The sequence below is a fragment of the Leptosomus discolor genome, chromosome 4 (genome assembly GCF_034619465.1).
Source record: "Leptosomus discolor isolate bLepDis1 chromosome 4, bLepDis1.hap2, whole genome shotgun sequence".
Lineage (NCBI taxonomy): Eukaryota > Metazoa > Chordata > Aves > Leptosomiformes > Leptosomidae > Leptosomus > Leptosomus discolor.
In genome coordinates, this window is record NC_141394.1 from 131,830 (window position 1) to 202,879 (window position 71,050).

At 46.6% G+C, this 71,050-nt stretch overlaps 1 protein-coding gene across 2 annotated transcripts; it reads right to left on the reverse strand.

Moving 5' to 3' along the window:
- Positions 1-1,407: 1,407 nt before the first annotated feature.
- On the reverse strand, positions 1,408-10,642 carry NOCT (nocturnin). Of its 2 annotated transcripts, none has more exons than XM_086464268.1 (3): positions 10,483-10,642; positions 4,647-4,916; positions 1,408-3,571 (listed from the first exon to the last, which is right to left on the reverse strand). In XM_086464268.1, exons 1-3 carry the CDS (start codon positions 10,640-10,642, stop codon positions 2,736-2,738), a joined length of 1,266 nt encoding a protein of 421 aa, XP_086320394.1. In that variant the 3' UTR covers positions 1,408-2,735. The 2 variants fall into 2 exon arrangements, with proteins under 2 accessions (XP_086320394.1, XP_086320393.1); XM_086464267.1 differs by having other exon boundaries at positions 10,450-10,642.
- Positions 10,643-71,050: the final 60,408 nt, after the last annotated feature.

The following is a 71,050-nucleotide window of genomic DNA, read 5'->3' on the forward strand; positions in this document are numbered from 1 at the left end:
TGGTTTTTTTTGGTTGGTTGGTTTGGTTTGGTTTGGTTTTGGTTTGGGGTGGTTTTTTGGGTTTTGTTTGGTGGGGGTTTTTTTTGGTTTTGTTTTGGTTTTTTTAAATACAGATTTGAGTTCAGTATTATCCTTGCTTTCAAGTCACAGCGTTCTACCACAAGTGTAGTTTCTTCTAGAAATTACCAAAAGGGTCTGAATGGAATCTCCAGCTTCTGTGTGACTTTTTGTGGTAGATGAGCAAGAACTTGACTTATTAAAGTTATCATTTTATAGGTCTGCATTGTGGTGTTGCTTTTAGAAGTGTTTAGCTGCAGATGACTAGATACCTCCATTAATGGGCAACTGTATTCTCTGCATCTCACCCCCTTGGAGCGCAATTGAGGGCAGCCAGCACCATGAAAAGGAAGCTGTCTCAGTGTAGCTGGTATGAAAGGCTTATGTCAGGGGTGTTCAAAGATCTGCCTTTCTGTGGGGCATTAGGGGCCCAGAATCTCCCCCAACGGAGCCAGCTCTTCTGGCTTCGAGGGTCACCATTTGCTCTTTTTAAATTTCAGCTGAAGGAGGCCCTGGCTGGCAGTAGTTGATACGTCACATCTACCTGGTAAGAGTATTCACCAGGGATGCTGGGCTCCTGGCTTGCAAAATCCTTTCTGTCTGGGGAATGTCAAATCCACACTTGCTAGAGGAGTCCTCCATACCAGGCCGGGTAGAGGGGCCTCAGCTTCCATGCTTGGAAGCAGATCGTTGCCCTAATCCTGCAAGGGTCAGGAACATGTGCAGAGCGTGTCACGGCTGTGCAACACAGCACTTAAATTGTTTGCCTGAAAGGGAGGGTGTTTGTGTGGGAATTTGGGACTTGCATTTGCCAGACACTGTATTTCATTTACCAGCAATGCAAATACAGTAATTTATGGGCTGTGTAAAGCACATACCTGTGGTATTTCTTGCTCTTCAAATGACGTTTTAAAAGGAAGTGACAACACAGCTGCCTGTTGTGAGGAGCCAGCTTTGCTAGGCATGCTTAGCAGCCCTCAGGGAGGAATACTTGCACCCTGCTTTGCAGTACTGGCTGGGTTTGTAGCTCCACACAACTGTCAGAAAGAGCAATGTTTACAGTAATAGAGAGTCTAGGCTTCATCTTTAGGTAGGGGAGAGAACAGCTTAACAAAACTAAAAGTAACTCCCTTCCCTACAGCCTTGCTGTGGAATTTGGGCATTTCAAGTCTTGAGAAAGAGCACTTGCTGTGAAAGCAAAGCAGCCATGCCAACTTATAAGATTAGGACTGTGGCATCAGAGGAAAGAGGCCTGGAATGGCTAGCATCCCCACTAACTTGGAGCTCGAAAAGTCACTAGTTGACCTGCTTACGATAGGGAAAGGAAAAAGATGGCAGCAGAGACATTACTTCTTTTTCCAAAGACTTTTATTAATAAACACCCAGAACATTTAAGAGTTACTATGGGCCTTACTTTGCATGGAAGTACTGCTTTATTTGCTCTGCCTCATCTTTCCCAACCAGCTACAAGTCAGCCCAACTCCAAATGTTGTCCCTCTTCCCTCCTCTCACCCTACCTCATTTTCCAGCATAATGACATGTTTACAATCCATGTATGCAATACCTATGTCACACCAACGAGCACCACTCCATGCACAGGAGTTAATATACCAACACAGCTCTGTTGTAGCCTAGGTGCTTAGCCAGAGTTCCTCTGGGCCATGGAAAGAGGCTCCTAAATACTGTTGCTGTATGATTTCAAGTCAGATGTAGGATCACCAGCTTCTCTCAATAAATAAATTCTGTCTTCTAACAGGTTCCAGTGTAGCTTTAGATTCTGAAGATAAATAAAAGAAAGTCTTGCAACATGAAGATTGGCCCTTTACTGAAACAACAGCGAGATTGACAAGACTACAAATTGAAACCATTTAGAAAATACTTGAAGCAGAGAAGGAAATACTCCCTGGTTAGGTGTGTCCTCTGCAGGGAAGCACAGAAGAGACAAAGGTAACAGTCACTGTGTATACATACTTCCAGGCCATAGGCACGTAATGGGCACATGCACATTCATCTGGAAAAGTGAGGATATTACTATGTGACATAGAGCAGTTACCCTCTATTTCCTCACCTGCCCTTACTGGAGGGGGCCTTCCTGAGACTGCGCTATTACCCATTCACTTTTAATGAAATCATCATCTCAAGTCATGTAAAAATCAGAAGACAACGCTAGTATGAGCTTAGATTTGTTCATGTCTAAACTGCATTGAACTTTCTTTGTACTGCAACAGAAAAAGATTTAAGAGAAGCTCACTGAATAGAGCCTCATTCCCTTTGGTACTTGCACAAGCTTAACATGAAATAAATAAAATTAGCATGCTGTCAGGGCAAGTTGTTCTACAAACACAAGTGTTTTGATTGAAATACTAAGGCCTCCACATTCGTTAGAGGATTAAATCCTTAAACACAGGGGTTAGTGAGAGGATAAAGCTCACTTGCCTTCCGGTTTTCAAACCCTGACATGGCAAGAACACCACAAAGAGAACACTGACTCCTCCTTCCCTTGGAGGCTCCAGATTAACAAGCACTGAACGGCAAGTGTAACTCCAAACCAGTGCCCAAAATAATGTTTAGTCAACAGTATTTCCTCATCCTTCAATAGCTTCCAGCATCGAAAGTTTTCTCTAAAATAAAATAGTGGTGAGTTAAGACACTGCAATACCAAGTGGCATTCCAACACCTTACAGCAGTCTGTCGGGGTCTTGACTAAAACTAAAGTCACACACCAGAGACAGGTGGTCGGAAGGGTAATTGAATGATGGCAGTCTGTTGGGCCCAATTTGCTCTTCAGTCAGCAAGCCCAGGGCTGAGTTCACATTCAAGGCGTGCTGGGAATACCAGATATAATCCAGCGTGTGCCGGCACTCTCCTGAAGGCCGGATCTTCCAGGTGGTGTATGGGGGCTCTGACTGCCCATCGGGGCTCAGCAGCTTGTACGCGCTGTTCAAGTTGAGGCTGGAGTTGGAAAATTCTCTGTAGACCTCCTCAGTTGGCTCTGCGTTGAAGTCTCCGCAGATGATCAGAGGGATCTTTGCACCTTGGGTAATACTCTTCAGGTTCTGGAGCAGATCGCAGCCTTGCGCGGACCGAAACCTCTCCCAGCCAGTACGGGCTTTCAGGTGAGTGACAGCAATGCAGAACAGTCTTCCAGTTTCATTGCACTTCAGCGTCTGAGCTATGGCCACTTGGTTGGTCTTCAGCTTCATGGCGGTGAGCCGGATGTTAGCGCTGTTGATGAGCTCAAAGCGGTCTTTGACGAAAAACAAGGCGCAGCCGTCCGGCCCGTTGTTCTGCTCCACGTCCAGGCACGGTGACCACGGCTTTGGGAAGAAAGTACACTGGTAGCCGAGTCGGCTGAGGAGTGGCTCAAAGGTGTCGAAGTAGTGGTCGACTTCTTGCAGGCACAAGATGTCGGGCTTGTATGCAAGGATTTCCTCCAGGATGAGGCACTTCCTCTCTTCCCATTTCAGAGCTTCCATGGGGCACTGAACAAAGTTGTCTTTGCCTTCTCCAAGAGCTGAAATGAGCAGGGAGGGGGAGAAAAACATAGGAGAAGTTACTGATAGCTAGAATGAGCTGTCTTCCTGCAGGTTTTGCAGAGGCTAGAGACACGGCTCTACTCTCGGGGGCCAGCTGCCACCTTGCAGCAGCCAGCGGCTGCTTGTAGCCCTGGAGGAGAGCGGGCAGCCTATGGCAGTGCATGAGGTTATAACAGAAGCGACACGAGGCTTTTGCGACGCTTTGCTTTCCCTGTAGGACGTGGGTACATCAGTTTACGTGCAGGCGATGGGTTTTCCAGGAGTACCCGCTGACTCTAAGGGTACCAGGCTTGCCAGTGGGTGTGAGAACCCCTTCTCAAAACACTGAAGTCTCTCTAATAAAATTAAGTTCCCTTTACAGTTACAAGTTAGATTAAAGACTTCTTCCCAAAAATCACCACACTGTGGCAAATGCTTCCACATGCGGCTGCCACAGCTTAAGCCTAAGAAAAAAGGCACACTGGGATAGCAGTGACTTAGCTGCAGAATGTTAAGGCAGTCCCTATGTGGGGGATTTCCTACCCCAGAAGATTTTAAGATGAGGCTGTTGTGGAAGTCAATTTACAGCCTTGATTTTAGGGGTCTGAGGAAAAAAATCAGTTAAAATGATTTTGAAGGCTTAATTCCCATAAGAGATCTGAATCCCTGAATAGTTCACCAACAAACTAATTGGAAAACTGTAGAGAAGCTGTACAAAGAATAACACTTAGGGAAGGATGAGTCTTTTCTGGGAGTTAACTATCTAAAAAGGAAGGGTCACAGCTTTTTGACCATATTGTGCTCTGTTAAGATGGGCATTCAGCGCTCTTTGGCATCACAGTTGCAAGGAGAGACCTTTTTTCCTTTCCCGTAGAACAGAAGGCAAGCCACTATTTCAAGTGCTGAAAATCCCCCCCCTGGCCCTCAGTCAGTTGTGCCTCACAAAATTCACCTCCCTCCCTTGGCTCTGCCAGTCCCGGGCACGCCTCACTACATAGACACATCTGCAGTGAAAGGCTTTCATTGCTATGTTTGATCTCAAGGTCACTTCTGGAGCCTAGAGGCAGCTCCTACCTTGGGCAAGGATGTTCCACTGCATGACCCGAATGGGGCGGTGATTACTGGCAGCGTTTTTCTGCAGGTCCACAAAGTCCCTCTGAAACCGGGGTGGCCTTTTCTGCAGGACAATTTGACATTCCTGCAGCAAATCCTTGGGGTCTATAGGATCCAGCCGTGCTGAGTCCGGCTGCTCCAAGCAGTCCTGGTGCTGGGACACAGCGCTGCTGCTCAGCGTCTTGGTGAGCGCGCTGTAGAGCCGGCTGGTGCTGTTTCCCATGGAACTCACTGAAAAGGAAAACAACGGTGTTAAGAGATGTCCACTGTGACCCTTCTCACCACTTAAGATGCCTTACAGATAACCTTGTTACAGTGCCAGGAACTTGTGGTTTGTGCAGGAGCCTATTCCTCCATTTCAGATAAAGAACAGTGCAGAGATAGGGTTAGTTCTGTCCACAGTCTCATTGTGTTTTGCTCATTATCAAGGGGCTGCTAACCTCTGGAGCACTTGAGTGGGCTAGTTTAAGACATTGTGCAGGTGTCTTCTAAGGAAAGAAATGAGTCTTTCATCCAGAACAGCAGGGCTAAGATTAACTTCTGCACATGTTGTAGGAAACAGAAGAGCGTAGTTTCTCTGCCTCCTCACAGAGAGGAGAGCCCAGCAGGTAGACAAATGCTGCCTGTTCCTTATTTCATGTGCAGCACTTGTCTTTAATGGAGAGGGCACTCTGCGCAGCCTGTACCCTGTGCCTATTTGGGATGCCTCTGGGCTGTGGGCCTCCTGCCTGCAGAGGGGCAAGCAGGGTGGCTTGTTCCCTCAGGTTAATATTTAATAGGAATCTCTGATCACAGCTTTCTTTGCCCCAAAAGCAGCAACGTTTTCATGAGGGCAGAGTGGCCAGATGCTTCTGCTGGCTTAGACCTCGGGATGTGGAGTGGAAAAGGGGGTGCCCTACCCTCATTCCCCTCACCCTCCTTTCAGCTCCTCCCTGTGTCCCAGCTCAGCAGGTTCCAGCACACCCTATGGTCCTGCGGCCACCCCAGGTCCCACTGACCTCCTGCTCCTGTGGCCATCTTAAGCAGCTGCCCCCCAGCCCTCCCTGCTAATGCCTGCTACCAGTTAGTGCCCTCCATACTGCATCTCCTTCAGGGAGATGTGTGTCCCCCGCCCCCACCACATAGGGCCACACCTGCCCCAGGGGGTGCGTGCCATCCCCCCCCACTCTGTTTTGCCCTTTGGCTTACGCGCTGGAAGTGGCTGCAGCCCTCTTCCCTGAGGAGGAGGTGTCAAGCAGCAGAGCTGTCCCTTTCAGATGGAGGCCCTCACAACTATGGTGCTGTGAAACACCCCCTTCTCCCAGTTCACTAGAGCACCATCAGTGCCACCCTGCAGCTAACAGACACCCTGAGGCTTGCAGCCACACAGGAGACTCGTTACTGTCGAGGGCCTGGCTTCAAGGGAAGCTGTGGAGGAGTTTGCAGAGTTCACAATGTCCCTGCACATCTCCACAGCAAGTCCCCAAGATCTCTTCCAACCCTTCCTCAGGGGGAGGGTTTTGCTCTGAAGTGCCACCCTTTCCACAACGTGCGTGGGCGGTACACAAAGGGAGGCTGTGTTTGCACTGTGCCCGAGGGGCGTCCCTGGACGCTTGGTTTCCTTTCAGACCCCGGCAGGAAAAGCCGCACTTGCATCGCAGCAACCTGCGCGAGAGGCAATGCTGACAGAGTTTTGGTGTTGTCTCAACTGACTGACCCTGAATGCATTTTGCAAAGGTAATCTCAAGTAAAAGAAGAACTTCAGTGCTGCATTGCTATTGGCCAACAGCAGTTTTTAAAGGAAGTTTATTTGTACATTTGAGTTACTTGAAAAAACCAAAAGAGACTTGGTCATCTCACGCTCACATCTTTCAGCAGATCTTGCGGCAGGTTTGGTGCTACCCAATGTATTTGCATGTTCAGCCTTTGCTAGCCTGAGCTACAGCACTGCCAGTCGTAAGAGCTGGTGGCAGACATACAATAGTGACAGACCTGGCTAGAGGGGACGGCAGGAAGATGGAAGCCCTAACAGGTCAATAAGCATACTTAGCAGGAGTAAAAGAGAAACAAAAGACCCTGCAGCAGAAGCCTTGTGTCATTGCCTTTGGGAAAATGGGTAAAGACACTAAAAATACTTGCTTTAATGTATGTTTTGTATGTGTAAGCCAGCGGAATAGTGCCTCTGAGCATCTCTAAGGAAGCCATGAACTGGGAATTTAAATTGGATGTAGGACATCTCTCCTCATGTCCATCCTTTTAGTTAAAGTTTAAGGTACCAGGAGTTCCTCCAACTGAGATGTGACCTTGGGCTCAGAAGCACAAATATCTTTTGAGGGGAACTGTGTTTAAAGCATTTCAGTTTCTGCAGCCTTTCAGTTCACAATTCTTGCTAAGAAGCCAAGTACTGCTGAAGTAGAAGAAATGCCATTTAATAGTGAGGGAAGCAGATCCAAACATGAAATCCCCAAGCAGGATCCTGACATGGCTGCAAGGGGACAGGCAGCAGGAATGAAACCTTCCTCTGTACTGGTGACAGAAGGGTCTAGCTTACAGGCTACCAGAGCTTACAGGCAGCCATGCAGAAACCCAAAGAAATTGATAGAGCTTTTAATGAAAGCTCCACAGGGAGCTCCTCACTTATTTTTGGGGTAGGTACAACCCACAGTTACGTGCTGCAACTGGACAGAAGTACATGGTGCTTTCTGCTACCTCAGGGATGCCGTCAGCAGCTGAACACAGCCACAAGCCTCTGCCCCCAAATGCACACCCCTGCCCTTCCCTCCTGGCACAGCACTAGCCAGGCAGCGGGAAGCCCACACAGAGGCAGTGCCTTCTGCACAACCCATGGATGAACATGGCTCATGCAGGGCTCTCCAAAGAAGTAACGGTGAGCTATTCTGCTCCAAGAAGCCATGAGCAAGAGCCTAGGCTGCTCATTGCTTGGCCTGAATCCAAGGAAGGATGCTGAAAGGGACAAGCTAGCTGCAATGCACCTGGAGACAAAAGTCTACCCTAAAGCTCTGAGCAGCTTACATCCGTCACAGCAGGATGAAGTTTAAGTTCAGGCACGCACCCACCAAGCTGCAAACAAAGCCAGAGTATTGTCTAAATCTCATTGTCCCTGGGGTATCCAGCTCTTTACGGGGTGTCAGGCACAGCCTAACCTCTACAGGATGTGCTACAGCCCAGCTCCAGCACAGATCTGACAGCTTTTGAAGTCAGTACAGTCTCAGGAAGGAGAAAGAGCTTCTGTCTTCTTTTGGAGGCCCAGGGAAGGTTGGGTGAAAGAGGATATGGACTGTAAATTGAACGCTTTTGGGCCTGTTGTAGGTGGCTTCCCCCTCGCTGAAGGGGGACTCTTACGAGAGGACTCCAGCTTAAGATGACTGCACAAGTTCTTTGTCCCCAAAGTGCTGAAACCACAACAGCATGGACCAAATTGTTCTGCAGAACAGGACCAGCAACCTGAACATTGAAACTCCAAACACAAAATCCATTTGTTATTTTTGCAATGCTTAACGCGTCCGTGGCAGCAAGCCAAGTACAAGGTCAGCATTCTGAGATCCTTACAGTCCAAGTTAAATGACCTGTAACTTGCTAGGATAACGTCTGCTGCTGGCACTGACACTGTGGTGCTGGTGTATGCAGAGGAACAAGTGGACTCCTGAGCTAGCACTTCAGCAGAGAGCGGTGAACACAGAAGCGATTCTCTTGGTGTGATGTTGCAATAGGAAATGCCAGCTCTGCAACTACTGTTCAAGGGTGATTAAAATAATAAAAAAAAAGCCTTCCTCTCAGCAAGGGTGGTGCCTCAGCACAGTAAGGGCAGGGGAAGAATTTAAGCAGCTCATTAAACTTTGGAAGAACAGGGCGCGAAGTTCAAGGTTCCTGGTGTCATCCAGCAATAGCACAGAAGAGATAACTTCGAGGATCTCAAGCAACAAGCAGTCATGGACTTCGTTTTAAGGACTTTGCTTCAAAAGACGAGGGCTGCAGTGTGCAGGCAGACCAGGGGGGGCTCTCTTGGAGCCAGGGCCCTTACCTTTTGGGCAAGGTGAACAGCATTCTGGTTTCCCTTCCTTTCATCTCCTACCTCCCAGCACTGCTTTTGGCTGAGAGCCCCCACCTAGTTCACAGTGGGGATTTCATGGACATGAACAGCTCCACCACACCTGCAGCCTGGTGTGGAGCTGCATTAGCCTCCACAGCAGAGAAGGCTGGCAGCAGCTGGAGATGTCCTCCCTGCAATCCCAATTCTAGAAGAAACTTGGCAGACGCCATCCCCATGTGACACATCCTAAGCTACGTGGTATCATGCTACACAGAGCGCCTTGCTTGAGCCAGCAACGGAATTGCAGCCCTGGACACCAGCATTCACAGCAGTGGCTGCTGCTGCTTTGAGTTCGAGTCCTGTTTCCAGCACCTAGGCCAGCCTAGACACAGGGATTCAGAGAGCTCGTCACAGTGAGGGAGGGCAACAGCAGGAAGAGAAGGGAACCTCAAATCCTGCCCCAAGTAACACACAGAATCACGACTTGGCACAAGCTCTGGAAACCCTTTTTCTCAGGAGTGCTGTAACGATGACTGCCAGCTCGCAGGCATACATGCTCCTCTTCCCTGTAGCTCTGTGAAGCTTCAATCCTGCCATTTGGCATCCTGGCCTGGCTTCAACAAGAAGAATGGAAGCACCCTGCCCCAGCCTGGCTTGCAGACCCTTCCTGTAATAGCACCAACAGGGAACAAACACACTTCACCCCAACCCCAGCTGAGGACAGTAGGGAAGAGTGGATCTGCTGCATGCCGGGTCAGCAACACGGCCTGATAGCACACAAAGGGTGTTGGGACACATCACCTCTCTGGTGGCTGCTGCCCTGTTGAAACTCCACCTCCCCAACCCTCCAAAGGGAGCCTCTCCTCCAGGTGTGCATTTTTAACCACGGCAAGAGGCAAGCTGCTTGTCAGCGGACATGGCTTAAGGCTGAATCTGGGCTGCAGAGGACCAGTGGGTGCATCGCCGCTCCCCTCCGAGCCTCCCCGCAGGGAGGGAGTGTGGTGCACGCCAAGGTGTCACCCTCACACAGACTCCAGGGCAGAGCGATGCACCCGAGGACATGTGGGACCTTGAACGCTTTCCAAGTCTTATTTTGGAAGTGAAGAACGGGGTGTAATCACCCAACAGTACAGGCAAGTAGGGACCTGATGGCTGAGCATCGCTGCCTTTGCCTGCCTGACGGCAACCCAGGCCTTCCCCGTGCGCCATCTCTAGTGGGGAAAAAAACCACCGTGAGTCAAGTACATCCCACACTAGTGAACGCTGGAAGGGAAAAGAAGGGCTTAGCCAGCCGCCAGCAGGATGGCGATACGGACCCGCTTGGGACACCCAAAGTGTTACCCCCCACACATTTGGGGCTGTTCTGAGCAGCCCGCCCGCGTTTGGGCACAAAGGCAGCCCCGCTGCCCACCCCTCCCCAAAACCCTTCCACGGCACAGGCAGGCCGTCCGGCAACGCCCATCACTTTGTCGCTGGATGTCAGTCGCCCACCCTTGGCAAGCACAAGCCACGCCGACTTCCTTCAAAGAGCAGGGCCAGGTCACTTTTCCAGGCACCGCACGCCACGGATAGGCAGCTTGCGGAGGAACGGGCGCGCACGCTGCTGCGGGGGAGCTGGAGGTGAGAACCGCGACGCGTCCCGGCCCAGCCCCAGCGGCCCGCTTAACCGGGGCGCGCGCTCCGGGAGCCTCGCGGCTGTCGCCCCTCCCGCCTCCCCCATTCCCCGGTACTCACCTGTGCGGGGCGGCGCCCCCGGGGCGGGCGGACTGTCCGCTGCCGCCGCTACTGCTGCTGCCGCCCGGGGGGCGGCGGGGCCGAGAGGCGGCGGGGGGCGGCGGGGCGGCAGGATGGCAGCCGAAGCGGCGGCAGGGGCGCAGCAGAGGACGGGCAGCGCCGAGCAGAGGCAGCGTACGGGGCTCTGGAACATGCTCCCGGCGGGGCGGGCGGGCACGGGGAGCCGGGCGGACCGAGGGGAGCGGCGGCTACAGCGCCTGCCCCCCCCGGCGGCGCTTATAGAGGCGGCGGCGGCGGTGCCCCGCACGGCCGGTACATCCGGCACCTACCACCCGGTACCGGGGGTGGGGCAGACGCGCACACACGCACACAGGAGGGACAAGCCACGGGGACCAGCGCAGTGGCGTCCGCTGTGGCCGCTCCGGGCCTCGAGCTGCCGCGGGCCGGGGGCACCGCGCTGGGGCTGGGCCGCGCTCCGCAGCCGCGCATTCCTCCCCCCGCCCCCACCCTGCTGCTGTGGAGTGGACTCGTCCGACGGAGGTTTTCCGCTGGTGACTGCGTCACCGCTGGGATGTGCGTCACGTAGGAGCGGCGCGGGGCTGCGGCAGTCCATCCTCCCCGTTCCGTCGTACCCCCCCCTCCCCCCCCCCCCCCCCCCCCCCGCCGGCGGGCACGGTCATGTCCGCGCAGGACGCCCTCCGCGGCTCAGCGGTCCCTGCACAGAGTTCGGGGGTGTGTGATGGCGGCGTGTACCCCCCCGAAACGGGGGTCTCGCCCCGAACCTGGGGGCTGGGGATCCCCCGCGTGCCTTACCTGCGCCAGCGGTCTGGCGCGGGGGAGGCGGCGGGGGGAGAGGAGCGGGGCTTCCTCAGCCCGAACCGGCGCAGAACTGTCTGGTCGCGCGCGCGCCCTGTTCGTTAGAGCGTGACTTTTGGGGTATTTTCTGTGGAACGTGGCGGGTTTTCTGCGTTGGACCCGATGCAGCGGCCGCCGGCGGGAGGTCGGTGCCTGCTGGGGGCCAGGCCGGGCAGGCAGCGTGGCGGTAGAGCCGGCTCTGCTTGAGCCCCCCCCCCCCCCAGCCCTGCTGCCCCCAGACGTGCTCTCCCCAGGAGGAGCAGAGCAGGGCACAGCCACTGCTCTCCGCGTTTCGGCACCGCTGTGGGGTGGGTTGTGCCCAGCTGGCTCGGCCCAGGGCCGGTACAGCCGGCAGCCAGAGGCGAGGGAGAGACGTCGTCTTGCTTCGGGAGGTCACAGGCCGGGCCCCACCGCCTAGTAGAGGTCCAGCTTTAGAGAGGATATCAGCGTTGTTCTTTTTCCGTGCACCATCTGGATGAATTACGTGCAGGGTGCTTTCATGGGGGATGGCAGCGTCAGCTGCCAGCAAAGGAGATTTCACAACCCCTCAGAGCCTCCCCAAAATCTGCGGCTGCTTTCGTTGCTGGGCGGGCATGCCTCGGGGTACCCAGGAAAGGGAGTTCTCACCTCTCTGGGGACTTAGCTGGCCGCCTGGGGCTAGAAGTGAATGCCAGGTGTCACCCGAAAGATGGGACTCCTCTTTTCCAGTGGGTTGGTGCTCTGGTGTGATGAGAGCTGTTGACTTTCCAGGACAACGTAGGTGCTTACCTTTCCTAAGCGTAACAGCCCACCCTGCTGTTGCCAGTGCAGGAAGGGGGGACTGCGTCTTCTCTTGGCTCTGGGAGACACGAAGGGTGGTTGATCGCTGCCCGGGTTCTAGCAACCTTTTAATCTACTTGAAGACTGTTTGTCATGGGCCTCTCGGTCTTTCTTTTTTTTTTTCTTCCCCTAGAAAAAAGAAACTTCCTTCCCTCAGATCCTCTTTTCCAAATCTCTTTTTCTTACTGCTCCTTCCTTGCCTGCCCCAGCCCAGAAGCAAAGTGCTGCGCTTCCCCGCCACGTCCTGCACGCAGCCCTCCAGTGCTCAGCCCGCTATGAACTTGCTCTCGTCCCTTCTGTGGCCATGCCACGTTACTCTCCATTCCAGTCACAGATCTGTGTATTTCCCAGGCCCTTCCCTATGGCATCACTGCCGGGGCGGCTCAAGGGGCCATGTAGCGCCAGAGCCCCTGCAGCAACTTTCCTCCCCTTTTGAAGGCAGGTGCGTTGTTTGTGTTTCTTCCGTCACCTGGGGCCTCCTGGATTTTGGAAGGTACTTGCTAGGGGTTCAGTGATGGCTTAGGAGAATTTCTAGAGCTTTCCGGGATGATTGAGGTACCCGCTAGCTTGCTTTCTGCCCACCCTCTTCTTGCTTTGCTTCCCTGCTTCAGACTTTTCTGCGTCTCCCTCATTTCTACAGCTGTTTTTGATCCTTTGTACCATTTCGGTGCTTTGAACCCTCTTGGCTCTGACTGATTTAAGTTACGAGCCAACCTGATTTCATCCCTGAAGGCTTGTGCTAATCTATTATTCTCATCTGTAATTTTATCTGTCTGTCTGTCTTTGTTCATCATTCCCTTTTTTGTTATCAAGGCATAGGTGGTGGTAGTCTCACAAGCCCCCTACTGACAGTGTTGTTCTCTCTATGTGGCTTTTCTGTTAAAAAAGAGTAAGTTGGAACATACACATTGCTGCGGCAGTTTCCGAGGTGGCTCCTAGAGCTAGGTGCTTAAACTTGCACTGTGGGTAGGCTTATCTACCCCTCCCTAAGCAAGATGTTTGATACTTTAATGATTAAATTATTTTAAATGAAGATAACTAAAGAATGAAAAAGATAATTAAAGTTTTAAGGGAGATAATAGTACCCCACTAACTCCTTCAGTTTTGTTTTTTGTGAAATGAAGCAGTTGCACTGCCTGCCCTCGACAGAAATTGGGCAGTGCTGGGAGCACAGGGGAGAGGCAGTGGAGAGCTGTGGAGGGAAGGGCTGGAGCTCGGCTTTCTCTGCTTTCAGACACACTAACCACTCCTTGCAGATCTCTCAGCTCTGATCCGTATCCTCTCGCTCCAAATCCGTGCGGTAGAGATGGAGGCTTGATTGCCGTGCAGAACTGCGAGCCCTGGTTCCTCCCTAGCCAGATTCGGCACCTGACTGGTCTTGTCTGCTTGCAGGTCTGAGCAACCTAATCAGAAGGGCAAACTCATGACTAAGAGTTTGTTTCCATGCCTGTTGTGTGTGATGGTCTGTAACCAGCTTTTTTTTTCCCCCCTTTCGAGGAGACCAGACACTTCTGGAAGGAAAGAGTGGTTGGTGATCCAAGCAACGCATGAGCGAGCCTAATGGCCATTTCTGGCGGGATTTGGCAAATACAGTCTATCTCAGCAGCGGCCTTAGGGATAGGTAACCCCGGTTTTGTTGCATGATCTGCCACAACACCACTGACAGATTACAGGTGGCAGGGAAATGGCTGGCTGACTTTGTGGTCCTGCTAGGGAGATGAGGCAGCTGGGCCTGTCTCTGAGCTCCATGTCCTCAGCTCCTGTCAGGCGGCTGCTGACATTCAGGTGCAGCTTAGCCCGATGGCTCTTCATTCTGCTTCTCCTGCCCCATGGGAGAGCCCATTGCCTGCGGCGCTGGCTGCTGGTCCTCCCTGCTGCTGTTCCCTGCCTCCTGCTCCAGCAGGTTTCATGGAACTGCTCACTGCCCCGAGAGCGAGAGCTCAGCGGCCATTAAGTGACTAATGGCTGGGAGGTGTGATATGTTTATTATTCAGCTGATTGCTCTGATGACTCGAGTAACTGGGTTTAGGCCAAACCACCTCCTTAGGTGATCTGGGAGGAGGAAGGAGAGGTTTCCTGCTCCCTGCTGTACTGAATGTACTTTTCTCTGCTGTTTTGGGTGTTGGTGTTCCTAAGCCATGTATGACCAAGCCAGTGTGACAATAACAAAGGTGTTTTTGAAATAAACAAAAGTTACTGGTGATGCATGAAACTGTTTTGCACACCTACTGCTTTGTCTCCAAGATTTGGGAAGAATGGTGATTTAGATCCAAAATGTGAATCAGTGTTTGCTTGGCATCTCTTGGCTTGATTCCTAACAGCCTGCCATGGAAAATAAAATCCTTCTGAAAATACACAAAAGATGCAATTAATTTTAGGTACATGTGACTTGGTGAAAAGAGAGAAGTTTCTCTGGGAAGTGATCTCAGCTATCCCGTGCACATCTGGCTGATGTTTCCACTAGCTGTGAACAGTGAGCAAGGTGGGTCCAGGCCAGGGTCTGCATAGACTGCGAGAAATGCTTTTTCCTTAACCTTTTGAACTGTTCTTACCCTGGAGATGCTGGTGTTTCAGACATCCTGGTTAGTGGACAGACTGTCAATCCTTTTCCAATGCGGTGGAAATCCCAGGCCAAGCAGAACTATGTTACTTATTCAGAAAACACACCTATGAATAATGTTTTTCCAGCATGTAGTAAACCCAGTGATTTCCACAAACTCTACTTCCTTAGGATTAATAACGAGTGGAGGATAATGATGCTTCCAATGCCTTGGTCAGGCAGCTCCTCCCAGCCAGTCATCCCTATGTCAGGAAAGCGCTTGTGCTGCGTTTGGTACTGCTTCTCTAATGCTGCCAGTGTTTTCAGCTGAAAAAAGGATGATCTGAAAGGAAACCATGGTCCTGGGGGGGCTGGACAGTGATCACTGACGTACTGCAGTTGATTTAACAGGCAGTTTGCCTCTGCACAGCACGGTTGGCTGCAAGTGCAGTGGTTTCTAACTTCGCGGTGCACACACATCCCAGCATCTTATTTCTCCCAGGAGTGAAGCCATCGCCCGGGGCAGTGGCTGCTGGCTGCCTTGCAATCCCTGGGATGTCCCTCTGCCCTGCCACATTCCCAGGAGCCCTTCACCTCCCTGCCATTGCCCTGCTGTGGGGCATCCTTCCTCCCCCAGCAGTGGGGCTAGAAGTGCTTGCCCGATCTCCCCTCCATGCCTCACCTCGGTTTTGGGAACTTGGGAAGAAGATGGGAACCAGGACTCGGTGGCAGATATGGGGATCTCAGTAGGTTTGAGGGAGGCTTCCCTGAAACAGGTTCACCTGAGGTAGCAGCAGGGCAGAGGATGGATGTTTATAATGGGCAGCGTTGTCATAGATAGCTGAGGTAGCTTCCCAAAGCAATCAGCTCTGATTTCTCGAGCATTTCGGTGACTGAAGCCAATGTCTGTCTTTAACCCAGTGTCTGTCTCGCTGAGGAACGAGTAACAGTAAGCCTGGGCAGCAGATGGTAAAGTCTTCCAGGCAGCGAAGGAGGAGAGAGGGAACAATAGTGACAGTTCTGACATCTCGTTAAATAAACACGCATGTCACTTAATCTCAGATACAAATATACACTGCAAGGTGGATGACTGAATGGAGTACTTCGTATTTAGAAGTAGGTGTCTGCCTAAGAGGTGTCTGCCTGTTGAATCAAAATTTCCAAGACACCTACATGCGGCAGCCAGCCTTTGGTTTGACTTGCTCAGTAACTCTCTGAATCTCGTTTCTGACACTTCGTAATTTTTGGAATAATTATTTGCTCTGAAGACCTGCTACCTAGCTTCTTAGAGCAAAGCCATTTCATTTCCTTTTATGATGCTAGTGACATTGAAGGGAATTGGTGTGTGAATAGCAGCCACTTGTGCTGCCGTGCTTGCATGCGTCTGAGGAAGGGGAGGATAATTCATTTCAGTTTAGCACATGGGGAAAAATATTTCCATTCAACCCTTAGTCTGTCTTCTGAGAGACAGAAACGGGCACATTGTCCATGTGACCACCGGCGTTTTGGCGGTAGCTTCTGAACAGCCATCAATGGTGACGTGGTTTCCAGAGGACTCTGAAAGGCCAAGCTCCGCAAGGCCTGGCAGGGCTGCCACGTCCCCCAAAGCCGCTGGCGGGTATTGGAGCCCTTAGTGACGCAGGAGTGGTTCCCCTGCCTCTACTGAGAGCACGAGGCACATGGGAGGCAGGTAGATCCTGGGATTTGCACAGCATCGATTGATGCTTTTCCAGAGCCCAGATCAGTGGAAGCGCTGACCCCGCGTTGCACCGGGTGGTGACGCCCTTCCCAGCACACAGGTATTTGGAGGCAGGAGGAGTGGGGCTCGGGCTGACCGCAGGCACCGTTCATGGCAGCAGTGCTGAGGCCCTCCCTGCTGCACGTTTAGAGATGGTCTGCAAACCTTGCTCTTTGCCACGTGCTCCTAGGGGCGGAAGTCAGCCTCCTTCCCCGTGACCGCTTTGGGGGTAACGGTATCTTAGGCCAAGGTGAGGAGAGTCTTCTTGGTGCGAGCATTGTTTTTCCTTCCCCTTCAAGGTGCAAACAGAGCTCTCTTGGGATGAGTGTGACCTCAGATTGCTTTAGTGTCTTCCATTGTGTTGGAGGAAGCACAGTTTTTTGGGGACAGGCTGTGTAGAGGACTTTCTTCGTACCCTCTCCTCTCCTTGGGTTCCCTGTCTCAGGGAAGTCTGGTTGGGATCCGCTTTTCCTTCCCCTTTTGTCAGACTGCAAAATGATGTATTTGATTCCTACACTAAGAAAACATCCTCCAAGCAGGGGCTGAAATTCCAGCTTGCCAGGACAATGAGCCTGAGCTGGGAGGAAGGGGGAAGGGCAAGGAGGGCCGTGCCAGAGAGCTTTAGGTCTGGATTCGTACAGTTTTTAATTATTTTGTTATAGAACTTCGCCCTGGCATTACTGAGGGGTGGTGAAAGAACTTCCTATGCTCCTGCCCTTGTGCACTGGGCAGCTGTGGGCTGGGGTGGAGAGTATCTGCCTGGCTTTAAAGGTGAGCATCTCTGCCTACCGACTGTGGTGTGGCCTGCAACAAACCCAAGCACTGGGCGTCTCAGCGGGTGGGTTGCTTGTGCAGACTGTGTTGCTCATTAGCAGGCTTGAGACTGAGAGGTGAAGTGTAACAGGGACCACCTGGGGACCCAACCATCTCACCACCCAACTGCTGAAGCCTGTGAGATCAGCCAGTGTCCTGTTTCCACTCCCATTTGAGCAGGCTCAGCTGTTTTTCCAGGGGTAGGGGCACAATATTGATCTAAACAGTTATAAATCAGAGTCCCAGAGTTTTCTTGTCTGACTAACTGTATTTTGGAAACTGCTCTGCAAGTCACACGTGGGATACTTATGTACTGAACTGCATTTCTGCTGCCTGGGCTCCTCTTGAAAAGCAACATGATGGGTACTGATGGAAGACTGTTGTTTTTGATGTGGAGATGCTGAGGATCCTTGGTTGGGCACTGTGCTCCTCAGGTAAAATGGTGTTAATGTTCATCTTGGGAAGTAAATGCACCTTCTGTTTTTCATGCTCCGTTACCCTGGTTTCACGGTACCTTGGCGTCTCGGAAGAGAAACTTGCCAGTCATCAGTTTCCAGCCAGTAAATTTGTAATTGAAGGGGAGCTGGAGCGGTGGAGCTGGAGCAGTGGAGCTGGCAGACAAGCCCGGGGCTGGACTTTCTCCCTGGGTGTGTGCTCGGCTGCGGCACGGTGGTTGGGCTGCCCCGGAGGCAGGGCTGCAGGCAGCTCCCACTACCTGGCCGGCATCCAGCTCTGCCCCACGTCACCGGTCCCGCTGTTGTGCAAGAGTCCCCGTATCAGTGTGCCCCCCGATGGCTTTCGTAACCTGGCTGGTGGGGCTCTGGGGGTGCTTTGCCATCCGCTCCGCTGCACGCCTCGGGTCTCCCCAGGATGGAGGATTTGCTTAGCTCTGGCTAGGCTCGGCAGGAGGGGGGGAGCTTGAAATTTGGGCTGGGAAGCTCTCAGCATTGCCGGACACACCAAATCGGAGGCTGCCTTTTGGGCATCTGATGGGGTTTGGGGCTTCGCGCTTTTTCTGCAGCCGTCCCGGGCACCGCGTTGCCTGTAGCGGAGCAACCGCTGGCCCTGCTGCCCTGGGCTGGGCAGGTGAGGTGGCAAAGCCCGAGGTTTTGCTAATCCCCAGCTGTGAAGTCAAGGGTTGGGAGCTGGCAGCTTCCCAAGCAGCTGGCTGGGCTGTCTCCTCTCACCAACTGTGTGCCAGCGGGGTTGCTCTGCTGAGGTAATGCAAACAGGTCATGGCAAATGCCACCTGGGCTGCACCCAGAATATGTTTTGCACCCTGCAAAAATGTTCTGTGTATTTGATCGCAAATTCCTTGTGAATTGCCTGCTTGTAATGCATCGAACATAGATTTTAATTATGAATAGATTTTGTCCTTCCAGGGCAGTTTTATGAAACGTAGGAAGGTACTCTTCCCTCTGCGGGTACACACTGGAGTTTGGGTGAAACTGCTGTTGTTCTCCTCAGAGAGCACCTGGGCTATCTGAATTAATTATATTCTAGTTTGTTTCTTTGAAAGAAATTCTAGTTTCACCTCGGTATCCCAGGGATATTAGGGACTGATGTGGGCTCTCAGTAATAGACTTTCAGTAGCTCTAAGTCCAGGAGACAATTTACAGAGAAAGGCACAGTCGGATGCTGATCCCTGCAGCATGAAAGGATTGCTCTGCCTGGCACGGCTGGCATCAGGGAAATCCCTCCATTGCCATATGTCACTCCTCCAACTTCTTTTCAGCCTGCTTGTTTTGGTGCTTTACCACCCTGGGGTTCAGTGTGTTACTGCAGCTCAGACCTGGCTTTCAGAGATGATGCCACCTCCATCTCCTGCTTCAGGGGAGTAAGGCATGGAGCGGGCAGAGTGTGACTTCTGGCTGAAGGCAGAGAGATGCTCTGAGGTGGCAAATAGTCTGAAATGATAGTGGTTGTATTATCTCTTGACTACTTGGTGGAAGTGTTGGCGAGTTGCTCGGGACCCTCCTGAGCTCCTGCTGAAGGTGTGTGTTTGTGTGATATTTCAGCCTTGGCTTCTGCGTATGAAGTAGTGATGCACTTGACGGCTGATAAAGCGAGGGCAGGGAAAGAGTCATGCAATAGATCCAAGAATATGGTATTTAAAACAACAACAACAAAAAAACGAAAAAAACCAAAAAAACAAAAAAACCCAAAAAAACCCCACAAACCTACAAGAATTTTGGGGTGACTTCAGGATTTCTGCGTTGAACAGATGAACAGCAGTTTTGAACAACTTGCCCTTCATGTGGGAGAAGAGACTTCCCTGCAAAACACCTTCATCCTTTCACCTGGAGAAAATAGGACCTTGTTCGAGGCTAAATCCATTTCCCCTCCACTGAGCTGGGTCCAGGACAGCAGCAAATTCCTCCCAAGGTGGACAACAAGCTCTGGGCACTGAGGCTCATGGGGAATAGGACTGGAGGGTGACTCGGAGGCAGCTTGGTGACCTGGGCTTGCAGCAGGGTGGCACAGAGCAAACCTGTGGACTGAAAAACACGCTTGTGAGTGCAGCAAAGCCAGGGTGGTTGATCATTAGTGACTCCAGAGAGACTCGAATGTGTATCCTGGAGGTGAAAGGCAGCTGTTTCACCGTCCGTGATCAAACTGAGCATCCCTTCTGCGGTGCCATTCAAGATCCAAAGTCTAGCGAAGGTCTGATTTTCATTTCAGCTTGGGGGTTTTAGGGCACTGTCAAAGGGCAGCATCCTGGCCTGAGGTCAGGATTTAGCAGTCCTGGCAGCCCTTACTCTTGTACAGTATGAGGCAGAGCTATGCAGGAAGAAAAACCTGCTCATCACCATTGACCAAAACTCAAGTTAGCCCCAAACCTTCTGCAATTGCAATACTGACTTTTCTGGCAAACATAGGGAATTACCATTTGATTGTGCTTATGAAACAGCATGGCTGTACCACTCCAAGTTGCAATGGCCTTTCTCCTCTGGAAGAAAACCTTACCACCTATGCTATCATCTTAATTTAAATGGCTGACAGTGAACATGCAGGCCAGCTCTCTTTCCAGTTTCTGAGACAAGCAGGATAAATGAAATGCCCCTGCACCTCCAGGTGAGGCCTTAGGCAAAGGGCAGAGCCGACCCTGCTTGTGAAAACTCAGGCAGGCCCTGCACGTATTCCTTCCCTTGCCTGGAAAACAGTGGGGTTTGACTGAAAAATAAACATAGCCCGAGGCTGTTTTAAAGGGAAAAGACAGAAGCTCGTATGTCTGATGGGTTCAGGTCATGGGATGAGTTTTGTATGTGGTTTTTGTAGCTTTCAGCATGTAAGCATGAGGCCTGAGCTGGCTTGCGGAGCTCAGCATAGCTGGGCTGATTCCACAGTTGCATGTGTAAGCATAGGGCAGAGCAGGGGCTTTTTGAAAACGCCCTGGTTAATAAGCACTGTACTTTTTCCAGGAAATTGTGTCTAAGTCCTTCAGCGCCTGCCACTGAACTAGATGGTGAACTCTGCAGCAGCTTATTTTTAATTAAAAAAAAAAAAAAAGCTATAATAAGGATGAGATGATGACTTTGGATGATGGCACTTTTTATTTGCAATATGACTTACTCAGTGTTTGCAGCATCAGTGCCATGTGCTGCATGTCTTCGCTCGGACCATGTGGCAGTACCCTGCTGAGGCTGCTTGCAGGGAGAGGTGATGTTGCCTTAGCTGGGGGCGTGGGGGTGCTGGGACCCCAGAGGGCTAATCGTCTAGTGTGGGGACCCTGGGCTCACTCTGGAAAGTGGGTGAGCTTCTCCTTGAATTGGAGAGAGATGTGCCAGCAGCACCTCCTGGCACCTGTGACCCCCAGCAGTGCTCCCCGGGCTGTTTGCACAAACATCAGAGACAGCAAGGTACATTTAATCGATTCCCCTCATGATCTCTGTAGTATCTTCTGCTTTATTTTGCCCTGCCACAAGAGCAGCCGTGCCTGTGCTCAGGAGCACTGCCATTCCCAGCCCTTAGCTGTTTCTTTCTCTTTTGACTCATCTCCCTCTTCTTTTTAGAGTTTCTCTCCTTGCAGTAACCCCCCTGTTCCTGGTGTTTCTTCCACGGCTGCAAACTTATCCTCTTTCATTCCCCCTAATGCTAAGAGATTATAGGATGTCTATGAGCACCTCCTCACACTGGTGACAAACGGGGCATCTGCTGGAGGTGAATTTGCCAACTGTGGTTTTTTTTTTTTTAATTGGTGTTCACCGCCTTTGGCCATGGTTTGAAGGCAGTGGGCTCCCAGGTGGGCAGTCAGCACGCTGTCTGCAACCTAGCCCTCCCTCTGGCTTTGGGAGCCTGCTCTCCTCTCCTGGACCATTACCGCTGTGTGAGGGGGACCTGCGGCAGAGATGGGATCTGTTTCTCATTTCCGTCGCTAACTCATCAGGCCAAGGGGAGGAATCCTTGTGGAGGAGGCAGGGCAGAGCCATTCTCAATGTTCAGGCTAACTGTGATGCTGAGCGCTCGAACTCCTCCTGAGTCCCTCTGAGCACTGTTGCCTGTTACCCAGCTCACAGCTGAGCTGCTCTGCTTGTCCCAAACATATAACCCTCTGCTGTCAGAGGAATACTTCTCCCAATGTGAGGAAACATGTGAGGCTCATGAAGAGGTGTTTGCCACTCCAGGGTTCAAGGTGGGTGCTCGGGAATACTCGTGTGGCTGTGGGGTGGAGAGGGACGTGGCTTTTTAGTAGCAGCAACAAGAAACGTTCAGGTTCTGGTTGCTCCACAAGTCGATCAAGTTATCCCAGGCTTCTTCCCCCACAAAATTAGCTCCAATAATGGCAATCATAAGACAGACGTTTCATGATACAGTCTGGGGTGCGAAGGCCAGGGTTGCCACCAAGCGTTTTGACACCGCAGTGGCTGCAGATGTACCTGCCACAGCTATAATTATAAGGCCGGGATCTACCATTGCCTCCTTCCACATGTTGGTGGGCTTCAGCCAGCACTTGGCAGTCCCTCCAGCAATCAGAAACGTCCTGTGAACTCAGCCTTGCTTTCAGGTTTTTTTTTCCCAGGCAAGTGAAATGCAGTGCCTTGCAAGCACTCGATTTTTGTTGCTAGGTGAATAAATGAGTTTCTGCTGGGTTGTAATTCAGCCTTCTTTGCAAGTGACCCTTGGTGATCTGTGTTCCAGCATTTCCAGATACTCATCTCGGCTCTCACAGGTGCAGCCCTGTGTCTGAACAAGTTCAGTTTTCCTTCGCTAGATGTCACTGTCTCTACAGAGAATTTCAGAAGCCAGCAGAACGCATGATTAAACTGGGGGGGGGGGAGGCAAGCTATTGGGAGGGGGTGTGTAAATGACCAAAAAAGGTATTTTCAATTGCATCCAAAATAAGAAAGTTTCCCTCCTCTTTATCCCCCTGCAGTTTGCAAGGGACGTTCAGTGCTGCTTGGGAAAATGAAATCCCTGAGAGCCCTTTCTAAGCAAGGCACGGGAGGCTGGTGGCCATCTCGCCTTCGTCTGTCCTTACCTTTGCAAAGTGCAGGAGGTGGGGCTGAGTGTACTTTAGTGTTCTGTCTCTCAGGGCACAGACTGAAAATAATAGTAAATAAGAAAAAGTCCACTGACTGCAACAAAGGACCAATTTACATCTCGTATCTGGAGTTTCTTTTTAAAAAATCTTCCTGAGTTGTGGGGAGTTTTAATTAACCCTTTAATTAAACTGACAGGATGAATAGACTGCAAAAAAAAATAAGAGTGCATGCAATGGGCATTTTTTGCTGGCTATGTTAGCTTCCATGTTTGTGGTGTCTTAGCTGGAAAGAATAATCATTTCTTGAGTGGTGTAATGCCATTCTTCCACCTCCTTTTCCTCCAGGTTTTTAGTCAATTCTAAGGATGCTTCAGCCAGCTAGTTATGGCACTAATAAATAGTGCTTTAGGCAGAGCTGATAACAAGGCAAATCTGTCTTTTGCTACTTTTTATTTATGTTCTGGTGTGGGTTTAGCATCACAGATGTCCTCTAAACAAGAGAATTTGTTTCCTTAAAGATTTTATCTTGGAAGAGAGTGTTGAGAGCTGGGCTTTGCTACACTGGGAACAGCCACCCAGATGCACATTCAACAAGTGGTCCTACCCCTTTGGTAAGGCCTTGGATGGGACTTGTGTGCTTGAGTTACATCTGCTTGTGTGTCTGATGTAATTGATTTCCTCAGCAGCTCTGCTTCCCCCTTGGTGGAGCAGGGGACGGGTACTGAACCCCTCAGTATGACACATGCAGACCTAGCAATGAAGTGCGGTGGCTCTTTGTTTGTTTGTTTACTAGGATGCAAGCAAAATACTTGATCTAATGCAAACTTTGCGTCTGTTTCTGAGGTGCGTGTAGGGATGCAAAGCACCTACATTGTGTTTTACTACAATTTCTCTCTGTTCTCATATTAGCTACTTAGCAAAATTTTCATATTCCGCTTTCATTAGTGTAAAAGAGCTGCAGGGGAACTTTCCACAGTGATGGGCATGCAACCTCTGAACTCCCCTCCTCCTTAATCTGGCTAAGGGCACAGCAGAGCCCCAGATACCAGCTGCAGGCTGGATGGACATGCCCCATATGAAGGGGGAGCTGAGGGGAGCCTGCTGACGCTGGGTTTTGTGCCTCGTCTTTCCGTAACGGTGTTCTGTTGCACAGAAAAAAGCAGACTGAGGGTATGCAAAGCAGCGCGATGGCTTGAAATCGTCCTCACTGTGGTCTGTAGGATTCTATTAAACTGAAGGAGAAATGGGAAGAGCAGCCCCGTGTTGGGTGAATATCAGTTAATGCTTTTACAAAACATGCCTGGAAAGGCCTGGAGTGAAAATAACGTGTGGGGAGAAGCCAGCAGACACGACTGAAAAACAGCAATTGCTTTTTTTAAAATATTCAAGGGAAATGGAACAGTATTAACTTTATTTGGAATTTATAATCAAAGGGAAAGTTGCCATTTTGATTGGAGATGGAAAATTGCCTGATTATCTTCACTTTTTCTATGCCTGCATAGGGAAGTGTTTCTCCACTGGTGATGTGAAGGAAAATAGAAAAGGGAGAGGGTGGAGGGGGGGGGGGAATACTGCTTTTGCTTCTACTTTATATTCTGCTACTAACGTTGGCAAACAATACTGTTGCTTTTCAAAGCTGTTCTCCCACACACGTGAGGCCTCTGTGGAGAACGACAGCAAGGCACAGCCCTTGTCAGCTGCAAATCTGGATGATTTCCTTGCTTTACCGCAAATTCTTCAGTTCTATGGTGCTCCAATCTCTTGGCTGTTTTTTCAGCCTCCTTATCTGTGAAATGGGACAATTCTTAATTGTTTTGTAGAGGGTGTGGGAAGGTTGAGGATTTTTCTCTTTATGATATATCCAAAATCAAAAGCATCTCGAAGATTTTCATTTCTTCAGTTTGGAGATGGAGGGATAAAAGGTGCGAGCATCATGGGGAGCTCAAAATGCTAGATCTGGGCGAGGATCTTTTCTCAGCTGGCTTCCCTAGATCTGTCTGGCAGTTCAGTCACTGAAAAGGAAAATGAGAGGAAAACCCCAACCCCGCAGCTTGGCCATTTGTGGCAAATATATTTTATTTATTTATTGCACTTTCTGATGGCAATGTTCCCCCACCGCTGGTACCAGCATCTTGAGGCTTTTTGGAAGGAGCTGGTAGATGTCACGTGACTGGCTGTGAATGAGGAGAGTGGAGAGGTGCAGAGGACAAATGGCACCAGTCAGTGGTCGTCGGCGTGCCCTTGCCCTGTGCCCACGTGGGGCTGCCTGCTGCGTGCTCTGCTGAGCCCGGGTGAGAGACCCTGCCAGCGCCGTGCTCCTGCTCCGGCACTCCTGTCGTGGCTTTTCATTCATTTCTTTGTAGTCTTAAAGTCCACCCCTAGCCTCAGCTGGGCTTTGGTAAACAAAATGTGAGCAAATACCTGTTCCTTGAAGGCAGAATAAGTGCCTGTGAAGTGAGAAGCTTTAATTTTTCAGAGGAGTCTCTCCCTTGCCCACCAAACTCGCTGGCAGTGGGTTGCCTGTAAGGTGAAGGGATGCCATCACAGTACTTGCATGCAACACTTCCAGTCTTGTCGATCAGCCTGTGAATTGTGGAGGTGACGTGTCACCCCAGCCTACGCTCTGTGTAAGGATGGCCCAGCATGGGTGTCACCCCTCCCCTGATGTGCGGAAGACTGATAAAAGCCATTATTAATTTTTTTTCCCCCCCTCCTTCCTGGACTCTCAGGGGCTGTCAGAGTCTGTGCGAGGCTGGCCAAGCAGTGCACAAATAAGCCTCAGTCCTTGCAAACCACTGCAGGCCGACCGAGTAGCACTGAGGAGGAAAGAGGGTATTTGTTTTTGCAGCGAAAACCCATGAGCGGAGAACTGCTGAAGCCGTGGGGCTGCAGGAGTAGCCTTGCTCTGACCCAAGCGCAGGCACTGGGAACGGCGCTGGTGAAGATGCTTTTGCTGTTGGCTTAAAATACTGCCTCCTGGGTGCAGAGTGCTTAAAACTCCTCGGGTAAATAAGAGGCATGGTCAATAATTAATGCACATTTGGCACAGCGTTCCATTAACCAGCTGCTGTTGTTATTGCCAAGCTGTGCCCCAATATTTGAGCATCGGCGTCTCGCCTGGGCAGTGGCTGGGAGAATGGGAGGTGCCTGGGCTGTGCTGGGCAGGGCGTGCTCTGGTGGCACCCAGAGATGATGGCTCAGCAGGCAGAGTGGGGAAGGAGATACAGACAAGCCAGATTTCTCCCAGGCTGTTCACTTTTCAGTATGAAGCCTTTTAAACTGCTCTTATTTTATTTTTCTGAATGCCGTGGCATGCCTGATTAGCGCTGGTTAGCACGAACCACGAGATGTCTGAGACCAGAAGGGTTTGCTTTTGCCTCAGTGATGTCTGGAGGACTTGGGAAGATTTTTAGGGCTTGTTCCCTTTCAGGAGCAAGGATGAGCCCTCTGCGGCTGCCTCCCCCTCCTTGACTCCCCTCTAAGAGCGAGTCACTGAATTTTTAGCATGTCCTTCATGGAAATAGCTCCTTAATATCAGTTGAGCTTTTTGCAGATCTCTCCGTCTCTTGGTGTTTTTCTGTTCCCTTATCTTGTTTACAAAACTGTATTATGTGAGACAAAACTCATTTGTTGGCAAGGAAGGGACATTGCACTCAATGGGATATTTACTGTGTACCTGAGGTATAATCTATCCTCTGCAGTAATACAGACTCCAAAACGAATGGGTATTTATTTATAGTAATATAGCAGACAGTCTATAGGGAGGTGTCATCTTGTTTGTAATCAATCCTGGTGCAATGCTCTGGTTGCAGCACAATAACGCTTTGCATTAAGTGATGAATTGGTTTAGTCTTCTTATTCTGACTGTCATTTTTCTTCACTGAAGATGCATTGCCTCCATTATGTGACCCTTGTAGCTGATCATCAAATATCCATGGGCCCTTAAAAGGGAGCGGGTGAAAACACGTGTATTCTCATGTAGAAAGGGAAGAGAGCAGCCCCCCGAACAGCCACGCTGTTGATTATAGGGAGTAATGGGTTCCAAATAGGTGACTGGGTGCAGCGCGAGCTGCGCTTGCAGTGAGGTAAGCAATGATTTATTCTGCTGAAGTGGGTCATTATTGAACTAACATTGTATTTCTGGATCGATTTCAGCTCAGAACCTGATGACAGAGTGGATATTTTACTGCTGGAGAAATAGACCATCCATGATACCAAACAAGCTAGATCTTTTTTAAAAGAGACATTCTTGGTATGTTGGGGAAAAAACCCAACCCCAATAAAAGAACTGAATTTGTGTGCTACGGAGATACAGTTGATATACTTGTGTCATAAACGTACGGCTGTTACCATCAAAGAGGAAGACCTGCCCATTGGTCAGTAGCTCATGAGTGAGTTGCCAGAAAAATAATAACCTGCTTTATGAAAGAGACTGTAGAATATGTAGTCTTATAGTCATATTTGAAGGCTGTCTTGGCTGGCATCTGGATGTTTCGCAAGGCAATGCTGCCCAGAGAGGGAGGGCTGGGCTCTCTATGCCAGCAGGGCTGTGGGATGGGGAGAGAAAGCGGGGCCGGCTGTTTTTTTTTGTCCTGTGTCCTTCCCTCCCGCGCTTGTTGAAAGCCCCGGACACTCCCTGTGCTGTCACTGTTTGGTCATTTGCCTAAATTACTCATCCGACCCCCAAGACGTCCTTTAATGCACGGCAGGTTGGGCTGCCTGTGTGCAGCTTGGCCTGTCTTGCACATAAACAGGTTTGAGGGCTGAGAGGCTCTTAAAAGTAACAGGAGGAGAAAACCGGTCCATGTTTTTAATCCTTTCTGCTCCCTTGTGATACATGAGAAAATCTTGCAAATGTCCTTCTGTCTTTGTAAAATCAGAAATGCAAGGGGTATGAAGTTTACTCTCCACTGTATTTCCCTGGAGGCAACAGAAATGTCTCTGCTCTCAAAGGAGCAGCTGGGCTGTGCAGAGGCAGCTCTTCTTGTCTCTGGGAGTTAGGGAAGGGGTTAGGGAAATACACAAAACACTCGATACACACTATGTGTTCTTGGTAACAACCACTCAGTTTTCAGTAGGAGTAGCTGAAATAATAATCCTTCCCCTCTGTCACTTTTCCATAAAGCTTTCAAAGAAAAATGGAGTAGGTAAAAATACACTGAAACACTGGGGAGAAATTGGCAGGTTTGAAAGAGGCTTGAGAACATCCTTGGCACCCTTTTACGCAGCACAAAGAAACACAACCAGAAAATTGCATTTCCTTCCTAGGCTGCCTTTGCAGAGCATTAGAATCAGAAAAGCCACTTGACTCTCACAGGCTGCACTGTTTTGTTGCTGCCCTCCCTCCTGCCACCACTTGCATGATGCCCAGCCCCTGCCATGGGCACCCCGACCCACTGCGGTGGCACCCCTGTACTGGTGGAGGAAGCAGGTACTGGGGCAGCCTGCTTTTCCTGCTGTCCTCTCCGCAGCTGTAGAAACCGGTCGCTGAGCTAACATGAGAAAAGGCCTCAAAATCAGTTATTCTTCTGAAGTGGGAGCTCCCACTGGGACCTGAGCTCGCAGCCAGCAGGGATGGGGATCAGTGGGCTGACAGTGCCAGTCGGCCGTGGAACTGCCTGGCAGACCTCAGGCTCAGTTGCTGCTTCCCTGGGTTTGGGATGAAACACAGGTAGGTGGATCTCTGATGCATGCGGGTGCAGTGCCTGCTGCAGACTTCCTCGTGGTCTGTAGTTTGGTCCTAGACTTGGGTGCCTGTCACTTCAGTCTGGGAGGAGGCTTTTGCGGCCCCTCCAAGCTCAGGCGCTGGGCAGTGCAGGTGCAGTGACACCAAGCTGGGGGAGTACCTGGCCTCGCAAGGGCTTGCCTGCTCCTTGGGCACGCTGCAGTGACACGCTCAGCTTGCTCGTTGCCTGCCTTCTTTGCCTGTGGCTGACTGAACTGACGGCTTCCTGAGGGCAAAGAGGGATGGCGATGGCCCGAGTGGCAGATACCCAGGCAGAGGTCTCTGCTGGCAGCACTGTCGTGCTGTCTTGACAAAGTTAGATTTTCCTGCTGCTTTTGATGAGCCCTGGAGAGAAGACAGTCCTTTGCAAGGCACTCAAGCTTCAGACAAGTGGAAAAACCCCATAAAATCTGTTTGTAGGGAAATTGCAGATGCTGTGGGGCCAAGTGCTCAATGAACATCAAACTACCTGCCATGAGTGTCACCCTTCACATCTACCGACACCATTAAAGTCACTTTCTAAACTGTCAGTTTGGAGCATCCACTAGGTATGGACTGTAACTCATCTGATTGTTTCCAGAGCTCGCTCAGCTTTCACTGTAATGCCCGGTTTTACACAGCCACCTTGGATGCAGGCTGTTAAATCTTTGCTCCCAACCACAGTATACTAGCCTGCCATACACGCGGCCTTGACATAAAGATCTTGCCATGGCATGCCAAATTCTTCTCTCTCAAATTCAGTCTTTTGAAGAGAGGGAGCTTTCCACTGCATGGCCATCTTGCATCTTCCCTCCTCTTTTTGGAAAGGGGAAACTAAAGCTCAGTGTGGATTTGCGAGGTTAATTATCCACTGCAGAGCATCTCCCTTAGCATCCGGGAGGTGGTGTGGCTCCTGGCTGACAGGTGTTGCTGACTGCAATTGCTTGGGTCTGATTTTGGCTTGGTTACTGACCAGGGAAGTGGCACAGGACAAATCACTCCTGGCCTCAAATTTCCCATGTTTAAATTGGAATAAATACTGTTGCTTCCCTTGTCTGGTACTGTGACAGTGTCATCGTGAGAAAGACTGTATGAGATGAGTATTGTTTATTAATTTTCATTATAAATCTGTTTGGTTTTGAACTGAACTGTTGCCTTTATAATGGGTTTTAATTTAGATCTCTGGTCACGTGTGAGCTTTTCTCTGGAGCTGTCTTTACTGAGTGAGGTGTCTGATGTAAACTAGCCAGCTGGGCTTCCATTGCAGTCAGTGTAGGATGTGTTCACTACAAATTCTAAATCAGCTATGGTGGATCCTGCCTTAACCTTCCTATGTGTAAAGAAAGATCCAAGTTGTCTTGCATAGCTGTGTTCTCTTGTGAACCCTGTGCACTTGCATGCGACAATGGCATTTTCAAATGAAGTCTCTTTCCGTGTGTAGCCATGATGCTTTGAAATAGTCTACTGTATTTTATTGGGAAAATTTATTTAGAAAATGTTTGCAAGACGTGTGGAGTTACCATTGCCAGCAGTTTACAAAATCACCCTTCTTTAAGGGAAAACCCTCTGCTGTAAGGTGCGGTAATAACATGGAGGACTTGAAAATTATTCCTATTTCTTGCTCTCTGGTCGGTGTAGCAGTTCTGCTTTTCCCAAGATGAAATTTTCTTTAACGAGCCTTTATGCTGCTGTACTGCATGTGTTCAGCCTTGGGCTCATCCTTACAATGACTTGTACTTTGGTCTGTAAACCCTCTTTCCCCACGCTGTTGGCATTTTGCTTCTACCTCTCTCTGAGCCCTGCCTGAGTCCTAACTGGGTGGCCTGACAGCTTCTCACCTAGGTGAGAGAACCTGAGTCACTTAGCTCCCTTCTGTCTCTACTTTGCTCCCTTTTTATCTTGAAGCAGGTTTTAGTTCTGATGCCCGATTTTCCTTTGTCTTTAGCTTTCTCAGTCTGTAAAAACTTCTTAATATGATCACAATCTTGTTTCTTTTCTTTACTGGCCTCTTTGCTCGATACAGCTGCTTGGAAGATTAACTTCACTCTAATGTGTTTTCCAGCTCTGTCACTCAGCTGCCTTGCCTCCTCTACTACCAATCTCACAAAGTCAGCAAAATCACCCTAATTCACAACTTTTAATCAGTCATTCCTGTCTAAATCCAATCTGTGGCTACAGAAACAGTACAAGTCACTATTCTTGCTGCTTCTATTTTGAGAAAGGAAAAAGACGTGGAAGAGGAAGAGAGAGGAGATGGCTGCATGCATGCAGAACTAGAAGTTAAGGTCCTATCTTTTTCCTGCATGACATAAATTCCTATTAAAGTAAAAGGGATTTATATACTGCAGTGAAGAAAAAGACCTCAGGAGCTTTTGCTTGTCCTTCTGATTACCGTAGCACTAAGGACATCATTAAGGCCTCTGTTTCCCTTCTAACTGAGCACCTTTGACTCTTCAGAGGTGCTGAGGATTTCTGCCACCCACTGAGCTTACTAGGAACTAGAATTATCTGTCAGGTCCTGATGTGCAGGTGTGAATATCTGAGTGCTTGTGTCTGTGTTTGCACTCATTCTCCCCAGACTCTGTATCAGCTCATTCATCTACAAAATTGAGATAGCAGTAATTGCCTGCTGGCCAGGGGTGTTGTGAGGGCTAATGGCCGTGCTACAAAGGGCTGTGATGATCATGAGCGCTGTGAGACCCATCTGCTTTGTAGGTCTTCAAATGACCTACAGCCAGGTCTGAAATAAAACACACCTTCCCCCCGACCCCTCCGCTCTTCCCACGCTCAGCTCTTCTCCCTCTTGCCCCTCAGCAGCGCAGGGGCAGCAATGGGGGTCACAGCCCGGCCGGCACAAGGGGTCTTCCTGCTCCTTCCCCCGCAGGGAGAGGGGCCCTCGCAGCCCTCCCCTGCCCTACCGCGGGGTCCCTCTCCCGGCAGACATTCCCCCGCCAACTGCCCCAACACGAGTCCTTCCCGCGGGGCCGCAGCTCCCCAGAGCCGCCCCAGCGCGGGGCCCTCCTGGGTCTGCAGGGCGACCTCTGGGCCACCGCGGGGCTGCAGGGGCTCAGCCGCCATCTTAACCGCGGGCAGCAGGGGAACCCCTGCACCGGCACAGCTCCCCCTCTCCTCCCTCACTGACCCGGTGTCCGCAGGGCTGGCTCTCTCCCACCCCCTTAATCACCCCCACAACAGAACAAAGAGACTCAATCAACGGTTTCTTTCACTTTTAAACAGTTATTCGCAGAGGCAACGTAGGCCTGGCCTTGCCCCGAGGCGGGACCGAATTGGAGCCGAAGGAGCTTGCCGAGGCCCCTCACAGGAGCCGCCTCAGCAGCCGCCTCACCCGCTACCAAAAAGGCGCCAAAACTCCGCCAGGCACCGAACCGCCATAATCCACCCCTCGCGTCTGCGAATCGCATATTTAGGAGTTATCATCATGCAATCTTCACCATCTTCAACAAAAGAACCTTCCCCAAACTTCCCAACACCAACATTACAGTCGCATCATCACATTACCAAACGAAAACGGACAATTTCCACAATCCGCACCTTGTCCCTGCACCACAATTGCAACAATGACAATCCCCATTATTTTTTTAACATTATCGGGTCCGGTCCACGTTTTTTCCTTCAGTGGTTGGACTGTCACTTCAGGGTCAAGAAATGTGTACTTAGCAGAGGCAAAATAGCTCCTTGCCACATGTCATCACCGCGCAGGACAGCCAGCGGGCACGCACGTTTGGATGGCCGAGGGGCGAGATGTTTGTGAGATCTCTCTGAGACCGAACGTTCAGGCTAATGCAAGGCGATCACAGACAGGTTTTAAAAAAGGAATTAGGCCCTTGAAAGCCATTGCAATTCAATACCATGAGGGCGCTAATCTTGGGCGTTTTATTTGCAAACACCGGATCTCCAGAACAGCTGAATATCAGCCAGACCAAAAGCAACCTGACCTAAAAGTGAACAAGCAGAATATGTGAGAGACAAGCATGTAGGTAATGGAGGCCAGCACCAGAGGAGCAAGGAGGTGATTATATTTAAAGTGGAAGCTAAACACCCAGCATTAGAGCCAAATGTAAGAGCAGAGGAAGGCAAGCAAGAGATGGAATAAACAATCTTTAAGGATGCTGTGGACACTAAGTACACAAATATGTTGGTCGCAGGAGTCCCTGGTTCTTATTCATAGCTATCATTGCTAGAGAAAACGACTACTTGCAGGATTGGCTTTTGCTACTGGGATTTTCCCTTCTGAATGTTTGTTTTATGGTCTAGAGGCAGCCTTACTTGCAGAATAGGCAAGTTCTTCTCTATGACACTTTGTTGGGGCATTCTGGGAATTGCTAATGGCCAAGCTGTATTTTGAACAGAGATTTATGATCACCTTCTCAGTCAATTAAAATTCTAGGTATTGCTAAGGCAGAATTCAATTAAGGTTAATTGGAGCTTCTGAAAACTGCTTTTCCAAAGGGAAACAATGGTGAGATTGCAGATCCTCGAGGGTTTCTAACACTTTTAAATAACTTTCAGTTCTGTTCTTGCCTGATGCTGCTCTAATCTTTCCTCAAGCCCCATGCTTTCTCTATTATCAAGCAATTCAAATGTTGATTTTTTTTTTCCTGTCATAATTTATCATTTTGAATTATTTGTTCTTTTTATGTCTTCTTCTAAAAGCAAGGGAAAAAAACCCAACAAACGCTGCAGAAGCCTGGAAATGTTTTTTATCAGTCCCAGTGGCCTGACATGAGAGATATATAGCCACTTCTAAGAATTTGACAATACTTCAGTAACAATTATCCAGACAGCTACAATAACAACACCCTTTTCTTCTGCTGTTGAGAGGGATGATAAGGCTTTAATGAATTGTCAATAAAGATTAAAAAAGAATAAAATAAACAAAGAGTAGAGAAAACAGGTGCAAATGAAATGCCATTAAAATGCTACTCAGGTTTCCCTTTCCACCCTAAATTTTATTTTCTTGGCATCAAGGACTATTGTGACAGTTCTTTGCACACTTGATTGAACTGGGAAAACACATGGGACTGTATCTTAGTCACAGAATCCAGAACATGTAGCTCTCAGCTCACAGAGCAATCTTGCAGAGGTATGAATAATCCTTTCAGCAGTTCATTTTGTCAGAATTTGCAAACTGTTGTTTATTCTGTGGGGAATAATAACAAAATGCCAATGAGGAATTAAAAAAGTGAGAGAAGGAGCGATGTAGAGACAGAAAAGCAACGGCTTGAGGGTCCTGCTCCTTCTTGCCCCCGTAGTGCGTGGTTGTCACTTGCCAACTGGAAGGTTTTTTTGCTGAGTTTTACTTTCCGTGGTTTCGGGAGTAGATTAACATTTCTCTCTGCACATGCCCTGTATTTTACCGTTTAAAGAAAACCAGAGGAACCTTTGGCACAAGTGTTTTTTAGCATTTCCCTCTCTTCATGGGAGATAAAGGGAAGCAAAGCCATGGGCAATTATTGTGTAGAAGTTAAAGGAAAAAGTTTCTTTGATAAGAGATGATTGTGTAATTATACAATTGCCAAAGGAGAGGAACATGTAGGTGGATGCACTCTCTGATGTGTGATTACTAATGAATTCTCTGTATTCCTTGTGGAAAAGAGCCACAACTGTAAAATTAAATAGTCAATGCCTCTTTGATGAAAGGGTTTGCAGCCAATGATGTTCTTTATCAAAATACAGTGAGCTTTGAAGGAACAGCAAGAGTAGAAAGCCTCAGCTTCAAGTAAAGCAATCGGAGTGAAGAAACTCTACAGAAGTCTGTTTCTCTAGGAAGCTTGTTTATAGTGTTTTCTAGTAACAGAATCCTTTTGGCTGGGAAAATGATAGGGAGGCTGTTGCGGCTGCTGAAGTTACGCCCAGTCCCATACAGCAGATGATACTAGATTCGGTGTCAGATTTGGGTGCGTGACAGATATAGAGGCTTTGGAAGCATCCTTGCTTAGAAACGTGAAAAGTGCCATATGGCTACTTAGTGAAGCTTGCATCCTACTTGACAGTCCAGGAAGTGCTAGTGTGCATTCCTTCCCCTTCCCTCAGCTCTCCACATAACCTTATGCATTAACTTTTGAAAGAAAGCTTCTTTTCATAAAGCATCCTTTTTTTTTTGGTCTTGCAATTCACACTGTACTCTTAGGAGAAGAATTTACTTGTTAAAGCGTAGCACTCACCAGGAAAAGAAATGTTTGCCCTTGTGATAAAATATAACAAAATAGCTTTCACCTGGGATTTGGGATGTGGAGACAGATGGGATGACGACACGTGGCAATTAGATGCTGTCTGCTGCAACTAAGGGGAAGGAATACTGTAAGCACCGAGTTATTCCTCTGAAAACATAAAGAGGAAAATGGCATTAAGGCCGTGGGTACCAATGCCTGGGCTGCCTAGTGGCAGAGGGTGTTTCGAGTTGTAGCCAGAATGAGGGTGGACAGGGCTCTGTGCATGTCCTCCTGCCCTGGTGCGTTCAGGTGGACTTTCTCAGCCAGCGTCACTGATGGTATTAGTGCCAGCAGAGTTATGTAAATGGTCATTTGTAACATCCCTCGCATGTTCCTTGTCTGGGACCAGTGCGGAGGACTCTGAGATTCCCTGGAGGAGAAAAGTAGTGAGTAGCTGAGTATTTTTATTTGCTAAAAAATAGCTGAGAAGACCTCTTAATGCAGTGCTCCAGCCATAAAATCAGAAATTATTCTCCCCACTCTTATCTTCTCAGGAAACAAATTCCGCTGCAAAGCTTTTCCTAGGCCATTTTAAAGCAGTTTTGTTAAAAATATTAAAGGCCACTTATTTTGAATTCAGATACAGCCGAGAGACATGGTATGACTCTATAACTAAATAGAAGAACTAGTTAAAAAAAGAAAAAAAAAAGCATTTTTGCTCAGACTGAATACAGCTATTGCTGCCTGGGTAGGTTATTCTAAAGAAAGGATCCATGAGCTGAAAATACTCCATTGCTATCCATTGAGACATTATGAAGAAGATTTAAGAGGATCTAGGTGATCGCAGCATCCCTGGAAAAATCATGACAGCAAGGCTATCTGGCTTAAGGCTGTCTATAGCAACTTCCTCAAACAGTAAAAACATGCAAAGGGCTGTACAACAACCCTCATTGCTGATACTGTGAAATGAGGGGAAGGAATGTTGAAATAATACTTGAATGAACAAATGGAATAGATGTATGACTAAGTGGACGTATTTCCCTATAGAGACAATATAGGAAATATGCAGAGCTGAAGGGAAGTGTTATACTGCAGTCATTGAATGTTGTGCTGAAGTCTTTGAAAGTTGCTGCAGTCTTTTAAGAGGAAAGAGCACAGGCTGGACCCTGAGATTAGCCACTCTAAGCACTGGGATCAGGAATTTTAAACTCTTCCTCTTTCTCTGCCTTCTGTTTTTCAGCCTAGAAATGCTTTTTCATGGCTTGTACTAGAGAGGCTCAGTAACGCATCTGTCATTACAGCACATTTGTCTTGGATCACTCAGGATGTATTTGTGTGTAGCTCAAATTCCTCCTAGGTAGTGAAAATGCAGAGATATTATTTTATTATCCCTTTACTGCATGGTATATTAAAGGTTTGAAGAAAATCCAGCCAATTGATCACAGAGCATGCTGTCCTTGAAAGGTTTGCTAGTCTTTCCAGTACATTTATCAACAAGGCAACTCAAGGCAATTCCATGTTGGCACTAGATTTCACATCCACAGGTTCATAACCAGTGTTTATATCCCCACTTATTTATGTTCATCTCAGCTCCTGTGCTGAGAATTCAGGATGCGTGCGCGCGCGTGCATGTATGTTGGTGGGTATGTGTTTACATCCAGGAATGATTGAATCATTGTAGGTGGTTGAAGTAATACACTTTGTGTTGGTTAGCTGACCTGCTCCCTCCAAAAAAAATAGGGCAACTCTTTCTTGAAAGCTGGGAAAGTGATATCAGTGTTAACAATGTGGTTCAGTTTTGGGGATACTATGTGGCATATCATAAAGGTTCCATATTCTTCCTCATCCTAAGCCTTTATGTTTGTTTCCTTGCTCTGATTTTGTTTCTTTAAAGAGGATGTAATGTATTTTTTCTGTAGCTGCCTATGACCATCAGTAAGGGAAGCACCCAGAAGAACCTGGGCAAACGTGTGTGTAAGTTTGAAATTTAAACAAATTAACTTTCATTTGTGCAACTTAATTGTAGGCTTCCTTTTGTTACCATTTGGCCTGCAAAATATGGGTATTTGGGTTTTTATTTGTAGTTATCTCTATAATGTTATGGGATATCCACACAAGAGCTGCTGCACCTTTCATCTGATAGACCTGAAGAATTCATTCAGTTACTGAACACAATTGCCCTGAAAGTATTTTAACTGGGAGACAAAACAGATTCCAGTGATAAGCACAAAGTGACATTTCCATGAAAATTTGTTCAAACACAGCTTCTCTTGCAGAACTCTTTGTAAGGGCTGAGTTGCCAGAGAGGCGTACATACGTTCAAGAGAAATTATCTTCATTTGCCAGCACGTTCAGTGATAATATAGGTAACTTCTGGACTGAGAAAACAACTGTGAAGTGTTGCAATGTGAGTGGAAATTTGAGTTCTCTGCTGTGCTATGTCAAGGTCCCTGCAGTCCAAGAGTAGCAGAAGGGCTGAAAGATGCTTTGAGATCCTTGGGAGATGCCATGGAGGTGCACCTTACAGAAACACCTGAATTTCATGCTGGTGAACCACAGTAGCAGACAGACCAGGGAAGGACAAAGTGTCGTTCTCATATTTATCCTAGAAACAGATACAAGCTGGGAGCTGTTTTCAAGTACCTTCCTTCCATTAGTGATTTTTATATTCAAAGTGAAATAGTTCAAACTTACCTGTTCCTTTCTTATTTATGTTGATGTGTTTATATGATTATACCGTTCTAGGCTACATCCTTTTCTCCCCTCTATCTGTGAATCTCCAGATTGATGGGATTTTACCTGAGAAGAGAATGTAGTGCTATCTGGACATTTCAAAATGATAGTAATGAGGCAGTGATGGTATTTATTTTTTTTTCTTCTGGGTTTGGTTAGGTCATTCATTTCAGATCTTGAAAATGGAAAGAAAACAGTTATTCTAAACACCTTCTTTTTCTTTTTTTGAGCATTTACTTGCTCATTCAGGGCCCTTGGGTTCAGTTGTGCTCCCCACAATCTTGCCAGCATCACAGATCTTTTCTAGCTGATTGATGGTTTTTTGGTCTATAGCTGCATTTTGAGCTTTTACGCAACTTACTGGAGAAACTTCTTGCTACCAGTTTATTATCTGTTTATTATTTAATTATTAATATTATTAGTTTATTATTTATTATCTATTTAGAAGATGCTTGCTTCAAGACTTTCTGTTATACCAATTTTGCAGTATAGCCGCCCTGAAATTACTCTTAACCCAGGTGAGGTTAAACAAAATGTGGAGAAGAGTGATTATTCAAAAAACCCAAAAGACAAGGCTGTTGCAGTTGTGGGGACAGCCAAGCTGGAGCGAAGGACATGCTGTTGCCTAGAGCTGGGTTTAGCGCAGAGGGCTTCCCTCCCTGGGCGGAGGAGCCACCAAGAGCGCAGGCTGAGCAGCATCCCTGGCTGCAGCCTTCTCGCCCGCTCCATGCCTTGGGGCAGCGCCTCTGGGAGACAGTCCTGACCTGTGTTCCTTAATAGTTCAGTACATCTTCACAGCCGCATTTTGTCTCCATCATTTGCTAGATGCTTGATCCCAGCTGGCCCCTTTCTTCTTGTCGCTGCAGGGGCGGGTGCCCCATCCTGCTTGGGAGGTGCTGCTCCCTGCCAGCGTGGCCCAGCACTGCCCAGTGCTCAGGTGGGCAGTCAGTGCCTCCTGCGAGCTAGTGAGAGGCATGGCTGTCTGCTGCTCGGGGCGGTTTGTTCTCAGGACAAAGCCCTTTCAGGTATAAATCTATGGTTTGTGCTTTTCTCGAACCATTGCAAAGCCAGGATTAATGCATAGAGTGTATTAAAGAGCACGTACGAAGGTAGTTAATCACCTTGCAGCAGCTGTGGTTGGAGTGGTGTCCCCAGCTCTGTTTCTGAAGGACACTGGGGCAGTGTGTTGGGAAGGTGCTGTGAATGCCTGATGAGGCTGTGGCACTTTCCAAAGCCTTGCTCAAAACCAGAGCTGTGCTGGCTTTCTCGAAAAGTGCCACTAGATGGCAGTAAAGGCTTTTGCAAAGGGCATGGCGAGAGGCTTGCTTTAACTGAAATTGTTTGTCGCTTAGGGATCCTTGTAGGAGACCTTGATCATAAATCCTGCATGCAATAAGGGGTTCATAATGCATCCTGCAGAGTACATGTTGTATTGTTCCCCGAGATATAAAGTTTCATTGTCAATAGAGAATTCCCTTTTCTTTCCCCTTTTCTATTTCTTTTTCTTTTCACATCTAGCATATTCCCACTGTTTAATTTTCTTTGAAAGAAATGGGCAAGCTAAGCCTTTAATGTTCACTGACAAAGACATCTATGTGATGGTTGCAGGGAAACGCAGGGTTGCTAGTACGGGGGAGTGAAAGTGGATAAGCCACGGTTTTGGCAGACTGACTATAGAGGGGTTATTTCTTGCCTAAAGATGAGCATTACCCTTGTCAAAAATGTCGTCATACTGATCCACTGAGACAGAGCAGCGAGACACAGAAAAGCATTTTGCAGAGATCTGCTTCATTGTGGGAAAATAGTTAAGGAGGAAATTGAAACTTGGTTTTGCTTTGTTTTGTCATCATCAGTAGCTGTCAGATAGGAATTTGGATGTAAAACAAATGGGTGGGAAGAGAAACAGAAATTCTTTTCTGCCACATGGTGACATTATATGCTTCTTTGATAATAATGTGATATGGAAAGAATTACTGATGTTTATGAAGGTGAAGAAAAGCAGACTTATACCTGCCACACACCCACACTTCAGCCTGTTCTTATCACTGGTATTACTTTTTAACACATTCTTCCCAGCAACAGTAATGAAAAATAGGTGAAAGCGAGATTTCCTCCTTTCATCTTGCAGGGGAATGGTGCTAAAGACAATGTTATACACGATTTGCTTGAAAACAGCCTTTCTAAAAGGATTGGTTATAATTTGGGGTTTGGGAGCTGCAGTGCAGGAGGCAATTTTGGATTCTTTAAGCTGGTTCTGTGAGATGCTGTTGATTAAGTTGGTGAGGGAATATATGTGAAGGCGGTCGCCGTTTGAATCACATTAATGGACAACTGGGATGACAGAAAGCTAGAAAAGCCTTGGCTTGCACAGCCACCTGGGAGCCTTCCATGTTATCAGCATGTGCTGCCTTAGATCTGAAATGCAAAGGTGAGGATCCCATCAGAACAGGCTGTTTCATGGTGTTCCTTGCACATTCTGCTTTTAATCAGCCCAGAAATGCCAAGTGGCTGTGGTGGGGTCTGTTGGTGGCTATGCTCTAGCCCAATGCAAGCCAGCAACGCTTCTCTTGGAGAGTTTGGTTAAGAAGATGGGGGGTTATTGGGGAAGATGGATTTGTGATGTGCAAGTGCTTTTCTCCCCTACACTGGGAGCTACTTTGGGACTTACTGGCCTGCTGTCTTTGAGCACTGAGTGAAAGCTGAGTGTCTGCAGAAGACTCCAGGAGTGACTATTGCTGCTCTAACACATTGTTCTTGTGACTCTTCAGGTTTTGCCTGAGATGAGCTTCTGAGAAGCTGTGGTAAGAGCTTCGTGGGCATGCTCAGACCCAATGTGGCAAGTGGGCCTGGGTACAACTCCACAAGACAACTTTGACCACGGACCAAAGCCAAAATTATCTGCCTGATGGCACTCACTTGGCAGAAGTGTTGCCTTTGACTGGAGTAGGGCCATTGCTTTTACCACTGGAAATTGGATGGCAACCAACAGTATTAAGATTTTACCTCATCTGGTATTGCCAGTTGCATTTTTTTTTTTTTTTTCATCTGTAAACCAGCTTGTATTCAATTACTCACTACCGAGGGGTTTATTTTTCTGTGAAGGCCTCTAAGTCTCTACTCACTTGGACCAGTCTGAATTGATGCAAACCTCTTGATCTCAGCCAGATTGAAAGTATAACTACATTGCTAGGATTTTGGAGTGTTTTGACAGCTGGAGTTTGTAAGTAGGAATGTTGAGGCTGGGATGATTTTATTTCCTTTTCCCCACTTTGTGGGAGTACTTGATTTTCCTTATCTCACAGTTGTATATGTATTCTGAGTGGTGGTTTCTTTTCTGTGAAAGAGTTGTGTGGATGAGAGATGTATGGCACAAGACCCCTCCATCTTCTTTTTTGACTAGGAATTTACCAGGGCTTGCTCAAAATGGGACATTTTAGGATTAAGTATTACTAGGAAAAGGTTCAAGGGAGATTTATGTGTGAGCAATTCTTAGTTCTATGTCTTCTCAAGCTGACTCTGGCTAATGGTAAGCTCTGTCTTATGGAACACAGAGGTTCTAGTTATCTCGTTTTGAAATTCTGTGTGAATTTTACTAGGGTTTCTGTATTGTAACAGCACATGTTCAGAATCTAGGGCCAAGTCCTACCCTCAGTTGCTCCCAAACAACGCTCTCTCGTGAAGATATGGATATAACTTAATTTGCCTTTAGAGTGGTAATCTTGGAAGCCTTATCCTTGACTCTGTACTGTCATACTCACAGATACAAAAGGAGATAAATTAAACTTTATACCCTCTTTTCTTTTTTCTTCTCCCATCCTGCCCTTCTTTAGCCTTTCTGTGACGCTAATGCAGGGTCAAGGTAGTCCCTCAAGGCAACCCTTTTTGTCACATTGACCCCATGGCAGGTTCACCTGGGAGACTTCTCCGCAGGAATTTCTGTAGGTTTCTTTTGTCATCCTGGCTCAGTCCCTGGCTTGGGCCAGAGCAGCACCTCCCTCCTGAGGGGCAGCAAGCTGTGTGTTTGGGAGAATGGGTGGGAGCAGGGCTGGCAGCGGGAGTGCCAGAGATGGTGGTGTTGCTGGAGGTGGTCTCACACTGTAGCCTGGGCATTGGGCTGCCAGCTCCCCAGGAGCCTGGGGCTGGTTCAGCTTTTCCTGCAGCCTCGTGTAAGAACACAAGCCTGAAGTCATGCGTCAGCCTTGAAGAGTCCTTCATATCTCACCTTCTTTTCCCTCTGTTCCTAGCATGTCTTTTACTCCTTCTTATAATTGGGCATACTGTATCCTGCGGATAACACCTACCCACTCTGCTTGGAGGCCAATAGGTATTGTGTAACATTACTTTTCTGCTACCTGACCTTATGATTGACAGAAGCTTTCACAATTATTTTTTTTTTGTTGTTGAGCTTGACATGCAATTTGTCCCCAAATCGTTTGTGATGTTCTGGAAAATGTTTTCCCTTCTTTTTAGACACTTCTAAAATCTTTTGATGTGCTGGAATTGAGAGGGAAGCAAGGAGTGTGGGAATGCTCCTTTTGAAAAGCCCATGGTCAGGTCTTTGACCTTGTAGGAGAGAGTGGTTGGGAAGGGATACATCATGAAAAATTCACTTGGTAATATTTCAGGGTGCTCTTCACACAAGCAAAAGTGAGATGGGCACAGCTTCTGTGAATAGCTAGTGCTCCCCAAGGTATATGCCACAGAGCATTAATGGTTGCCTAAGATTTGCATCATTCTTGCATGTTGGTGTCTTTCTTGATCCCTGTTTCACCGATTTCACACTTCGGTATGCGATTCCAGTGCATGCCGAAGTTACAGTTCAGTAAACTGTACACACAGAGATTACAAAGTACCTCACAGCCCTCTGACTGCCAAGGAAAAAACCTTCAGGGTTCCATTTGACTTGGATATGGTTTAGTTTTCACAATACTTTATACCTTTGGTGGGTTTTTTGCATGCAGGGAGGCTGAGGAATATAGAAAATAGGAGTTCTGTGGGATGGCAGGTTTCACTGCAAAGATACAGGCATCCTAATTTTTGTTAGAAGTCAAATATCTGTGATAGATTAGAAACATATTTTGCAATTTGAAATTTAATTGGATTTGTGCTCAGAAGAGGAATCCAAGTGAATGAAAGGGATCTCAGGATGTTCTGTTTCAAGCTCAAAAAAGAATTGTTTTGATGAAATGCAAATCCTTGAATATTAGCTTTTTTTTCTGGGTGAGTATTTGATGTAGCCCTGCTCAGAACTGAGGCAGGTCCTGTCACCCCTTTCAGTCCTTTCAGCATTTGCAGTTACCTTTAAACCTACTTAGGGATCTCACCCTAGTTAGTGCTTAGTGAAATTTAGTGACTTTGACTGCATTTACTAAATGCATTTGCAGCTACTGAGGAATGGCAATATTGCCATCAGCACATGTATTTCTACCTACCTACTCTTGTGCACGGAGCTGGGTTTTCTCAGCGGTGCTGGGTGCTACTGATCTGTCAAAATGGCGCTGGAGGAAATAAGTCATTGCATCTGCAGTGAAAAACGAGCCATTTGTTTCCCACCTTGGACAGCTGTTTCATCTCGGGTTATGCAAAACAGAGGGAAAATACTCTAGTTTTCTTGAAACAAGGCTTGCATTTTTTTTCTGCTACCAGTGAGTAAGCTCATCTCTGGGTGGCTGAGTCCTGCAAATTCACCATGAGGCTGCTCGGACTGTAATTTGAGGGCAGCATCAGCAGATGAAATCCCCGCTTCTGCTTTGCCCCTTCTGTTGTGTGGCAGAGCTGCTTTTGCAGCTGCACAGTGAGCTGGATACAGGAAGCTGAAAAACTGATTTGTTTTTGTCACCCTCCTGGGTTTTTCAGTTGAACCTGTACCCAGCTCTGGCTCACCATGGAGTTGCACCAAATGTAAGGGCCACACTTGGGTGTATCATCTAGAGGGGAAGGGCAGACAGGGACTTGAAGATTTCTGCAGGTTTAGAGACCAACTTCTGAGTGTCTAAGGCCAGACAGATGTAGACTACTTTTCTAGTTCCTACCCACTAGAGGCTCTCTCTCTGGCAGGCCGTCCAACTTTCTGTCCTCTGTTCTGCAAAGTTTGTCAGCATTTGCTTGACATCTCAGTAATCCCAGTGATGATAGCTCCCCGCACTGTGCAGAATCAAGCCTTGCACCTCTGGGTACGGGCTTCTAGTGTATCCTCGGGCAAAGCTAAAACATACAGCTGTGGCGCAGAGATAGGCACAAGAAACAACATAATTATTTACACTGCAAATGCTTGATTCCCTTTGTGTTATTTCCAATATTCCCAACATACTTTGCTGGTTCCCCTTGTAATACAAAAAGTAACATGGCAGTTATAGTGAACTCCTTCCATGAACAGCACATAGTTTCACTGAAGTATTTCTTTTTCTTGCCTTCATCTAAAACCTACAACCAAGCAAACAATGTTTCTGTGACACAGTAAGAGAGCTGGTATGAGAGAATTTGCCTCTAGAGACTGCAGTGCATTCTCAGCTATCAACCTGAGGCATTTTGTGCTCTGTGAAAGCTGTTTTTGCAATTCATCTCCTGTTCATTCCTTGGCTTTTATGTTGTTGTAGGGTCCAGTCCTGCAACCAGTGATGTGGGAGGTGGATTAGCTCATGAACAGGCTCATGATTGAGCTTACAGTGGAAATTATACACCCAATCAGACATGCATCTATAGCTGCTGGGTTGGATCTCTCCTCCTTCTCCCCCCTGAATAAAATATTCAGTCTTCATAAACTGACACAGCGAGGTAAACCTCCTGACTTGTACATTTGTAACACAGACCTATAACAAAACCTGTGTTTTTTCCCCTAAAGGTTTGCATTGGCTAGGATGGAAACCCTCCTCACAGCTGAAGCAATCTATATTTTAAACATTTTCCCCTCTTGTGCCTCCCAGTTAAAATGTCATCTAAAGTACAGCTGGAAAATCTCTTCTAGAAAGAATAATTCCTTTTCCTTTCTACTTTCCCGTTATTTCTGTATGTTTTACCTCAGATCCACCTGTCCTCAGGCCCCGACAATGCTCCTGTAACTTATGGATGCCCTTTGCCTGTGTCAGCTGCACTGGAGTCTGCAGAGCTTCTCCTGCCTCCAGGAATGTTCAGAAAAGTTTGATGGTATCCATATACAGCGCTGCAATTCCTGCCTGCAGAGGCACAGTGATGGGGCTCCACAGACAGGGTGATTAAAAGCAGGCTGCAACGGGAAGGGGATTGACAGGGAGGTAATGAGAAACAAGCTCGCACTCTTAGACTTCCTCGTTTTACACTTGATTTCTTCTCTTAATGCCTATGTCATGCCTTAGTTTTGCCACAGCCGTTTCACACACATGAAAACAGGGGCATGAGGAACATGGCCAGGAAGCTTCTCTGTGTTAGGGCTGGACATAGGAACCCCAAGACCTGTCTCCTGACCTTCCCTCAAAGTCTGCAGCCCCAAAAGTGGAAGGGAATGGCAGCTGAATGGTGGAGAGAATACCACTCAATGGTATGGCCCTGTTTCTCCAGTGCTGCATGCCACACTACCGTAACTACCCCAAGACCAGCAGGTCATCTTGGGCTTGCAGGCTGTGTTCCTATTTACTTATTCCAGGACTGACAGGAACTTGGAGGCTTTGCCTGGGACTCTACTTCTTTCCCACCCCGTAGTTTCCTTGTGTGTGTGTAATCGCAGCTGTACGACCCAGCAAACAGGCTGGCTGCAGACTAGCCGGAAGGCTGTTTCTTGTGCAAGAAGGTCAGGCTGTGATCTAAAGAGAAGGAGGCGGTGTGATTGGGACTCATGAATTTTCCTTCTCCCAGGAACACATAAAACTACAGTTGATCTTAGCAGGCACTGCAGCGAATGAAGTAATCAAAAGCAGGACTGCAAGGTAGTGTCGGCAGACCCTGGGCTGTCTGTAAACGGAGCCCTAGCCCAGGTGCTGTGAGCTGTGCAGCTGCGGCACTGCGGAGCTCAGCTTGCATGGCTGCAGTGTGTGTCCAGCTTACTGGGAGAGTCTGTCTGCAGCTGTGCTAAGGCTGGTGGTGCTGCAGCACTGCAGGAGGCTGTTCAGCCCCAGACAGGAATGGCCCCTCAATGCTCTTCCAGCCCCAAGCGTCGCTGTCGCATACCCACCACGGGTAAGGTGTGGAATGCAATGCCCTGTTGATATTGCTGGTGCATCTTTGGTGTCTCGAAAATCTAAAATTCAAGCATTTTTATTGCTGCCCCATCAGTAAATTGACCTAGTAGGTAGCTAATGAAGAGGCTGGGCAGAGGGTGGCATTTGGGACCAGCTCTACCAACTCTCAGAAGAGTTTTGCTGTGTGCTAGCAGTGCAGGAGCTCGGGAGTCTGACTGGTGAGGAGGGTCCACTTCCAGTACAATAGGAAGCTAATCAATCATGCTACTAGCTTTTGTCTTGGCAAAGGTATTTAGCTATCAGCCAGCTGGTTAGCTGCCTCAAGGCCACCTGCTTGACTGAAAAATAGAGAATCAGTTTCTTTCCCTTCCAAAGGGAAGTAGGGAATATTGACTTGTGTGATAATTTTAGGTGGATGATTAAATTTGGCCTCTTAGGCCCTATTCAGTTCAGATGACTGGTTTTCTTTTCATATACTGCTGAGCAATCTTGTGTTCTGCCGCCGCTAATGTTCCTGATGTTGATTGTCCTTTCACTTTAACAAAGCACAGAAATGCCCAGCCTGCTCTCTATTTCCCGTGGCTTTGGGCTATCAGAACATAATGAGGAGACTGCTTTTGGCTTAAGTGAAGGATACAGAATCTACTCTGAGACAGACTGACTGTCTACCCCCATAAAGTCACATATTGACGTTGTAATGGGTGCAATGAACAGTCAGGTCAGATTCTACTGATTTAGGTTCTTTTAAATATTCCTGTTAAAGCTGCCCAGGTCTTGGACATATATTTCCTGGGGAAAAAACAAACAACAAAAAACAAACTGGCATGAGCTTAGTGTTGGAACAACCTACACGAATGGTGGGACTGTAGGATAAAACCCTCTGTAAACAGGTGTCAGTGAGGTAGTAAGGATAAGGGCGAGAAAGGGGAAGAAAGAGAAGAGCATTTTATTCTGTGATATGCTCCCATGGATATATATGTGCTGAGGAGTCCAGATATCGATGCGAGAGCAATGCTCCCGAAATACAGCAAAACTGAATGCTGATGGAGGCAGCTGATTGCCTTAGAGCTGGTTTTGCCATGTGACATGCTTGCTTCCTTGCTTGATGCTGCTGCATCGACTAAGAATACCTATGTTTTGATACACAAAGAAAAATCAAACTGCAACTATAATGGGTAGTGCTATTATGCACATTATTTACAGTGCAGCCCTGTTTTCACTAGGATCACCAGACTGCTGCCTTAACTAACGTTAAGTAAGTGTTAGCGGAGAGTGTATAGATTTGCTGCACCAGATCTTACCTTTTTAAGAAGTCTGTTCTTTCAGAAGAACATAGGAATTCACTTAAGTTGTGCTTGCAATAGTGGACCCTTCTTATTCCCCTCAGTTAATGAATGCAGGCACCTCAGAAAGTGCTTTCAGGTGACAAAGACCAGTGCTCATAGCATAAAGGGATCCTGAACAGTAGCAAAGACTTCTGAAGAAAAGAGTACATCAAGGGCAGGTTGGAGTGTGTTACCCAAAACGTAGCATTAGGAAGCGAGCTTCTGATTGCTGAAGATACGCTGCTGGATGGTTTTAATGGAGCTAGAATACAGCTGAGTTTGGGTTTACACATAAAGTGGATATAGATAATAGGATTAGGAACTAAGAGAAAGATAAATTCGTACACTGTAAAGCAAAGGCCTTTGCCCGTAGCAATGCTTTCTTTTTCTGAAAGCAAGGAGTGGATGACGTTTTGAATATTGTCTCAAAAGAAGGCAAGGGCTGTGCAATATCTTTATGCTGAGCAAGGGTGGGGAGGAGGCAATCTGCATTGCCTTGCAAAAGTCATATTTATTGCCTTTAAACAGGCACATTGGAAAGGTATATTTATGCAGCAAGCAAAGGTGTGATTACAGTACAGTAGTTATAACGTAGATTTAATTCTGCCAGCCATAACCTCTCTTAATGAAATTATGCAGAGCAGGCTTTGCTGTGCAGTGTGCAACTGGAGGATAAGCCCTGCAGCAACCTTGTACACATGCTGCAGTTGCTGCGTGGTGCCACTAGATCTTCATTAGCATTCTTATCTAATGATGGCCAATACCTGTAGCAATCACTTTGCTTATATCAAACGGGTATTTTGCACTGGTGAAAACTATACAAGGATTGGAAAGATATAGACTGCATTGCCCTGTCTCTAATGAAAGCTGAAAACACTTAATTTCCCTCTTCCAGCCTCTGAACTTAGCTGGAAGTAAATTATGTCTGAAAGAAAAAATGCACAAGTGAATAAAATCAATTGTGAGTTATAGTGAACAGGACAGATTATTATAATACATTACACTAGATGCCTTTTATGTTACTGGTGGTGCCAGAAAGTTGCATTTAGTATTTTGCCTGATGCATCACATGATAGATCACAATCATCTGGCATACAATATAAGACTTTAGTCGTTAGGAGTGAAAACTAATGGATAACAACATACAAGAGGAGACAGCTGAGTTGTTATCAATTTGTGTAGGAGATTTTGCAGCCGCAATAAATACTCTGATTGGAGTACTTACGACTGTTTGCTATGGAATGTAGAGCTTACTGTAAATGTAAGTGCAGTCTGTAAGATTTGTGGGTGGTCAGCCAGCCCTCTTCTGTGTAACGCTGGAGAACAGTCACCAGGGGCAGGCTATGATTATCATGCTTTTGTAGTGCACAAGTGCTTAATGGAAATGAGCAGAAATCTGGTCATACAGTGTGACAGACCAGTCTTACTTCCTGGGAAAATAACCAAGCCGTTGTTATAGCAACAAATAATGAAACACAAACAGCCACATGGCTGTACAGTGGAGCTGAAAATGCGAGCCTTGCCTGCTCAGTACTGGCACACAAACTTTACTTCCAGTCTAATTCCAGTCTACGTTATCAGCCATTAGGGTGATGAGTGTACATGGGATTGTCCTTCAGAGTTAGGAATACCTTTCCGACAGCCTTGGTCTAAACCTCCTCTTTGGTGCTGTAACTGTGCTTTTTCCTGTCAATGTGTGGAGCCGATGAGCTGCCCTGTGCCACCGCCTGATGCTGTAGAACGACGGCAGCTCTTCACATCCCTTCAGAAAGGCAACGTATTTTACAGCGTTTGGGTAGAATGGGGAGATTTGGTGGTCAACTTTCCTGGGATTTCCTGAATCATATGTAGGATTTTCAGCTCTGCCTGAAAGATCCAGCTGTCCTAATGAAAGCGATGAGATGATAGGGATGAGGACGATGCTTTTGATTTGGGAGATTACTTGGTTAGTTGAATGTAAGCAGAGAGGCTGTGACAGGAGAGCCTGCTTCTTTAAGCTGAGGGCACAAGGCTGTATTTGCAGTTGCTAAAGTTGTCAGGTTATGATTTCTATGCGCAGTTTTTCCCTGGCTGCCATTTTACCATTTCTTTCTTAACTTCTGTCATTTTTTTAACAAGGGTCAGTTGTGCTATTCTCCTTTTCCCACAACTTTTCTTTTTTTTTCAGATGCATAAATAAACAATAAACACTTTCATCATGTACTTGTGATGAGTGTTTCCCTCCAGCTCAGATTGTAACCAAGCCTCACACTGGGGCTTACCAGGACTGCAAGAGAAAGCAAAGTCAAAGCATATCAAAACTTTTCATAAGAGCTGGTCCCAACCAGTAACCGTGAGGATGGGCAGTCCCCAGTAAACACCCGCTTTCTGGCAGTGGGCATGGGAGAAGGCAAGGCAAAGCCTGTTCTGCTGTGGCTGAAACAGTTGCACATTGCCATTGGGTACAGCTACAGAGATGAGAGACAACCATTGCTGAAGACACAGTAGAGCTTAGGAACTGAAGATCGGGGAAACCAAAATCTATTAGGGATACTTACTATTTCCTGACTGAAGTTCCTCTAAAAGAAACTCAAGTAGATCAACAAACCAAGAACCCAACAGAGAAGAAAAAGACACTCATATGTACCCACTTCACATATGTCATTAGCCACTTGAAAGAAAATCTGCTGAGTTTCCTTACAGCAAAAGAGCATGTGTCTGGGGCTCAGTGAACTGAAGTTCATGTAATAGGATTGGACAGTAATAAATTTTGGTTAGTAGGGCATTCTTTCTTTCTGAGATGGTTTTTAAAACAAATAGGTTTTGCTTAATATTTTAGGTAAGAAAATAATATTTTGGGATTTGTAACCAGCAGCCAGTTGTATTTTATTTTTACTGTCATATCTGCTGGGAGCACAGCGCAAGTGTTTTCTCTCTGCCTCTGAATAGGTGTTGCTGGGGCAAGAATGATGGATGCTGCAGTGCCCAGGTCTGAGGAAGACTGTGTGATTCCAATCTCGAGATTGTCATGATGAGACAGGATTAATTCCCTGTCCTCTTCTCATTACAATTTGCAGCACTAGAATGGATCTGTTTCACACTACGAGGTACTGCAATCTTCTTTGCAGGCTCTGGAACAAGCAAGGAGAGCAAAAGGAAGACAAAGTAGTGACAAATGTTGCAAGGAGTGAGTCAGTCCTTAAGACCAACATAATAATGTGAGGAAAAAAAGGGCCTGCTTCCATGTGGGAAGTTCGTGTACAGCATGCAAATGACACATTCACCTCCTTAGTACGGTAAGAGACATGTCTAAGGTGGTAAATTGCAAATTTAAAAACCCTAGCGAGGCTGACTGCTGGGGGATCCTCTGGGAATATCAGGTATTTTGGCTTATACGAGGGAAATCCACAATAATGCCATTGGTTTAATAAGGAGCAGAATAAAGACCAGGATCTTGGTGTGTAGAAAATGAACATTTGGGTACAGGAGAGAAATACATGTCCTCCATCCTCTGAGTATTTTCAGCATGTCACCTGTCCCAGCCCAGCTCAGTCACCTGGTGTGGAAGCAATGATGAGAGTTTAAGTTTATCCAGACAAGGACTCAGAGTGAAACTCTGAGGATAGAAGAGGAAGAAGATGAGAACCACGTGGATGGGAATTGGAGGAAAATCTTTGCACAGCATCCTCTGAAGCAGCCGTGCTGCATTTGCACAGCTCTGGTGGAAACTTCACTGAATCCCTTAGGTACCGCGTTCAGGAAGCAGTATGTGCCAGTCCTAGGTACAGACTGAGACAGTGAAGTAATGTAAGACAGCTTAGTCTTGGTGGAGGATAATCCGTTCTCTGTTTATGCTGACCTGCAGCTGAGTAATTGCCCATCAATACAGAGTATGATTGAGTTGGCATTTTGAACCCCCTTTGTATGCTTTTTTGCTTCAAGAAATATTAAAGTCTAGATAAAATTGGAATAGCTGCCTGGTAATGAGATCATTATATATAAATACTGAATCGCTCACAGGGGGTGTAATGATTCCTCAGCCCAGGTACACAGCACATAACTATTACCTCCTAAGCACAGCCTGCCTTAGAGATAAGTTTCCAGTGCTAACACACATAAACCCCTTCACCATAAAGTTCAAGTCACAGAATATGAATGACTGGGAATATGTTATTTACAGCTTGTGTTAGAAGGTGGAATGAGCCAAGGCTGGTTATTTACTTTTCATGTGGAGTTTTAAAGAATTCTGGTTGACTGAAAAGACAAAGATGCAAGAAGAGGGAGCTGGTAAAGTCCGAGAACCATATCAACTCGCTGTGTGAAGTCAGCTTCCTTTCAACAGCCATCCCCTTTGCACAGCATCAGGCGTGCTGTAGGGAATTAACAGTTAATAACAGTGCTGTCTGAGACGGAACCGTGGTGAAATGCGCTGCGAAGCCTGAGTTCCTCCTGCCGCCGAGCAGCAGAGATGCTCAGTGCTTGTGCCTGGCCAGGGGCTGGGGCCGAAGCTGCCCCTCCAGCACTGGGGTTTGCACGCGGAGCTGGGGGACACCCCTGGTTGCTGTGCTGGGTTGGGAAGCAGGTTTGATTCCCCTCTCTACTACAAGTTTCTGAAGCGACTTTGTTTCTAGCTTACAAACAGAGAACTTGAGGTAAAGGGAGACCGAGCCTGTGTGCATCCTTCTCCTTGACTTCTCACCTCTGAGATAAAACCATCAAAACTGCCCCAGAGAGCAGGAGGGCCAAGTGCATTAAAGATTATGAGGTGCTGAGGTATGGGGGTGAGGGGGGATGAGTAAATACTGATGACAGATTCATTGCTTCTCACGTCTATATGGAGAGGGTAGGGCCAATAAAAGTAACAGACAGCTCTGGACTTGTAAGCACTTGTATGCTCTGTTTCCATTGAAGTCACCTGAGTTACAGCCGCTATACAAGTAACAGATAGTCCTGGTGCTGTTCATAATAATGAGAGAAAACATGCATGCAGAAAAGCTGCAGGAGAGGCATTTTCTGTTGATATGCTTGCTTTAGTGACCTTATGTAGGTCCATGTGTCGAAGCTGAAACCCAAATATGCCCTTCAGCTTCAGAATTTCTGGCTATCGCTTCGCTGTGCCAAAAGACAAGTTTGGGTTGCAGTGTTTGCTCTCTGCCACACAGGCTCTGTAGGATGTCCTGTGTGTATTTTCCCTGATGTCCAGAATCATTTTTTTCCTGATTTGATAAAACAAACTTTGCGTGTGTTAGAACAAAACCAGTGCCGGAGAAAATGAATAAAGTATGCATCTAAGTTGCTCGACTTATGCAAGCCTTGTCATACCAGTAAAACAGAGAGCTGCCTAAAATAACAGACTAGCAGAGGTACTTGGATGACTAAAGGTGGGCAAGGGGAAGACATCTGACTGTCTTGAGCTGCCAGACTCCTACACACAGCCCTAGGGACTAAGATCCTGCTGTCACTGTCAATATAAAACTCTCTAGCCTGGCATTTAATGTGCCTTAACCTGGAAAGCTGTATTTGAGCTAATAATCCAGATTTTTTTGTATGTGTGAACTAAGTGGATTTTAGGATCACTTGCAGCTGCTTGGCATTACGGATGCAGAATGAATTTTTGTCAGCAAACTCAAAGGGTTCATAGGACTCTGTGCCTCGAAGGGAGCTGCTGCCAGTCCATAGAAAGAAATACTAAAAAAAGAGAAGAATTGTAGTGGCCTTTTTCAGGTGGTGTGTCCCACTACAGTGGTGACACAGGTACAGCCACCCTGAGCTGCATGAAGGGAGGGACTGAAAAACATTAAGGGATGCTTTGTAACTTCAGAGAAATCAAAAAGGTCATGCCTTTTTCTCAACAGAACCTTGAAGGGTTTTCTTCTCTTTTAATTTATTTTTTATTCCTTTTTATGCTATTTCAGATCTTCTCAATGGACCTGTTTCAAAGTCTGAAAAATGAACTTGACCCCTTCTGGCAAAGGCTGGGCTGGGCCAGCAACAAAGCTTCTTCTCTGCTTCAGTCTGCATGCCTAAAGCTCCATTAAAATATAAACCCACATCAGTGGGTTAATGGGTCGCTGAAGTATTCTGCTTTTCTTCTTCTGTCTATTCTGGAAAGCTTTGCAGAGTTAATTAGGCTACTGTAAGGATTAGGAAAGGACATTTTGTAGCGTTCCCCTGGCAAAGTGGCAGCCGAGGCCACTGCAGCTCTGCCAAGCCACTGTACCCTGTAACTCTTCCTCAGCTGCCATTCCATTCACCCATCTGGGACTAGGGGAGAGCTGCCCTGGCTCTGAAGAGCTAACACACCCCGTTATGCTTGTGCACCAGTGTTCCAGTCTTGGTTTTACAATGCAAGGAACTCTGCATTGTGCACGCTGTTACCAGTTTCTCCTTTCCTGCTTGTGGCTTTATAATGAGCTTCAGAGGCAATTTACTAAAAATTAGGGTTGCTTACTTTGTTAATCCCTTAATAGCCCTTTCCTTTTGTTCTCCTTTCTCTTTGAGAGGTTTGCACTACCACAGAACAGCTGCAGAGGTGCTTGATTTGTTTTTGTTTGTATGTTTGTTTGCCCTACATTGTCCCAAAATTAATTGTAAGGGAAGTAAGCGGTGTGAGGGGAGTTCACTGGGATTAAACTGTGAGGGGATTTCAGTCATGTATTTAGCTTCCCGTGCCTGGTGGGAGGGTCTTAACAAGCCTGAGGTCTTAACATGCTAACAACTGCTTTCCAAGTAAATTAAAAGCCACTATCTGACCTATGCTCATTACAGAGCTAAAAAGTGGCCTGTCATCACCACAGCACTTTCTGGTCTTCTCTGCAGCCACAGTATTTTAATGTGTCTATTTGGCTGTATAATTTATTATCCTCAGGGCTTCTCAAAAACAATCCATTTGGCTGAGACAGGGTCATGAGACCTAATACAGTCTTGTACTATTGCTCTCCTAGTTGGTCAATAACTTTTGAATGGTTGACCATCTAGCAATTGGCAAAGAAACGTCTCCCAACCCTGTGAACTAAAATTAGGTCAAGCTCTCCAGAAGGTAAATCTGAAGCTTGAAGGACATTTAGAGGAAAACTGCTTTGCAATTTGAGATATTAGGTATTACTTCACACTTTGTAGCTTCTAGGGCTTGCTTCTTTGCTCTCTGCTTACTTTGTGGGATTGCCAGCCAGATTACAGAAAAGAGAAATTGTAAAAAAAATAAATAAATCAAATCATCATGGAAATAAGAATAAATAAAAATACTTGCAGATACTTCCAGGGAAGTCAGGCAGCATTTTCAAGGCTGTCCTGACTAAAATGAGATTTTAAAGTTGATATGACTGACAGTAGCTATATAAAAATAGTTGAGGAGAAATGTAACTTGTATTAATCCAAGATGGAGGCAGGGACTCCTTCCATTGGTGTTGCAGTTGTACATGACAGGGAGAGAGCAAAAAATACTGACACATAGTATAAAAGTAGTTTTTTAAAGTGGCAGATGAAAATGTCTACAGCCCAGACTTTAAATTTCCCAGGGAAATGTTGTCTCCTTTATCACAGTGGGGATACAGATGCCAGTGCTGATCCCTGCAATTAAAATTGCTCTCCCTTTCCTGATTTTGCTGTCTTCTGCTGTCTCTTTTTTCTTGTAAACGGGGCAAGGTTCTTCTGCCCAGATGTTCTTCAGCTATCACTAAAGTACTCCTAGCTGCAGCCATTCGTGAGCAGGCAAGGCCATGGTGAGAGCTGGGGCGCTTGGCTGGTGGAAGGCAGCAGGGCTTGGCTCGGCATTGCAGGCAGATACTCACGCTTGGCTTGTCTTGTGAGCGGGGCAGGAAAGGCCACCTCTCGGTAAGAGACTAAGTACGGCCGACTTGCAAACAACCCAATACTAGACTTGAGCAACACAAGTTGCCCCCTGAATTTCGAATGCCAGCCTGCAAGTTATTAACGTTGAATAACTTGACATTATTCATACTGATTGGGTTTTTTTACATTTCTCTGGAAGATTAATTCCCTTGTATTGCATTGGGTTTGTGCCTCAGTTTCCCAACGGTTTCAAAGGGTGTGCTTGTTGCTGCAGGTTGCCCGGGGGCAGTAATCATGGGGGCTGAGCCTCGCTGAAGACAGGCATTTATGTGTGAGCTTACGAAGACATAGAAAAGTCAGTCTTCTTCCACCTTGCAGGGCAATGGCTTTCAAATACATCCTGGTGGATGCATGGGAGACCATGCAGTCCCTCCCTGCTTGAGGAAGTTGTAACATGCTGGACTTGGGGCATTTTAGGGAGGAAAGTATCTACTAATACTGTTATGTAGTATTAGGGCAAAGGAATACTAAACAAAGACGTTATAACCTTGGCAATTTTCAAGTGTCGTGGTTTGAGCCTACCCAGCTGGCAACAAAAGCACCACACAGCTGCTTGCTCATGGGATGGGGAGGAGAAAATCCAACCAAAAGGGCTTAAGGGTCGAGACCCAGGACAGGGAGGGCTGAGTCACCAGTGATGGGCACGGGCAAGAGACAGACTCATCTTGGGGATAACAACACACATTTAATACAAACAACCACCACCATCAAGGAGAATGAGATACAGCCAGGTCTGAAATACAGCACACCTTCCCCCGCACCCCTCCGCTCTTCCCGCGCTCAGCTCTCCTACCTCTTCCTCCTCCAACTGCCCCAATGCAAGTCCTTCCCGCGGGGCCGCAGCTCCCCAACCTGCCCCAGCGCGGGGCCCTCCGTGGGCTGTGGGGCATCCTCTGGGCCACTGCTGGGCTGCAGGGGCTGCAGGGGCTCAGCTGCCATCTTAACCGCGGGCCACAGGGGAACCCCTGCACCGGCACAGCTCCCCCTCTCCTCCCTCACTGACCTGGTGTCCGCAGGGCTGGCTCTCCAGCTATTCACACAGCTCTTCCATCAAAGCAGTGAGGACTTGATTCCTCAGCATTCATGGTGCAGCTAGCACGTTTTTCTGCAATGAAAGGTCATTTTCTCTCTCAGGAGAAAAACATTAAAAGTGGGTTATTTTTTCCTTAAAGAAAGTGAACGGGATGGGCATAACCTTTAAGGCTGACATGCCTTGGACCACATACCTGTGGTAGGAAGCAGTCGCTATGGGGGATTGATTCAGATATGCTAGGCGCCTTTCTTCTCCAGAGTGGATGGGTGAGAAATGTGAGAGGACGCTGGAGTAAAGAGGAGAGCAAAGACTCCTTTCCGTACTGGCCACAGAAGGTAGTGTTAGGCATCAATAAACTACTATTCCTTACTACAGAGTTGAAGTCAAAGAGAAACTGTGCGTGAGGGCACATCTGAGGGCAAGGTTACATCTTCATGCTGTATAAACACATCACACTTGGGTACCTTAGATGCTGGAAACAGGCTAGCTGCAGCAATATGGAGCTCTGAGCTGACATTTATTTGCAGAGCCCTGTGCTGCTGTAACTAGGGGGGGTTTCAGTTGAATAATTTCTTGCAAGATAGATGATTGCATCTGCTGATTCAGCTTGCTAGCAGGGCTTCCAAATCCTGGTGTTAGCTTGTGGCAGGTACAGTTGTAGTTCCCCTGTGTATTAGTAAGACAGAGGTGGCTGGTTAAAAGATTGGATTGATCGTTGCTTATGGTGAGAGTTATGAGCATTTTCCTCTTCTTTTTTTTTTTTTTTTTTTTTTTTTTTTGGGTAGATATAAAATTACTTTTTCCATTTTTCTTATACTTGGCATTCCAGGGTCTTGGACACACATACGGGCAAGTCCTCAAAAATGATCTCTAAACCTAGGGGAACAATTGAGGTTGTTCAAGCAGCTGTGCATATTCTTAGGGATGTAACATGTACATCTCACCATATGAACTCTTAAATGAAAACTGATCCTAATGAAAATAAACTCTACAGCCTATTGATTTGGATGAAGAATTACAGCTTGTGCAGGCATATGAGTCTAAGGACAAGGCTATCGGTTTGTGTAAACCAGTATATAATACACTGAATTCCATCTGACATTTGACACTAGCTGAGGGACTAGCCCTAGTTTTTTTCAATGATGGGAGTATGAAACCTTTGGCACATAAATTTGGGACATGCGACATTAAAGTGGTTGGAGTCTTTGAAATGTCTGATCCTGAAGTTCATCACTGATCTCTAGTTTTGAAAGATCAGCCTTTTTGTTTCTTCAGTTCCTCCTAATTAAAGCTCCATTTGTGATTGCTGTATATTCTAAACCAAAACAATTTTCTGCTTTAAATTCTTTTGAATAGTTTTCAGTCTTTGTTTTGAATCTTAATTTCCTAAAAACCACAACAGTACCAAAAGAACAACTTACATGAATCCAAAGAAAAGTGCTAAATCAGAAGCAAGAGATGTGGGGTACAGTATACCAAACACCCTGTGAGAGGTTTCCCACAGTGTGTGATCCCACAACTGCTCTGTGTAGGCAGAGCTTGTTTTCAATAACAAGCATGCACAGAGCAGTGTGTTTGAAAAAATAAAACCAGCAAACCAACAACAAATCAATAACTAAAATCCCATGCATCAGTTTCCAGTTGGAATGAAAATGAGATGAGTTTGTTGCATCATTTAATATACTTGCGGAAGGCAGTAGATCTTTACGGTGATGAGGGTATTATTAAAAATGGGGAGAGACTAGAGTATTGACTCTGAGGTTTCCCATGATAGTAGGACTGAGCCTGTACTTCTAAGTCACATGCAAGCTGGTAATAGTGCAGACATGACAGTTATGTTTGGTGGTCAAAGACTTAACTACAGGAAGTAGCAATTAGGGCCAATACAACATTGCTTTCAGTAGACCTCCAAATAGGCCTGAAATGCACCTCTTGAGGCCAAAGAATGGAAAATAAGTGTACTGGTGCGAGAGTTTGTTGCTTGTTAATCACAGGCTCTTACCTACATTGTTTGCTCACCCGAGATGGGTGAGTTATAGGGTGAAGAGAAGGGCCTCTGGTGCCTCCTGCTCTTGCAGAGCTGTGTTCCTTCTGCAAAGTGGAAGGCAGCAGTGCAGTCTTTGCATGCCTGGGATGAGTTTTGCTGCGATACGTGGGTATTATTTACATTGAAACGAGTACAAGTCATGGCATGTGTGTGTGTGCAGCTGCACTGGGTTCCAGGCTTATGTCTTTACCTTTAGCTTCCAGTAGTGTGGTGTGTGGACCCTGCTGGCTGGTGGAAAGCTGCTTCTTAACCTGTGTGTGCTCTCAACCTTCGAATTTTGTCTGACACAAGTCTCTCACAGAATTGATGGAGTGCATTAAGCTGTTTCCAGGATGTCAGAGGGGTCTTTGATAGAGCTGATCTTCCTAATTCTCTAGTGACAACACGAATGATGGATGATTCCCAGAGGAGCCCCTGCTTCATCTGCAGCCACAGTGACCTCCAGCACAGTCACGCTGTGCAGAGCCACAAGGCGTGGTGGGGGGCAGCTGTGCTCCTAGTGTGGCCCCAGGCACCCAGCAGTCCTGCACAGGCAGGGACGAGGTGGACCGTGATGGGAGCAGGGGCAGAGCTGGAGCTGCCTTGATCCTTGAGTTGCTCTGCAGATCTGTTAAGCTGTCACAGAAAAACAGCAGCATGTAACCTCAAGGCTGCAGCAGCAATCTGGGAGCTGCTCAGAGTGACTGAGTTTTATGAACAACGCTCCACAAATAATACACTGAGTCTCACACTTGACATCTATTCTGTTTGGCCTTAAGTATTGGTTAAAATAATACAGAGATGTATTAAATGTTGTTTGCAAGTTTCACAACCTTTTTTTTTTTTTTTCCTTTTGAAACCTGCTGTGCTTGGGTGGCTGCTTTTCAGACATGTAGGCTGAGCCACTGCTTTTTCAAATGCTGTGCTAAAAGCAGAGCAAGTTGGCTGACAGGCAGGTTAAAAGACACTAGAGAAGAAAAAGGCAGTGAGGCCAAGAGACCAGCTGGCTGCAGAGTTGTCACCTGTAGTGCTTCTAGATCGAAAACCCCACTTAGAGTCACTGTGTACCAAGGCTCTGTCTACTCTGAGGCTACCACAGCTTCTGGCTGCTGCTCTTTCTGGTTACAGCTCTCCTAGCCTGTGTGGGTACTGGAGTTTTTGAGGCAGGCAGAGAGGACAGCAGGCTGCTCTGCTGTTATGCACCAGCTCTGCAATTAATGCCTGGGTAAGTGTAGTAATGTGGTGCCACGCAACGCAAATGAATGACACTTAATGAAATGCAAGCTAATGAAAATGAGCATCAGCAGAAGGATCCTTTCAGGTTTAATTTTTTGTCATCAGCTTAGGCCTGTGAGTGTGAGTGTGCTAGCAACAGCGATTCAAACCCTGATGCTGGCAGCTCAGCAGAGCTGCTTGGATGCTGGGGAAGCCGTAGTTACTCTAGTCCATGCCTGTGCTCTTGCACAGCCCGTTGCAAAGGTCTGGGTGAGGCAGCTTGTCCCTCTCCTGTTCCTGTGTTACCAAGGTAGCTCTTTCTGCTCCCTTAAATGATACCCCACTTGATATGGGTGGCACAGGACCAGAGCTGGGGTGCAGCTAGGGCACCGGGGTACCTGTAGCTGCATCTCCTCCTCATCCTGGCATATTCCTGATTCCCCCTTCTTGACCTGGCACCAACTCTCAGGTTTCATGCCAGGAGCCCTCTTTACAAAGCCCAAACCCCTGACCTTACAGGTATTTTGCAGCCAAGCCAGCTTAAGAGAGCAGTAACAAATCCTGCCTAAAGCTACTAGGAGAGCTGGTGCTGATGGTGCTGCTGAGCAGATGATGTCAGGAGCATCAGGCTGATGTTGATATATCAGACCAAATCCTGTTTTGGCACTTCAGTGGCTGCAGTCTGGGGGGTCACATCCAGCTGAGCTAAGGAACATCTACGGTTCCCCAGCCTGTAACACCTGAACCCTCGACAAGCGGAACGTATTTTCCCCAACACAAATGTTATGAAGCAAACAAATGTACGTCTCCCATTTTAAAGTCCAAACTGAAGCAGAGAGGTGCTGAAAGTCCTGGTCTTATGAAAATGGTTGCGATTTTTAGCTTTTGTTCTAATTCTGAGCCCATCATAAGATAGGATAAAATGCAGTCTAATCTAATCTATAGTTTTGTAGATTTTTTTAAAAATGTGGGTTTGTTTGATTGGGTTTTTTTGATTGTTCTGCAGTTAGTATTTTAATTGGAATTAAATTTCAAATCAACACTAGAGTTACTTGAATGACGCATCCTTCTTTGCTCCCTCTGCTGGCTCCGCAGCTCATTGCATTTGCCGGCTGTCCTGCACTATTACTTTTGAAGAGGATAAAGAGGGAACTGTTGTGGCATGTCCAACATGGAAAATCAAAACTGAAGTCATTAAATAATCCCATTGTGTTCAACGGCTTGTTAAGTACAGGCAGAATGACAAGGACATAGAGGGCTATAATTTTTGCTCTTACAGTTTAATAAAAGTTTTCTACCTCAATGAATGATAGAGGATACTTTTAGTAATACAACTGAAGTAGTCATGATGGCAAAGGAACAGTGTTTGGGCAGGGTTACTTCCTCCTACCCCTCACTACCTCTCGTTTCCCACAGTTTTTGCTGTCTGGGTGTCTTTTCTCCCAACATATTTCAAAGCTGCTGTGGTTGCGCATCTGTCAGTGACTGGAATGTGAGTTTCTAATTTCTGGTCTTTTCAGTTGTTGAGTTTTCCTTCCTAAAGACAGGCAGTTTATTTCCTTCACTGCAGCCCTTTGGGACTGGGCCTGTTCTCCAAGATTTTTAGGAAGTCATTGCCACTAGCTATTCCTTCTACTAGATCTTTAAAAACTGTGGGATCCTTCTGGCACCTGCTTCTTGATTTTATACACTGAATTTTTTTTCTCCTTTCAGCCATCTTATTAGTTCTTTGTTTTATGTAAATGATCTTTAGTCTTTAATTTGCGGTGTTGCCATGCTTCTTTTTTTTTTTTTTTTTTTTTTTTTGGTGTGTGTGCGTATTCATGTTAGACCGAAAATATTAGTTTTTCACCCTCTCTGTTACTTCACTTCCCAGCTTGACTATTGGGGTGCTGGAAATTTCTTGAGAGATGCTGTGCACTGTCAGATCCCATGAGCTCAGCTGCAGCTGAACCCCATTAATGACAGTCGGAGCTGGGATGCACAGCACTTCCCTGGAGACACAGGGTGCCCTAAGTAAGAGCTGCTCAGTTTTTAGTGCTCTACCAGACCATGTTTTCTTAGTAAACCTTCTTCCCGACGCCCCCCTTTGCCTTTTAGCAATGTCTGCTTCATTCTGCTTCAGTATTTTCCCCTGCTGGATTTTAGTGTGAGAATAATAGCACTACAAACAAGGAGCAACAGGAGAAATGCCTTCCTCAGCCAGGGCCTGCTCATCTGCTTTGGCAGCACTATCTGCTTCAAATTCCTGATTATCTTCCTTCATTAGTCAATACATGGACAAAATTGCTTCACCTCTTCCTGTTCTTTCTTCTCAAAGATGAGAGAGTGTTGTCAGCCTGACCCAAAATGTATATGATTTCTATTTTGCTGTGGGACTATTCCAGGAAATTTACAAAACAGAATTTCCCCAGCAGTCTTAGCCATAGTGGTCTGTTGTATTTATTTGTCACCATAGGGTTATACACGAGTGCCTTGGTCGTGGTTTGGTAGTTAAATGCCCCCAACATGCATCTGTGCTCTCTGGAGCCTCCTCTGCAAAGGGGAAGGTCTGATGCACAAAATGTGGAGGCTGATGAAAACAGAGACTGAATGCAATAATGGGAATATCATAAAGCTGCATGTATTTTAAGGACCACCAGATCAACCAGCATAAGCTGGAGCACAGGAAGTTCTGCTTGAACCTAAGGAGGAACTTATTTACTCTGGGAGTGGCAGAGCACTGGAACAGGCTGCCCAGGGAGGTTGTGGAGTCTCCTTCTCTGGAGATGCTCAAAACCTGCCTGGACGCGATCCTGTGTGACCTGCTCTAGGGGAACCTGCTTTGGTGGGGCAGTTGGACTAGATGATCTCCAGTGGTCCCTTCCAACCCCTACCGTCCGGTGATTCTGTGATTCAAGACTTGGACCATTCAGAAGATACAGCTGGACACCTGCAGGAAAAGTGACAGTGTCATTGTAAAGCATCTGATATTTTTTGAACTACATTTTCAGAAATAAAAATGATGCTTTTTGGGGGAGAAGTGATATCCTTAATTAATCAGAAAGCCCCACTTTGCAGGTTAACTGCTGTGAGGACTTTTTGTGTCTAGATCATGGAAGAGTAAAATTGAAGGTAAAATTTCCCTGAAGAGACTTCCTCTGCTGGTGGCCTCCTTTTACCTGGTCCTTTCCTCTGGTAGCCTGTTTCCTTTTCCTCAGTATTCCCCTTCTCTCTCTGATCTCCTCCTGCTTCTGCTTTTGTGCAAGTTACCTGAAAGTGTGTATTTCCTGAAAGCCTATGTTCAAATATCCTTTTAAAGAGATATTGCCGAGTTCTGGGTTAGACTTGAAAATACTGTCATTGAAACAGCTGAATAGTTCTGTGTTTTGGAATAGAAAACAATTTTTTCTCTCCACTAGTGATATGATATAAAATTTATTTTTTTTGTTTTTTTGTTGTTTTTCCTCATTAGCTTGGCTACTTAGGGATTTATTTAGGACTTAATTGTTTATAGTGTGGAGTTAAAGCAGTTTTAGGAGGATCAGGGGCACACAAGAGGAAATGTGAAGATGGAAAAGAAATGCTATGAAATGTATGAAGAAAATACTGAAAAAATTAAGAACAGCTGTCTGCAAGACTTTTTTAAATGCCTGAGCAAATACGCACAGCTGTTAAATACCAACTTTCAAATCTAGAACTATTAACACGGACCAGGGTAGAAAGATATAAAAGCAGAAATAAGTTGAAAGGCAAAAAATTATTAATAGTAACATAAAAAGAAAACCACATGCTTTAAAAACGTCATTGAATCAGTAAATTAAATATCCTGGGAAAAAGGTAGTGAATTTTCAAAAAGTTCAAATTGTCAGTGGCTAGAATGGATTTTTGCATGTTGGAATTGCTGAAATGAAAGCCCACAGCAGGAAAATGTTTTGTCTTTCCTTCCTCCATTTAGACTATATTTAATGGATTATGTGTAGTTTCAGCATTTGCTGAGTGCTGATTAGTTGGTATTATTTTTTGCTAGAGGACAGTATTATTTAGCTGGTGAGTTCTTACTCTGGGCTTACTCTCCAGACACTGACTTTATTCAGGCCAAGGGATCTCTGTATGCCGGACAACTGTAACAAGGACAGGAGTGTACAGTCTGGTTTGTGCTGGCTTTGGGGCTGATTTCTTGTGATTTTAGTCGAGCTGCTTCCATTAAGGTTAGGTTTAATAGGAATTGTGATACTTAACTCAAAAGTCTGTACATCTTATGTACGGGTCCATCTAGGATATTAGAAAGTACGGAGCTTCATTCACAAGTGCAGACAAGATAAAATTAGAGATTATCTTTTACAGCCCAGTGTCCCTGATCCCTGCAGCAATCACAGCTCAGCTGATTGTGGGGCAGCGGCTGGAAAATACATATCAGTGCTGATTTCCTTCCCGTGTGTTGGTGTGCAATATAATATCCTGATCTGTCCCAGCAGCAGGGGTGGGGACCCACGAGCTGGGGATCAGCAAACGTGGGAGTCCCTGGAGAAATCCTAGGCAGGCTGCCCTGCTCGTGAGTCCGCGTCCTGCTGTTCAGACACTGCATTTGGAAAAAAAGTGGCCTGCCTGTCCTGTATCTTAGTGCACTTACCCATGAAAAAAGGAGAATAATCTCTGTAATGTGTGAAGTGCTTTGAAGTCTTTTCTGAGCTAGAGGGTCAGAGTGTTTAGTGCATTTTCCTATGATGGGTCTCTGATATTTAAACATGCAGCAGTGAGTCAGAAGAATCAATTTGTTGCTTCAATGAGGGCCATAATTCATCCTCCCTGATTGAAATGATCAAGGATGCAGAGGCGGCTCTCTGCTTCTGAGTAAACACTCTTTTTATGTTCCTTTCGCACAAATACCTGACACTCAGCGGGGATGCATAAAAGGATGTCAGGCTGCAGGCTTTTTCCTGAAGTAGGTGTTTTGTGATGGATTAGTGATAAATCATAATACATTATTTATCAGATAATAAGTGTGATAATTGTTCTTATTTATCATGAGTCTAGCTCCGCTCATTCTCCTGTCATTCCTTCAGTCAAGCTGCCCCTGGGGATTCACCAGATAAAAAACAGTCCAAAGGTCATTCCAACAATTTTTACTCATAATGGCATGCTGATTACCTCCTAATTGAAAACTACAGACACTGTAAGTAATGCAAGTGACCCCTGTCCTCACAGCATAATGTGGAGAGTTCCTTTGTGTCTCACAGCCAGCCACAGAGAACAGCATCCCCTTCCTGCAATGCTCAGAATGAGTTAGGAAGAAAGTTCTGTTGTCATTACAGGGGCAAAAGCACTTTCCCCATAGTGAGAACATGATGATGATGTGTAGATATAACATGGTGGAAGCCATGCAGATGTGATTTGGGCGCAGTTCTGGGGTACACGGTAGCACAGCCTTTTGGATGTCAGTCAAAAAGCGATCTCTTCTTGTTGAGAAGGTGTGAGGATAGTGTTTCCCTTTTTGCAGCCTCTGTATTTACACTTCTTGTTGTAAGGTATTGCAAAAAAAGCCCATGGGCAGAATAAGCTCATAGTTGTAGGAGCAGAAGAAAAAAGTGGCATCTATGTGAAATATCTTAAAAAAATAATTTGCCAAAAGGCACAGACATTATGATGCAGGAAACTGACTGTTGTTATTCCCTTATATCTCTAAGGTATTCTGGCAGTATCAAGTTTATACAAAACTCTAAAATACTGTGGATGAACAAATGCAGTATGAACATTGCTTGGCTCCACAGTTTCTTAAAGCCCATACTAACTGTGCAGCATCATTTTCTACTAAATCATGTTTTCCCCCAAATTCTTGTCACACATTCTACTTTTCACACTTCCCTTTTGTTATCAGTCCCACAGTTCTTTCCTTGGGATTCTTCTGTCTGGACCCTGAAAACATCACGTTTTTATGTTGCAGATGCATAATCTTTGGTGTATGGCTCACATTACTTCCTCTCCCAACCTCCCAAATAAAATTCCTATAAAAAGGAGTATGAAATACTTGTCTCAGTCTAGTTTCTATCAGTACAAAAGGAATGCCAAACTGAGGAAAGCTTTTCTGAGTAGGAGATAGACACATCTGTGATTCTCCTGCAATGTTCCCTTTGGAAATACCGTCCAGCTGCTGGGTGGCGGTAACCTCACTGAGCTAATCATTTTCACATCCTCACACCAAAATATTTTCCTCTGGATTTACACTTGGAAGCCTAGGAAATGTTCTGAGCATGCTGAGACTCTGAAGTACCAGAATCCGCCCAGTGCCAGAGCATGACTATCCACAGGGCACCAACCACACGCTGTCATTCTTGAACCAAAGTTTCTGATATCAGCTATTAGGACACTGTATGCCTGTCGTTTTCTCATTGGGTTATTCATCTAGGCATCTGCCCTCTTCTGAAATATAAGAAGGGATTTAAGTTACCCGGAGTAGGGAGAACAGATGACTTAATGCATAAAGCAATGACTTATGTTTCTATTTAGAATAGGCCTGAATAACTATTGTGGATAAACTGCATAGAATAGCTGTTCCACACTATGGGTTTTTTGTTACGGTTTGTCAGCAACGCTTTGTACACCACAGATCATATCTGTGTGGAATTAATATTATTAGCTTTATGCATGTACAAGGCCATTGCCTACATTTGAGGTAGTCAGCTTGCCTTTCCCAAGAGAAATGGGTGTTCTTCACCTGACTTTCTTCAGGTGCCTGCTTTGGTATGAAATCAGTTGTGCCCCAGAAGTGCCACTTTAATTTTAATTTATTATTAAAGGAGCCTTGACAACCAAGTCAGTCGCAGATGTTTACACAGAATCATAGAATGGGTTGGGTTGGAAGGGACACCTCCCACCAGACCAGGTTGCTCCCAGCCCCATCCAGCCTGGCCCTGCTTCGCTGGGCAACCTGTGCCAGCATCTCACCACCCTCACAGTAAAGAACTTTCTTACATCTAACTGCATCTACTCGCTTTCAGTTTAAAGCAATACCCCCTTGCCCTATCACTACATGCCTTTGTAAAAAGTCCCTCCCCACCTCTCCTGCAGCCCCCTTTCAGCACTGGAAGGCCACTATAAGGTCTCCCCGGAGCCTTCTCTTCTCCAGGCTGAACAACCCCAACTCTCTCAGCCTGTCCTCATAGAGGAGGTGCTCCAGCCCCCTGAATCTGATCAGATGAATCCCGCTTTCTAGACCAAAGTAAGCACATCCCTTAAGGAAATAAGAATGAAATTTAGTCCTCTATAAAATTCATACTTTTTTTTTTTTTTAAAAAAAAGTTCTTTGCATACAAGGAACTTTTTTTCAGGCATACTTCAAGGTAAGCTACACTTCTGTATTAGTAATGCAGTTTACTCCTTTTAAACCAACAGTTTTAATTTTTTTTCAAAGCTTTATATAGATGATAAGTTAACAAAAAAACCCCAACTTACTGCAAGGAAAAAAAAAAAAAAAGTCCACCAGCGCCCCATCTGGGTAACGGCTTCCAGGTGCGGTCACAACCATAAATGATCAGGTCAGGCTTAGGAACCATTTACTCCTGAGAAGAGCACCTGGCCCTGTGTGCTCCTACTTCATTGCAAAGAGGAAATAAAATAGGTAAGCCTAAAGGTAGAGATTCCCAGCATGTTTAAAAAAAAAAATTGAGATTTAGTTTAACATGATTCCCGGTATACAATCCTGATGGAAACGTGCCTGTTGTAATTCGATACCTTTTAGCTGAGACTTGTAGCTTCCAGGGAAAACACAGTGATTTCCTTGAGGAAACTACATTAATTTAAATCCTTGCAATGGTGTGCTCATAATGGGAGTCTAATGGGATCCTTTTTTTGATAGGGGGCCACAAACTTGCCCCAATTTGAATTCATTTATCAGAAGAAGGATGGATGGCATAAACTGGATCTAAGATACTTTTTTTTTATGAACGAGCAAGTTACAGAGGATTTTATCAGTAGGTAGGCTGTGAAGCAGAAAAGAGAACTTTTGACAAAGTGAGTACAAATTCATGTCTCTTCTGAGCATCTTTCCAGCCTGACTAAAAAAGAGATCCTGCAGGTATTTGAGCTAATGTCTAGGTTGTTTTAGCAATGAAGCTCATAATTACAACAAAATCCTTCTGAGGATATATGGATTGCTCTTGTTGACTCTTAGTTTAGGTTAAGATTAGTAAGCATAACATTTGTTAAGCTTTTGTGATCGGTGGCAGTGAAATTACTAGAGAATCTTGCAGGCTTACTTCAGTAGAAGTCAAGCTGCAAGATCAGTCCTTTTTACTTCAGAAAAGCACAATATCTGTTTACGTTGTTTATCTTACAATGCACAGTTGAAGCAGATATCTAGAAACTTAGTACTTGGTGAAGCTCTGAGAAATTGTAGCTGCTGATGCGTCTTTTAAAACTTAATCTGTTTCACATTTCAGTATTTTTTAAGCATTTCTTAAGCATGCTGATCAATATATAAAAGAAGATTCAATTCGCTGTACATGTGACTGTATAATTCAAACCAGCATTTACTATCTGCATGTGTTATCACTTTAATGTTTTTATATTAATACAACTCATTGACCCTTGCTCTTCATTACTAAGCAGTAATGGACCTTTAAAAAAAAAAAACAGGTCTGGAGCACAACCCTGCAAGAAGCCCCAGGCTTGTGGGCAGAGCTCTGTAAATTTTGACTGCTCCATTGCCTTCAATGGCTAGATGTTAATGCCTCCCTACAGCTGAAGGCTATCTGCCTGCTGTGAGTTACACCAAGAGCTCTTTTTCAGTGGCTTATCCTCTGCAATAAATGTAATGGCAGCTTAAGGACCTCATCGCTTGCCTGAGCTTGGGTGACCCATCAGCCCCTTGCGGTGAAGCATGTTAGTGGCTTGTATCAGAAAGCAGGGAATCCTATTTGCTTGCTGCTGGGTTCGGTGGCAGCAGCTGGTAGTGAGAATCCAGGGCATGACTTGGGATTGTGCTTCAAGAGCTCCTGTTAAGGTGCCTTAGCGAGTCTGTCTGTGCCTGCCTTGGTGGGTATTACTGTAGTGGGATTGGGCGGTGTGTTCAACATTTGTCTGTAACTGGAAGCTGCAATTTTTAAGAAGAATGTGACTCAGTGGAGATTCCTGCAGAATAGGAAAAATGCATGTAATAATTTGTTAAGGTGTAAATGTTGCCTGATATTCTCTGCTGAGCAGCTGCATGTAAGAGCAGTTGTTGGATCCCTTGAGGTTTCATAAAAACCTAGATTATTCTTGAATAATGCCTTGTATTGCTGAACTGAGATTCAAAGGCATGCCCTTGTATTTGTGTGTCTCTTTAAAAGCTAAGGATATCTCTCTGAAAGAGCTATGTGAACTGAACAAGAAAGATGCATTACTGCAAGCTGGAAATATGCGGAACAATGCCCTCTCAAAGGCAGATGTGTTGCTAATGCATTTATTACCCTGCCTCGTTTACATATGGTAGCTCATCTCTAGTCTCGCAGAGGGAGAGCACAAATGTTACACGTTACAGACCACAGACGGTTGTAAGCACTCAGAACCTCTGAAATCTTTCATTTTAGTCTTGTAAGCATTAAATCTTCAAACCTGGGTCTAACAGTGAGATAATTTCCAAGCAGTTTGGTTTTAAAATAGTCTCTTGGACTGATTTGCCCTTTCTGTTGTTTGTCTTTGGGGGAACGAGGTGGAGGAATTCTGTGACTCTGCAGAAAAGCCTCCAGATTGTGTGCCCAGTGAAGAGGGTTGGCTTCTGCTCTGAGAAGGCAAGAGTGAGCTGGAAAATGGACTTGAAATGAGCTGATGCAGATACGGGCACAGCTGTACAGAGAGTGTAAGGGGATGCACAGTGATGCTGCTAAGAATCAGCTACCATACTTGGGCCTATGTTTGCAGAATCATATTTTTCTCTAATTTTCTTAAGGGGCAATTTACAATAGGCCATTCAAACTGGAGTTGCATAAATGCATGATGTGAATGCAAGTTACCACACTGTTTATCTTGGTATGCCCGCAACTTTTAGAAAACCCAGGGACAGGTGATGCAGATCGTTTGGCACTGTGAGCTCTTGTTTTGGATGACTGAGAGATTTTTGAGGATCAGGAGGAATTTCTAAACAAAGATTGGTTTTGATCACATGCAGCTCTGGGTCTTCAGAGTGTACTTTTAAGCTTCTCTCACTCTCATCTCCAAATGCTGCTTGAAGTCCTCAGAGGCCCCCACCAAAGGGTATCTGGGATTTTGAGCCAACCCGTTTCATCCCAATGCTAATCAATCTTGCCTCCTCCCTGTGAGTTAGGCAGAGACGCATCGTTGTGAAAAACGAATGTTGTTTTGTAACTATGACTTGCAAACTAAAACGAAGTTCTCTAAGGCATGATTTTTATTTTACTTTTAAGTATCTGTAGTCAAACTATCGTTTGGTTTCTCTCTGCATAACACTGTGAGGCTGGATTGTTGTTCTTCAGCCATTCTCTTGGGTAGGATCACTGAAAGATGTGGATTGATATACAGGAGTGGTAGTTGCTTTGCACCCATTGGATGGAGAGGATTGTCCCTTCCCTAGTGCAGCTTGCACTTCTTTTTCTCCTTTCCTGTTTGTTGAGAGAGCAGGTGGTGGGAGCTGGCTCTTGTCCGTGCACTAGCGGGCAGCGCTGCTGACCTGTGCAGCGCTGTGAGGAGCAGCATGGCCAGCACAGTCCTTAACCTGCACCTGCCCTTCCTCAGTGTGCCTGAGGTGGGGCAAAAAGCCCCACAGAAGTCAGGCGCTGAAAGAGAGCAACTGGTAGTTGCACATCTAGTGGTAGCAACACGTCTGCCTTTGAGAGGGCATTGTTCCGCATATTTCCAGCTTGCAGTAATGCATCTTTCTTGTTCAGTTCACATAGCTCTTTCACAGAGAGATATCCTTAGCTTTTAAAGAGACACACAAATACAAGGGCATGCCTTTGAATCTCAGTTCAGCAATACAAGGCATTATTCAAGCAGTCAGCTGAATGAATGGAGACTTTGCTGCGAGAGACTCACCTGACTACCACATGGGCTCCGCTCTTTGCCGTCAACACCTTCTGGTGTGCTTCAGAAGCACAGTATGGTATCACAGATACCTGCACTTACCAGCAGCACCTTTGTATTGGAGAGCAATTCTCCTTGACATGTGGGGTAAATTCTGCGGGCTCATTTCCTGCATCACCTCGCGCGCTCTGTGCTGTAGTACAGGCTCCCGCTGTCCTGGATGGATGCTGGTGGCCATGCTTCTCACAGAACCCGGTTCTCACAGCAGCAAGAGGCCAATGCCATTGAAGCTGATGTGAAAGGATTTGACTAGACTTGCTGCTACTGACTTCTGCCACTGAATTCAGCAGTCCAAGGATTGCATTTATGATTGGCACTTGCTTTAAGGTGGTGGTACATCATATTTGACACTGTAGGCGTATCAGACAAATTGCTAAGAACAGGAGGTTTCTCATATCAGTTTTAATAGTGCAGCAAGTCAGAAGAAAATGTAAATTTGCTGTATTTAATGAGAAGTCTGGGAGTGAGGGAGAACCTTCGGAGATTTCCTCTTGTGCTGTATAGTCTGCTGGTAAATTGGGACTATAGTTGTTATAACGACACAGGTAGATGGAGACACTGATACTGAACAACAGGGGGAAGGTGTCCTTATTTCTCAGTAGAGAGCTATTGCCAAATAAAGAGAAGCTAAAACAAACTTCCTATCAGCAGTTTTCTGGCAGTCTTGGTGAGGAAGTTTTTATGTCTGTTTAAACATCATATTGCATGCATACAGGCCAAATAATGAGGAAGACGAGCAGTCCTCAGCTGTACAGGGGAAAACTACCTCGTGCTGAGTTGTATGCAAGTGGATTTGTGCTTTTTTGCTGGTACGCTTTACCAACCTGATTATTAAAATAGCAAAACCTAAATTGAGGGGAAGTTCACATCCCTACAGCCATCCTCACGGAAGCTGGGCCTTCTTGCTTTGTCATAAGGATCAATCGTTGTACTTGCACTTTTGTTGGTAGAATGGTCGTGTTTGGCTGGAAGATTTCTACTGATTTCCCAGTGGGATCTGCAGAAGCCAGTCTATGTCTCTGTATAACCCGTTTGCAGAAATGGGTTCCCGTGCTTATCACAGAAAGATGTGACTTCAGCCTGTGCTCTCTTTTGCAATGTGCTTATG

Coding starts and splice junctions, on each gene's coding strand:
- NOCT (XM_086464267.1), bottom strand. CDS start 10,642: ATGTTCCAGAGCCCCGTACGCTGCCTCTGCTCGGCGCTGCCCGTCCTC. Junction 4,917..10,449: donor GGGGGCGCCGCCCCGCACAG/GTGAGTACCGGG, acceptor TTTCCTTTTCAG/TGAGTTCCATGGGAAACAGC. Junction 3,572..4,646: donor GTGGAACATCCTTGCCCAAG/GTAGGAGCTGCC, acceptor TGCTCATTTCAG/CTCTTGGAGAAGGCAAAGAC.